The sequence below is a fragment of the Monomorium pharaonis genome, chromosome 6 (genome assembly GCF_013373865.1).
Source record: "Monomorium pharaonis isolate MP-MQ-018 chromosome 6, ASM1337386v2, whole genome shotgun sequence".
Lineage (NCBI taxonomy): Eukaryota > Metazoa > Arthropoda > Insecta > Hymenoptera > Formicidae > Monomorium > Monomorium pharaonis.
The window spans coordinates 19291145-19363233 of NC_050472.1; the positions used below are offsets into that span (position 1 = coordinate 19291145).

A 72089-nucleotide genomic window follows, 5' to 3' on the forward strand; every position below is an offset into this window, starting at 1 on the left:
TTTCACTAATGTGAAACTAATAATAATGTTTACAATAAATTTTTTTAATTTGTAATACAAGTGCATAGTAAATTAAGATATACTGTAAACAGATATACGTTAGATATGCGTTAGATATACGTTATAATAGAAACTTGATAGACAAATTAATAAATAAAATATTTGTAAATAAAATAATCTCTTTAATATTACTTTAGACAATACTTTAAAAATACATGATTGTGTTATATAATTACTATTTTAATGAAGTTAATAATCTTACCATACATTAAAAACAGATTATTTTTAATTGTAATAATCAAATTATTTATGTCGTACTTTTTAGGTTACCTGCTACAAAATCACGGAACTCGCAACTCGCAACTTGGGGCCACCGCACAAACTCTTCCATAACGCGTTACGTTACGTTAAGTACTCCATACGAACTTAAGTTGTACTTAAAATTTAACTTAAATCAACGCACAAAGAAATCCTTAACGTAAGAACTTAAGAACTTACGTTAAAAGTTTCTTTGTGCGTTGATGTAAGTTTAATTTTAAGTACAAACTTAGATTTATGGAGCACTTAACGTAACGTAACGTGTTAGGGCCACCGCACAAACTCTTCCATAACGCGTTACGTTACGTTAAGTACTCCATACGAACCTAAGTTGTACTTAAAATTTAACTTAAATCAACGCACAAAGAAATCCTTAACGTAAGTTCTTAAGTTCTTACGTTAAGGATTTCTTTGTGCGTTGATTTAAGTTAAATTTTAAGTACAACTTAGGTTTGTATGGAGTACTTAACGTAACATAACGCGTTATGGAAAAGTTTGTGCGGTGGCCCTTACGAAAAAGCTTGTGCGGTGGTCCTTGCTCGTGATGATTTGGCTATACCGGACAGCATTGAGTTGTCACGAATCATGATGATAGTAGATGGTTGTGCTTATCATATATTTCGGTCCTAGAGAAAATTACTCAGATAGCCATTATCGTAAACACCCTAGGTCTATGATTTTTAGTCACATGATGTCTTTTGACGCTGAAAATGAGCGTCAAGCATCAGCATGAAAAGGCACCTTTATGCAAAAGTCTGTGCGGGAGCCCTAAGGCGTAGTTTACAATGAAAACTTAAGCCTTAAGCCGTAAGAAATTGACTAATCACAGTTGAGTAGTTTTAAGGGCCATCTACAATGGAGAGTCGTAGGCCGTAGCAGTAGACAATATTTTCATTATGTACTGTTTTACTGATTACGGCCTACAACAGACATTGAGCCAATTCAGTGGGTGCTTACGATGAGCGTTCAGGTGTTCGGGGTTAGTTTTTAGTCACCTCTCTATGATAGCCGGCTTGTATATTATTGCTACGTCGTTTATATTATTGACAGCATGGTCGTAGATTTAGCGTTGTTACGACTAAAACACTCCATTGTAGATGGCCCTTTATAAAACTCGATTGTGTCGTGATTGTGATTGATCAATTTCTTATAGCTTAAGTCTTTATTGTAGATTACGCCTAATAGGGCGGCCGCATCATAGAGCTTGTATTAATGGAGGGGCCATTGCTATATGCCGGAGTCTGCGCGGAGAGAATCGACAGAGACATGAATATATTCTCATATATTTTGTTTCTTTTCATGTTGGACATCCCCACCACTCCGTTTTCTAGAAGGAAAGAAGCGCCACACATACGAGTAGTACTGAGCAGTACGACAGGTACAAGCTTACTTACTTGGTGTCTACTTGGGCCTCGAGCTGTTACAATTAATACAACAAATTTTTACATACGAAAGTAATACTGTGCATTCATTGATTGGCATGCATCTTTTAGATTCTAAATTATGTACCACTTAATGAATACACAGTGTTATCTTTATAAGCAATTTTTTTTCGTACAAATTCGAGAATCGGGCCTCAGATTGTATAGTTACGAACCTGTTCCCACACGAAACAAGACAGAATATATCCATCTCTCTGTCGATTTTCCCCGTGCGCGTCACGATGCACCAATTGGCCTTAAGGTCCCTCCATTAATACAAGCTCTATGGGCCGCACAGACTTTTGCATAACGCATAACGTATGTACATAAGCAAATTGATTGGTCCATAAGCAAAATGCATAAGAAATTTAACCAATCGAATTTCTTATGCATTTATGTTATGCGTTATGCAAAAGTCTGTGCAGGGGGCCTAAATCCGACTCGCAAGATATCTATGGCCGGTATTCATAGTCGGATCTTATATTTAAGATCATCTTAAATACTGTCTTAAGATGCCATCAGCCAATCACAAGAGCCGTATTAGCATCTTAAGACATTACTTGAGACGCTCTTTAAATAAGATTCGACTATGGCTTAGTTTACATCGTCAAAACCTTAGTACGCGTATTAAGTTTGGTGCGCACCAAAGCCTTAGTACGGGCGCGTTTACATCGAATGTACTAAGCATGTACTGTGAAAAATATAATACAAATTTAATTCATGTTGATGTCTCCTACTAAGACATTTTCACACTGGTTTTTAGATTTTAGCACTGAGGTTATGCTCAATTGCTAAATTCTCTTTAAAATGCGTTTTATGCGTTTACATCGACATTTGTATTACTTGGTACGCGTATCAGTTTAGTACGATACTCCTACTTGATACGCTCGTACCAAATTGATCCGGCAGCGTTTACATCGTGCGTACTAAATATTTAGTACGAATTTGATACGAATATGGTACCTGATACGCGTATCAAATGCACGATGTAAACTAAGCCTATGAATACCAACCTATGACTACGTTTACATGTCGGGTTTAACAACATTGGAGTTAAAACTGGCCAACTACAGCCATTCTTCGGAAGAATGAAATGGTTATGATTGGCCAGCTCTAGAAGTATCGATGTTATTAAACCTGTTTAAGGACCGATTTCACCAACTCCGGTTACCTTAACCGGCCGGTTATTCCATTAGAATTGACCAATCGTATTTGTCGTTAAGCGAAATTAACAAATGCGATTGGTCAATTCCAATGGAATAACCGACTGGTTAGGGTAACCGGAGTTAGTGAAATCGGCCCCAAGGGTGTCGTGTAAACGTAGTCTATCTTTTCGCTGATATGCGCTACTCCTTCTGCTGCCATATTTATGTGACAGAACTCTGAAATGTGCAAATGTCTATGCACTGGACTGGACTGTTTGGGCTGCTATTCCGTAACTATTTACCGACAACTATCGATGTCGTTAAGTGTCGTTGCGCATATTTTTTCATATATCAAAATACGTGCGCGAAGACACTTAACGACATCGATAGTTGTCGGTAAGTGGTTACGGAATAGCACCCCCGACTGCCGCAGTGCCGCCTGCCGGCCCTGCCGCCTGCCGCCGCAGCCGCAGTGTGCCAACGAACGTCGTGCGGTGTGGATGTGTCGTCGCTGCGCGCCGTAACGCAAATGTAACGGGACGCGATTATGCGTCCGCGCGGTATCGCGCCGTGATCTCTCGCCGCCGTAACGGAAGAATTATGTCGACTTGGCGAGATGGGTAATCTGGCGACGCTACTCGTGAGATTCGGTGCTGCGTTCCTGCTCGCCTGTCACGCGGATTACAGCCTGGCCCAGGACAATTCGTCGGGTAAGAGACGAGCAGTATGAATATCGCGTTTTCACGTTCTCGCGTGACACGATGCTGCGCGCGTCGCGAACACACGTGTACACAACTGCACGTAGCCGGACGTGTTTTAGTAGTTAATTATACGGGGACGACCAATTATGTTAACGATAGATACAATCTGAATTTTGCGGGGAAAAAAATTTACAGAACGTAAAATGAGGTTTCTCTCTTTGAAAAGATGAATTTTAAAGATCGATTAATTGACAGTGTCATTTTCAAGCTCGGATTCTTCTACCTATTGTTCCGCATTAATCACACCCAGCGACCGTCGAAATATGAATTAAATTTTAAAAGATACGGTTTACAAAAAAGGAGATGGAGCGCGCAGAATAATTTTGAAGTCAAACAGAATTATATTCGTAATACAGCAAGAAATTTGCTTATTCTCTTAAATTCTCTTCTTTATTATTTTTATGTATTTTTCTTTGTACTCTGACATATCCATATTGACATGAATTTATTGGGTAAGGAAAAGAGAAAAGTCGTTCCTCCAATTCTTCAAGTACGAGTTTAGAAGTAAAGCGCGCAACAGAAATTTGCCCTACATTTTCAACTCACTTTCTCACGTAGAATAATCTGCGCCACTCGATTACGCCATCAATAACACTGATCGTTCTACATACGTCGTATGCAAGATATTGCAATTTTCGTTCGATCGTCAGCGATTATGAAAAAAAAGCGACTACGTAGCGACGCGTACAATATTATTTCGTAACAATATGCTGCGCCGTGCACAACGAAGAAGAAAAACAAAGATCGCTAATTACCGCGCGCGGTTTGAAAATTGGGCGCGATTTTCGAAAATGTTCGTGACTCTTTGCCCGTGCCGAGAAAGACGTTCTCGACATTTCTATCGCGTGTCCATGTTCTTATCTAAATATACCGGAACATGTGTTTTGCTCGATGCGTATATACCGACAGTTAATGCGAACGTGCGATGAGATCAGTTAATTACATTCATTAAACATTATTAGCCGACCTTTCTTACGTGCGTTCGGTATGTGCGTCTGGTATGCCAGGCCTTTAAAAATTTTGCACGCCCGATATTACGTTTCCTTGAAAAATTGCACTTGGTATTCGCTATACGCTGGCGAGGTAAGCCGTTTCGGAGCGAGGCATCTCAGGCGTAGTATCTAAAGGGTTCATTAAAGTTGCACGCATGGAGATTAAATTACTATGCTTCATCAACAAACTTCGACACTGTAATTTCAGGTTTACGGTATGTATCTCAAGTTTTTAAAAGTGCCCGATATCTCATTAACTCGATGAGCCTGTTACACATAGATACATTAGACTAACAATATGCACATAGTAAAAAACATTTGTGTTGAAGTTTTCCCTCTGTAAAAAGCTCTGTAAAAGCTAATTTCTAGTTGCGCGTTAATTTATAGTCGTTATGTTATTTAGACTTTTGTACGTTAAATTAATATTTACTATTTTTAAGAGATAAAATAACACAGTTTATATGTAAAATACATAAATTCTTGATGACGTATTTTGCATGTTAAAGTGAACAGATAAATTGTTACTTTTTTTTATCGTAGCAGTTACCATGTTTTTAATAATTTAAATGGATATATTTCTTATGCTATTAATCATAATGAGATTACTGTCTTCTGTTATTTAATTAGTTCTCCCCAAAGTTTTTAATACATAGATTATGTCAATTTAACATTTTAATTTCAAGAACCATTTCTTTCAAATGTTAAAATAACATTTTATTATATATAATTACATTTAACATTATACATGTGTCAATTTAATATACATAAACTTTGGTTTTTGACACTGTCCAAATGTAAAAATAATTTTTTACATATTATTTGTGTTACTTTTTAACAGATATGCTTTATGTTAAATTGACACAAAAATTGAAGTGGATAAATTGAAACATGTAAAATGTGTTAAATTTTTTAGAGTGTAGAACTTTAATACAACATAAATTTTTTTATCCGAAATGTAGGTAAAAATTTTAATCGTTGAAGTAACGTGAATTAAATTACTTCAGACATAAGATTTTTACAATTTTTTGTCAAGAACGACACGAACAAAATTTATCCGAATAGAGCAACTTTGCTTATTTCAATAAATTGCATTAAAAAAAAATTGTCGTTGACATCGAAATTTCTTTCGCACGTTTCCTCGCACGCGACATTTAGCCTTTGTAAGTAATATTGTATTCAAAGCGACAGCTTCATCCTCTCTTAAGCGTTTAAACTGCTCTACGGCTTAATTGCGCGTGCCTAAATTAAGAGAACTCGCGTCCGTAATAACTGTCGGGTTAAGTCTCGCGCAGTGCGCCGCGTTTGTGGATCCTTGCCGTGCCAGGCATATACAAACGCGATAGGAGGAACGCGTAATCATCCCCGGATCTGTTAATTCCATCCTGAGTTTCACGTGACTTCTTGAATTACGACCGGTTTGCGCGTTTTGACCGTTTTAGATTTCAGCGAACAACCCGCTGCAGTTAATCATGATGGAAAAAAAAGAAAATATCGTTTGTGCATTCCTCGACAAAATATCGAGTTATTTTGCTGTATTGTAAATTCTGTTTCTTACATAAATATTCAGAACATAGTTTACCATCGCTCCGTCTCTGTTTAGCAAAGAACACGACGGGCCTTTGACCCTAATCCTATCAAATAATTCGGTATTCTACACAAGGGGTAATACACCCCAGCCTCTCTTTAAATGGTTACTCGTATATTATTAAACATTTTGCTCAAAAATATTTTTTAACATTCTTCAAACTCCTAAAAATAATGTCTAAAAATTATTGGGCAATTTAAAACACAGTGAAAAAAATTATGAAGCCAAGCAAAAAAAAACTAAGTCTAAAACTAAAGCCAAAAAACCAATGGGATTTATTTTACCCCAGGTGATTAGGGTTAAGGGCGACTTGATCAATCTTCGATTATCTGCCATTGATTCAATCAACAGAGTTGTTTTAATCTAATTTGTTTCTTATACATTAAACAACGAAACTTTAATAAATAATACACAAAATCGTACAGATTGCTTGAATCAATTAAAATTTGGAAATTTGAAATATTCATTGTTTTATTAATGTAGATTACCTTTAATCTCAAATTGAATTACATTTTAATTTTTTTGTAGCTCCAAGAATTAATAAAAAGTAAATTAAGCCGAAATTAATCTATATTGGTAGACAGAGAAGAAAACATAATTTTTTAAGTTACATCTCTTCTCGAAGGCGAGAGAAGATTAAAGCGGGGCGGGCGTGCCCGCGGACGATTTTAGCAACGTCCTCGCGTCGATCCTCTCGACAGGAGAAATATCTTTGCGGGGACGTTTCGAAGCGCTCTGGGTCTGTTTATTTCTGCCTTTGTGCAACACGGTGGCGTTCTCGCGCGTGACGGACCCCGCGTTCCTTCCTGAAGGCGAGCACACGAAGCCGCGCGCGGTGGCCGGTCGCCATCGGCCGGCGCGCGGTGGTCGGTCGGCATGGCCGTCTCAACCGCTAATTGTTGCACAATGCTCTCTCGCGAGTTCACAGGTGCATTGCACCAGAAATCCTCTCCCGGTTACTCGTTGTGCGCTCGCCTCTCCCGTACTCGGCGTGCGCCGCTCAATGGCGTAGAGAGTGCCAAAGGGTTGCGAAATCGTTATCCTAGCTAGCCTATATAGAAACGTGACTGATCCTCCAATGAAATCTCAGCTTGATCCATCCGGTAATCCGTAAGTGCGCGAAGCATTTCTTTGTTATTACTTTCGCGATCGAGATCTTTCGGGAATCATGGTAAGCAAACCAACAACGCGGTTATATCGTAAACAGCGCAGTAACGAGAAACTGCAGGTTTCTTATGTTAATTAAAATGTAGTTTTATTCTTATAATTAAAAGAGTCGAAAATGCAGCTTGATTGTAGCTATACAATTACATAATGTTTTATTTGTTGAAGTTCTCCAACGTATTTTATGTTGTACCTATATTCAAGAGTCAACATTATTCACTGTTACCTGTTTCGTGTGTGTGTGTGTGTTGAAATTTAATACAAAACATACAGTTAAATATAAACAACTACTAACAATAAGTAATCAATCCATTTCTATGATTGAATTGTTTAGCCTCGACGTAAACAGTGTTCGTATTAATGTAAACTAAAATCAAATGTAATACATTTCCTCGAATTAAATTATTTGATTCCATTGTTTTAATTAAATTAACGACATACCGAGGGGGGGAGTAGGGACGACATGGGAATGATTTCAAATTGGATACAATTCGACATTATGAATTACGAGTTCAACGATGTTTCTCCTGGGAAGATACTCTGGTTTACGCTCGATGCGATTTACCACACCGATTTCCTGACGCAATTCTGCCTTCGATCGCAGGAACGTCACGAGTTCCCGCCGCTCTTTCCGATATCACGGAACGATAATTGCGTGTAGCTCCACTTTTGAGGGAAGGGAAGGTTCGCGCTTTCTTAAGCCAGACGGCACACGATATATACACGATGTTGTTTTCGTGCTGGATTGCTTACTGAATGAAAATCTCTGTCGTGATTGATGTGTTTTCATTCATCTTCAGAAATGCGTCAATCAAAACAGAGTATTTCCACTTGGCAAGCAATCTGCATGATGAAAACGAGCATCGTACGTGTGCCGCTGGCTTTACTTTTACGCCACTGGTGCTACCGAGCGCGATTAGGTCGATGTGTCTGTCTCGTTTGTGGCAGTGAAAGGAGACGAGAACGCGTTTTCGCGTTCTCCCGACCATGCTCTTACGTGTGTCGGTGTGTGCCGTGAGCTGTCGCGCGACTTGGAAAACTCAGCCGCGATCACGGCCCTGACCGATAGGACACGGCCTGGCCGCACCACCGCAAAAACCGTATCGAGGCAGAATAGTCGCCGGCGATTTGCGCGACCGGCCCTCCAATGGTTCATTCGAACGTTCAGTCTGAATGCCCGGGTGAACGGATTCAACCCTTTCCGTGCATTTCGGTAGTCGAAATGAATCCGCGCGCTTTGTATAATCTTCCTATCGGCAGTTCCCATCCTATAATCTTCTTACAGCTTTGCTGTTAAATTAGTGACGTTGAGCCGCACTTGATTTTGGTGATTATTAAATATTTTCTCTGTCGTCACTGTTCCTACCCAATGTATCGTCAATTTAACTGAAACAAAGTTAAGTAATTCAATTTTAAAAAATGAATGAAATTTAGTTCAACATTCATTAGTATGTTAGTATAAACACTGCTTACTTGGACACTAAGCAATTCATGCACAGGAATGGGCTGTACATGGAGAGAATTTACTCTTAAAATTTACTCTCAAAATCTAATAATTGTGGGATAATGTGTGACCTCGAGAAATTTTACTGTACTTTTTAGTAAAATTATTTTACAATTACCAGATTTTGAGGGCAAATTTTAAGAGAAAATTCTCTCCGTGTATAAATGTAAGTAATTTTTGTGTTAAAATACATTTTGTAATATACATGAAAGTTAAAAATAATCAAACTCTCTCTGAAACTCAGGGCATTGATTTGAGTCTTTAATATTTAACAGTGTGTTGGAAATATGTAAAGTTAAAAGCTCTATCTTATTCTACCATCGTCGAATTAACATGTAAACAATAATACCGTGTATTCGAAACTAACTGCGGGATATCTCGTGGTATACATATATAGATTTATTTAGCATATTGATCGTGAACTACGTATTTAAATGCGATTTATAACGCGTCGCTGGGTACGGGGACCTCTCTTTTGTGTTTATCCCTCTAATCCTTGTCGTGGTACGCCGCGCAAATACACCGACGTATGTATATTTTTCTCGCAGTTTTCACCTTTTTTGTCGAGATAATAATGATTATTTCATTTCGCATGTAAAATGTAGAACCGCACATATGTATACAATTTGAATTTAACCACAGATCAGTCTAACAGTTGAAAACGGAAATTCTTCGTTAAAATCATGGCGCGAGCTATAACACCAAGTTATTTTCCACCGGTGAAAGTTTAACGACCATCATCGTCCACCAGGAGAGTAAACGTTACAATCGAGGCTCAATTAAATTCCCAAAAAGATATAAACGGCAGATGGAAAAATCTGGAATTGCCGAGTGTCTGACGTCGGACGGCCTTCTATAGCCCTGACGAAAATAATACGTTTATAAGGTACTTAAACGTCGAGTAGATGTTTCAATTAAGTTTCGAAGCATTTATTCAACCGCTTATGAAATAGAAATTTAAACATGGAACTGTTCGTCAGATGTTTATAGTTATGTTTGATAGTTTTATTAATGTCTGTAAAATGTTATTGTCAGCGGAAGATTACAGCGGGAACATTAATGAAACTTTTCATAAACAATGTAAATAAAACTCTTTATAAACGGAAATAAGTACAATTTTGCGAAAAAAAATTTCTTAACGAAAATTTTTTTTCAATTTGCAATACAATAAAAATCTATTTTTGATATTTCTGGAATGTAACCTTCTCCAAGACGAGAAATTCGTTTTTATACCGACATTAAATGATTAATAGCCAATGATGAAAAAAAAAACGATAAAGAAACGACTTGGGATTACATCTGCAAACGTTCGCAGCAAGGGGATGGAATGTCCGTCGTTTTGTACATCAATGACTTCGAATAGCAGATCGTTTGCGGCTTTAATCGTGCGACAGTCCACCGCGGAATACATTCTCCTCCAGGCTTCCGGTTCATTGTTACGATACCGTTTCTACTGACGCGAATGCAATTTCGCAATCCACGACCTCTTCCTTCCTCTTCGCGGCCGCGCGCGCAATTCGCGGATACGCTTTTCTGCATATTACATCGCTCCATACCGTGCTCATTTCCCCGACGCTAAATTGTTCCCTCCTTCTCTCTGTGTATTCTCTCTCTCTCTCTCTCTCTCTCCCCCTGTCGTCGTGTCGTGTCGACTGGGGCACCATGTCCGGGATCCGCGTGCGACACGCGTCACTGACGTGACGTCGCCGTGCGTCGCCGGCGATGATGAGCGGCAGCATCCTGTGAGCTCAATGCGAATCGACGACGGCGGCCGGCCGCGCCATTATCACGCAGATGAGAAGATTGGCCCGGAATTTTCGTAATTAACGCCGATCGTCGACGCGCACGGCGTGCAATGTATATATATACGTACACGTCGCCGGTTATTGTTTCGCATACGTGCAGAGCGAGTTACGTTCCCGCGGCGGGTGCAGCGCGCGATCTGTCTCGGCACTTTCGCGGCGAGCCGACGAAAGGCGTGTGTAAACGCGCGCGGTTCATCCTTGGAAAGAAAAGGAAGGATCCTCGCGTATATTTTTCACGGTTTAGAATCTGTTTTATCCTAACTCGCGTCGTCGCTGAGAACCGATCCCTCTTCTCGGTTCGGACGTTACTTAACTCTGGGAACGGATCACGCAATATATATTGCTCGTGCGACTGTATGAAAGTGTGTTGAATGATGTGGTACACTCTTTATTAAGGCAGTTAGACTCTTGTCCGCACGCTATTGCGAAAATACGGCCTCTCGCCGTTTAACATCAGGACGAAGTGAAGGTTGTACACGTAATTTCTGAATTCCTGATACAGTTACCGCATCGAGATAACAGTAAATGCAACGGCTTATCAGAAGCCATCGTAACGGAATACTTATCAACTAGCACAATGTTTCCGGGAGAGATTTTTCGCACGTTGAGTCACCAGACGTCGCGTCTGGCTTGATAGTACATGGTTAACGTAACGTTCAAGATTAGACGTGCATTAAGGGTATAAAGCGTTAAAAATGATCTTTTACCGTGTATTTAACTTAGAACTTCAGTTGACGTGCGTAAAATTTTATTTGGCGAAATAATTTATGAGCTATGTGATACAAATATTTACACCTTAATGAATTGTAAACGCTCGAGTACGCATACGTTCAATTACGAGTAGATCAGTTACTTCTAGACGAAGATAATTTGTTAGTAAAGAATTGATATTTAATGTGCAATTATGACGTACATCTTAATGAACTTTCTTCATGATGTTCTACTTACGTTGTTTTGATGTTTAAGATTATCGCGGTTTCTCACGTCGTTGTTATTTAGTTGGTTTTAATTAGCAGACAGTTATTAATTTCTGGGTCACCTACAAATGCCAATCATTAGTGTTTGCTGATCGGGAAATAATAATATGTCGCTACACAACATACGTTGCATTTAGCCAACAAGCAATTAAATATATACAATTAATATTTCAGATTCTCAAATGAGATATTTAATTAAGTCGATTCTTTAAACGTCTCTGTCACCATTTATATAAATTTATTTAAATAATAATGAGAAAATTATTTAATTTTTATTCTATTAATTTATTCTATTAATTATAGAATAACTTTTATTATTTTTACAAATATATATATGAGATATCCGTACTCAATTTGGCTCACCTTCATTTTCAATCAAATAGTTACACAACGAATTTCACAGATAACGTTAATATATCCCTCAGGAAGTCGATTTATTTATTTACACCGGTTAACTGATCAATATCTGTTTTCTACGACCTGTAATCACATTTTATTTAAATTGTGCGCTTTTGAATCTAAAATTTCAGAGGTAAGTTTTTGCTTTGTATAATCATCGTGACACAAATATTATAAATACAATATTATCCTTTCGTAGTAGACTTTTTGACATTCCTCATATTAATAAATTGTTGCAATCTTTAATCTCTAAATTGCTCTTGACCGTCGAGTCTCTTCATTTGCGAGATGAAGCGAATTTACTAGTGTACGAGTGTACCGAGCTCGTCGGCTGGTGTCTGGAAAGGTTAACGGAGCGCTCGCTCGTGAGATCTTCTTATCTCGAACCTTACTCGATCTCCGGGCGAGCCGTAGGTAAGCGGGAATCCAGACTTTTTTTGACCGGTATATACCGGTCCGAATGACGATTCCGTGGATTAGAGGTGGGGTATACGATAGGCTCTCTTCTCTCATCTTTCTTTCACCTCCAGGGGGAGAGAGAGAGAGAGAGAGAGAGGGGGGGGGGGAGCTCCTATTTGATTTTCTAAAGTACCGTTTTCTTCTGCGAATCTAGCGCAATCCATCTGTTTCTCCGTGCAGCTCCGTGCGGAGCCCCTGCCGCCTTGCTGACGTTTAAATTCTCTCCTGTGCGCAGCGCGATAAAAATTAAATCAGCAAAGTCAACACACCGTGCCGTCGGCGACATCCGTCTCCTCTCGCCTGTAACGGATATCACCCTTGTCGCGGGTAGAAAGAAAAAAACGGTCTCTCGAGTTTCTCGGAATCGCGCGTCGTCTGAATTCGTGCGCTCTAATCGGAATTGGAAACGGACATAATTTTATCAAGGTTAAAACAACACGGCGGTAGCGCAGATAATAAGTAATTTAATTCGTGTAATACGTTTGTAATAAGTTTTTACTTCTCTCACGAGGGTCTCTCTTCCGAAACCGATTGGAAGGTCGCGTCGTTGGCGCGTATCGATTTATATTGTTCCTCGAGTCGCGCGCGACGCGAACGGCGGCGCCAACAGAAAGCGAGGTAACGGTAACGCTAAAGCCGCGAGTGCAACGTGCGGCGATTATAATAGCGGACGTCGCTCGCGCGAGAAAACCCGTACCCGATACAATTTTAACGCACTCCTTGTAACGCGCCGCCGGCCGCGTGCCCCGCGGATCCTGTGCGATTTGCTCCGCGTGACATTCGCCGCCGGCCGTGAAACCCGGCGCACACGCAACGCCGAGGTTCATCCGGACGAGGCCTCCGGGCTCGGAACAAAGGTATCACACTTGATTGAGTTACGGGAAACGTTTCTCGCGTATCCTCCTTTCGTCCTCTCGAAGTCCCGAACGGATTAATTCGAGATTACGAGAGTCGCACGTCGATTTGCTCCGAAGTTTAATTTGCCCGTCGCAAAATTGTTGTCTTCGTTTTGTTTGCGTGTCACTTTATATATCTTACTACGGATTTCTGCGTTCTCGTTCGCAAAAACTCATTAATTACTGGGAGTTCTAATTTTATTTTAAAATAGTTTCAGTTCTACATTGAATAAACATCCATTTCTGGCGATTGGAGTCAGGTAATTGGCAAACGGATATGTCAGCAAATTCTTTTAAACAGTTTCTCACTTTAATAATCAGAATTATACGCTTATCCTGTCCACAAGTACAAAACCGATTTCGCGTAAAATGAGAATTCTCGATAATTAACGAGTTTCTACGAAAACGATACGTCAGCTTCACACACGCGCGCTTTTTATTAAAAAGAGAAAAAAAAACCGCGCTGAACGGGAAGCGGAGATTCATTTGAGGAAAAACGCGATTTGTAATCGTTTTACGTCCTGTACTGAAAGTAAAGTGGCTTTTACAGGCACATCCAGCCGAGGCCAGACGCGCGTGCTTTCGACGCAGACGCTATTACGTGCCACACAGAAGTGCCGCTCCGCTCGCTGCAAAGACAGGGGAAAACGCGCGCCTTTATCGGCTAAAAACGTGTTCCTTTTACGAGCCACGCGGGCTTGCTATCGGCATCCGGTCCGTCCGTTTCCGCCTCGGGTCCGGTAACCCGGTGAAACATCTGTATCCACCTCCTCGTCGTCGCCTTTACTCGTCTGCCTCGTCGGTCTTTGTTGCCTTTCCTCCACCCCCCCCCCCCGCTATCTTGCTCACCCGCGATTAAAGATTTCACCGCAATCTCGTTACGGGACGCGCGAAACAATGCGTTCCTTTCACGCATTGGCTAATTTGTCCGGCTTATCGAGCGTTGCGCGAACAAAAGGAATGCATTATCACTCAGTTAGTAGTTACATTCATGAAAGAAGCGTTTCATTTTAATACGTTAGAGTGTTTTATTTTTGTTTCCAATTTTTAAAGGCTAATCTGCGATATAGCTTTTCGCTTTCTGCTTTTTTTCCCCCTTTTCGATTTTTGTTTATTGCCTCTGTGATGTTTTACCGAAATTGGCGAGATAGAAAGAATACAAACGCCGAAGGAGCCAAGAGACATGTGACAAGAAACACGATTTGTCGATAAAATAGTGCGAAGAGACAAAAGTGCGATAGGCGAAAAACAAGAAACAGCTAAAAGCATAGATTAGACTTTAACGCGATTGATATTTTAGTTTTAAACAATGTTTAGATTTAAAACACGAAATAAAACATTTAAAGCTGTTAAAGATATTTCGAGTGTTTGAAAATTAAAAAATAATCTGTAAAGTCGAATTTAATATTGTTTGATATAAAAAAGGTATTTGAGATTCTTTTTCTGTTTCTCTTTTGTCTCAGAGCACACGCGTAAAATTTGTAGGCTTAAAAGACAAACGCATATTGTTACAGAAAGTGGCTCGAGCCGTGAGAGTTAATGAAAGAAAGGTTTCACGATTTCGTTATTTTCGTCGAGAGAACTGTGGAAAGGAACGCAAGGTACCAAGGGGACTACGTTTTTCCCATGTTATTTTCATTATTTTGGCGGAAACAAACACGCATACGATTTAAAGCCGTAAGACTTTAAAGTCGTAGGTAATCGTACGCTATGTCGTGACCGCATAATTTCCCAATCACGTCTTCTTCGTGACATCACTATACTATCTTCGCTGTCGAGGTCTTGCGGTTCTCGTCATTATCCGTCGGTTATCATCGCGACTTTTGCGAGTTTAGAATCCGCAAAGAAACGGATCTCGCATCGTGTATCTCGTGTTCTTTCATTTTCATGCGAGTCATTACTCGATTAATTGCTGCAATTTATATATGTATGAATATATATAAATATTATAGTATATAATAGTATATAATAATTGTATAATTCATACATATGTATATATATACCGATAGAAAGAAATAGTTCGGTAACCATATCACTATAATTTTTGGACCCTATTTTGGACCATATTTTTATAGTTGTTCAACAATGTAAATTATAGTTAGTTTAGTTTAAACTATATTATAGTTTTCGTAACCGCAATATTGATTTATGCAACTTATGATATGGTTGTTATAAATAAAGTGGAGATTTTAATATAAATGTAGTTGTACTATAAAATGATCATATTATAAACATATATATTACTATAATATATATAGTTATTATTACCAATATTATAGTAATAATTACTATAAAAACGATATTCCTAACTTAATTAATAATTATTTTACTATGCAATTGTGGTTACAAATACAACACATTTTTCTATCAGTGTAAGACGATATATATATATATATAAATGTATATGAATAAAGCGTCTCTTAAAAAAATATTTTTATACTACCTATTATTTTTATCTTTGATTAAAACTCTAATATATAGGATATTGGTGTTTTTATTATGTAAAATAATATTAAAAATACTTTAAGTAACAAAAACAAAGAGTCAAAACGTGGGAAATAATGCACGAACCAATAAAAAAAATTTAATAAAAGTTACGACACAATAGTACATTTATCTCTGTTTTTGTTATTGCAATGATCAAGAGCCGTTATTATTTTATTTGAGTGAAAACATTTGTTAAATTCACGAATCGTAATTTCACAGACAGCTTCCTGTCAGCCGTAAAATTTACGAGAAATCGTAGATATTTACGAATGATCGATGGTACGAGTGTTACAAGAACGAGTTACGGGTCTTGCGATTCTATCTAGAATTGCAACGTAAGTCGAACGGAGCCTCTTCCGCGTGCGTGCGCGTTGTTTAAGTAAGTCACATCTGCGTCCTGGAGTCGCCGATCCGAGAATGGTCACCTGCGTTTCCACGATACGATCGATAAAGCATAAGGGGTGCGAGGGTGCGTGCCACGCTCGTCGCGTGGAGGTCCCTCTCTCCGGCCTGCGAGGGTTTCCTTTCTGCCCGAACATCATAACCAACCCCCGCTTTGGTTAGGGTCGATATCATCGTTCCTTCATTCGCGCGTATTTCGCTCTCGGTGGCGACGGGTGCAATGAATGCGTGCATTAAATCGCATTCAATTTTAAAACGAAATGTTCGTCGCGGAAGGAAGTATTTGAACGTTACACGTGAAACGTTTTGTTGTATCAATGATCTGCTGATGGTTTTCGGAAAAACATTTGCAGGATATGTAAAGGTAAAAATAGAAAGCTTTGAGAATCAACAATCGCAAACATTTTTCTTTATTTTACATCTTGAATGTGAAGTTTCATAATACTGTTTATTTTCTGTGTTTTTATATTAATACACCCCTTTAAATGCAGTAACTTCTGTCATAAGTTCTGTCATACGTTTTATCGCAATCATCTTCAAGTCAGACAAGATGACGTTTGCGTTTTTTTTTAAATTTCTTATGCTATATGTTTGTATAAATTTTTACTGCAATTGGAAAAACTTGCAAGGTTTTCGCAAGAGAACAGAGGCACCTATTAAATAGACTTTTTTTTTAATTCTATCTTTGAAAGCCTTGTCAAATAGAGTTTATAAAAAATTAATTAATCGTATTTCATTCAGTCTAGGTATACCTTACTTCAGTTGTGAGGAATCGCATCGCCACATCGTGATATATGATACTTGAGCACAAGTATACATACTCGGAACGAGTGTTTCCTTGGTTATAAACAAAAGGTACTTGTACTCGGATATACTTCGTAGCACCTGGCGATGAATTATAACTGTACACTTCGCCGGCGGGACCCTTCGCGATAGAGGCACCGCGATTAACCAAGTTACGTAATGGCCGATTCTCCACCTTTCTCAGCGTACGACGACGAAACTCTCGAAGTGCATCGTCGTTCTCTCTCCATCGTCGCGTTTGTCTAGCATCTCGCCGTGAATCGACGGGCCCCATTCGCTCGCACCTTCGTGCGGAGGAGTAAATCGCCAAGTACAGTTACTCGGTTGTAGGAGCGCCGCCGTAGAGAGGACTCGATAGATACTTGCGTTAGCTCTTTCAGCTCTGAGTTGTGCAGCTTTGTAGTGGGACTATTAAATATTATGAAAAAGAATTATTAAATTATCAAAACTTCTCGATTAAAATATCAATGGATATTCGAAAAATTTCTCGGTTATCTTATTACAATATAATATAGTTGTTGTAATTATAGTCACTGAATTGTAGAAAATTTATGAGTTTACTATGTGTTTATACTTTGAAGTGAATAGAAAAACAAAATAGGTGCAACTTGTTAAAAAGAAACTATAAAGTCTTCGATTATAAAAAATATTGATCAAATTTTCCATTTACGTTGTCCGTTTCTTTATATTCAATATTTAATTTTTTCCACGTACGTCTGAATACATTTAAAGTACGTGCTTGGAGATTATAACGGGTAAGTCCCGTTTTTTTTTTTTTCATTATTTATTATAGACGAAATGTGGTACGTTAAAAATTCCCGACATTAAAATGTTACAATAAGCTTATCCCAGCTTAAATTTTTACTAAGGAAAAATCGATTTCAGACCTCGTGTCTAGAATAGAATCATACCAAAGTCTTTGTCAAGCTTTAAAACTGCACGCAGATCAGGCTATAGATTATTCTGCACTGGACACACGCCATAAAATAGCCTTTTTTTATTTAGAAATGATGATAAAACGCGTCGTGCTCTCCGCGGCAATTTGCTTCTTTCATCTATTTCAATTTACGCCGACCCACTTCTGACACTTAGCAGAAACTTGCCGGACAGTCCATAAGTCGTTTCAGGAACGAGTTGGAATACATGTAGATTGGCCCAGATCAAGTCTCCCGATTTTCCTGTTTTCCTCTCTGATAACGAATTTAATTCGGAATTATTAAACGCATTTCGACATCGCTCTCGCACGCTGCTTTCCCGGGGTTTAATTGGTCTCGCGTGCAATAACGATTTGCGGTTCGTTGCGACAACTTTGCGAAAAATAAAAGAGAGAGAAAGACGAATATAAGGGGGAGATGCAAGCGCATATTAAGTGCATGCTCGATTCGACGTGGTAATCAGACGGCATGATACGTACTACTCGTCGCGGCGGGGCGTGCGAAAGCGAGAACGTTTCGCAAAAAGGAAACATTTAAGAGTTCAAGTAAAAGTTTAAGTCTAAGATATGTTGCATCGTTGTTCCAGATTGATAAATAGCAGTAAAAAACGTATCGGATTTTTAAATTTGTAGAATTTCATTTTTTTTTTAATTTATGAAATTTATTTCTAATTTACGTTAAATTAGTCTTAGTCATAAAAAAATTAAATACAATCAGTTAACATAACTTTTTTTTTATTTATTAAATTTTCCGTCTGCGTTCGGTCATTATTGTTAAAAAAATTTTTATTTAATTACATGTCTACAAAATGCATTTAAAATACAAAAAAAATGCATTCTACACCAATGTGTTTGTCTTTTATTAAAACGGCGCGATTGAAAATCTTTACGAATCATATCACGTGGAAAGATTGAAACTGATTCCGCGCGCAGATAGGCGAAGCATTTATTGATCGTAAAATTTGCAGTCTGTTTAGTACGTACGTATGTGCTTTAAACACAACAATATATAGCGTAGGCAATTTTGCATTTAATTGCTCGTTATTTACTGGCAAATTAGTGGGTTTATTTTCCATCGGACATGTGCTCTTTTGTTGAGTGTAAATGCACTTATCGTGTTTTTTAAGAGAAAACTGTTTCAATATCCAATTTGTGGAATATATACGAATGGAATATAAGTATACGAACACGCACTCGTTATATTATAATATTACAACAACAAATTTGAAAAAGAAATTCTTTATATATATGCAAAAACATTTTCAAACACTGAGAAAAAAATGTTGTTAATTTCACTAAATTTTTCAACTTGATTAAATTTATTTAGTTCAAGTATTAATTTATTTAAAATAAATACATAAATTACATGCACTTCTATTCAAGTATTTGTATACTTAACTGAAATATATAAACGCTTGAATTGAAGATATTTTATCAAGTTGAAAAATTTAGTGTCAAATTAACACTCTTTTTCTCAGTGCATTATAATTTTATTTTACATTTTCAATAAATTTCTAAAAAATTAAATAAAGCAAAAGTGAAGAAACACTGAAGAAAGATAGTTGAAAATTTCAAATCTTTCTCTAAAATAGAGAGTGCGTTCCTTCCATTTTCTTACAATGCTCTCGGAATCGAGATACGTGCTTGTTCTACATTGCGCCGATGTCGAAACATCGTATTTTAATTGCGAGGCATAATCGCAAACATCGTTTGGGTCCTCGAAATAGACGTTACGTAAACGAGCAATAATAACCAGACAGTAGGAATAATTAGTGTCCCGCCGACTGTGAATTCCACTCTCCGAGTGTTTCTCGGCGGAGAAACGGGAAACCGCGAAATTAAATTTCGCAAATTCACGGGTCTACTGCGGGGTAGGGGAGCGTGGAGGAGCCAATCGTGCGCTTTCTCGTAACGCGACGTTTGTCCGTCGCATCCGTCCCTTGTATGAATTCACGTGGAATATTGGAAAGCAGAGGTTTGCCTTGGCATCCGGGCTAGTTCGATACAAGTCACATTAGATACGCCTGGCGGCCGGTTTCAATCGATCGCAGTTCGACTTTCGTCGCGTTGAAACGAATTTTTTAGATTCCATGTAGAATTTTACAAATGCGAGAGCCAAGATCTACGTGTGTTTTATTGACATTTTGACCGCTACATGCCGTCCATATCTGAATAATACGTCAATTTCTACAAACATGCATTTGTGAATGACAGTTTTATTTATTCGATTAAAAATAATTTTACCGTGTAAGACGTTAAAATTAATGTAAATTTCATTAAGATACTAAAAAGCACATCAAGCTTAAATCCAGAATCAACTTGATAATCAAATTAAGTGTTAAAGGATGAAGAAGATTGTAATCGGTCGCCCGACACAAATAATTCTTTGCGCAGAAGAGAAAGTACGAGAGGCCATCCTCGAGGTATTTTCAGCGCAATCTTTTAATCAGCGATATACGTATGAATACCGTCTGCATATCGTTGCATGCGAGAATGACACGTCTGAACCGAGTCTACTTGTGACTTATAGACTCAGGAGGATCCACCGAAGTCACCGAGCGATGGCTGTGCACGATAAACACGTTCGTTCATGGAAAATTAATTTCGCTACGCTTTCACGTGGTTTGCACGTAAGCGTTCGCGCCGTGATTCTGTCCTGCACGCCTCTATGCGATTTGAGCGATGAGCGCATCGTTCGGATCGGGTCACCTCGCGTAGACCTTACGCCCGTGACGTAAGGCGTATACGATACATATACTTATAGGCCGCGTTACGACCTTCTGAAATTACGCGCGTGATATCATCGGGACGTAATCGAATTTGACATTTACCTACCGTGGAATTCGTGGGGGGAAATTTAACGTCGTGGAATTCATTACCGCGCGTTGCGTGGATTTAACGTCCACTTATAAATGTGCGCGGACGTACAGGACGATTCTGAGGCTGTCATCCTGAATGTGTAGAAATAAACGGAGTGCTGACGTTTCCAGTTGTACTGTAATAGACGATGACATTTTCTTGTTACTTGCGAAAAGTGCGTATGCAAAACACTTTATATACGTATATTTTTGATAAATGCTACTACAATGCTACAATAATTTAAAAATTAGTGTACTTCTTGGATAGATATATGCATGTATAAATAAATTGTATTAATATATGTGTGTGTGAATTATGCAATATATATTGATTGAAAAATTATTTTGATTATTTTGAAGTATATGTCAACGATTACCTACATTAATGTGGGACATGTAAAATAAATTTTAATTCGACAGACAGCAATTATTGAATAAAGTGTCGCGGTTGTCTACGATCATATTTAATTAGTTGGCTATATTTGGAAGCTATAACGAGAAATCGCAGCACGATAATTAACGACGTCGTATTATCTAAACATGGGAAAACGACAGTTGCCCCGTCACATTGGACACGTGCGAATGCACATGCGTGCGCGGGAGGCACGAGCATCTGTCGACCATCCCGTTCGGTCTGCCAATTGTGGCTTGTTAATTTCGCAGCGAGTCGTTGCCTCGTGCTAATTGAACGCCTTGACGAATTTTAAACGAGGACCAAGTGCGAAAAAGGCACGATAATTCGCATATTACCACGAGAGGAAGCATGATCTCATTTTATAAATCATACAGTTTTTCTTTTTTTTTAAATAATATCTAAAATTTTAAATATTATTAGATGCAGATCTGAAAGCAATTTTGTTGGGCGTGATCAAGATGATTACGTTTAGTAGAACGTTTAAACGATAATATCGCAAAAAATTTTGACATTTTACTAACCTACATTTTAATAGAAAAAATTTTATTTAAGCGTTCTACTTATGTAATTATTTCGGTGATTTAACAAAAAGTTATTTTCAGGTATATTTCTATATCAATTATATTTTTAAATACTTAAAAAAAATTTTTTTTCCCGTATATTAGTGTTATAAATAATAAACATATTTATTATTCTTAACAGTACCGACTTCAAATTAAATTACTTTTATTCCTCTAAATTTTTCTTTATATTATCTAATTATTTAAATAATTATTACGTGCATATTTATGTATCTTTAAGAAGGTCCTTTGAAAATACTTTGTTCACCTTGATGCACCTGGTGCATCTTTGCTTACTCCATTATCGTAAAATTACCGTACACAAAACGACATCCGCATCCTTACCTGTCGTGTCTAGCGTTTCCCGTGTTTCGCGTTTTACTTTTGCGATAGAGTTGTTGCATCCATCAGGCTTATTGGCCTCCCCGACGGCCTTGCAGCGGTGCTCAATCGACCGCTGCACGCGGTCGAAAGTATGTCGACCATTCGAATATCGAGCAGGAGGTGAACGTACCTGAGTGGAGGCGAGTGGATTTGTGCACAGACGATTCGAAAAAACATTCACGCGTACATTTGCATGTCACCTATTAATTAGATACCCTGGCAAAAAGCCTTAGTATTTTAAATCTAGAAACTAGGTCTAGAAATATTTGACGGTCTTTTTAATAATTTCTAACGTAGAAGAATGTGAAACACTTAGCGTGGAAAATTTTGCTAAAACATTTGTTAAAACATTCTATAAAAAAAAAAATTGTAGCAGCGTCGCTTAAATTTCACGGAAAAAGTGGACTATTATTTCTTAGAAAGTGACAGCAATCGATCATTTATAATTTACGCGCATCTGATCTCCTATGTATATATGTAGTCGACTAACTTTTATTGGGGAAAGTTCGATGTTGATTTGAAAAGCGCGCTGCAAGAGACGGCTAGATGACGAGTAATTTTATACTGGCTCTCGTAAATTGATCAGCATCGTAAACTATCCTTTTTACTCAGGCGGTGAAAAGATGCTGGAAGGAACTTAAAACGCTCGTCGCAAATATCACGGGATTATTTTATTAATAGTGGACGTTTATAGATAAGTGGGTCTGTGCCCACAGTTTCAGGTTTCACTTATATAATGCGCTGTGTACTTTCGACGTAAACAAGGAACTGTGCGTGAAAATCACGCAGGTATATTTGTCGGCTGAGTGCGCCGAGTTAGTGTTTGCGAACGCTTAGAAAAAAAGTGATCTTCCAAATTGAATCGCGCGACGGCGCATCAGTTATATCCATCTTTGCCACTTAACTTCAGTACACAAAAAGAACGTTTTTCTGCTGAAGTATTATATAAAAATTTAAATAACTACAATTCTGAAGTTAATTTTGCCCGTCCAGCAAAAAACAATCACGTATAACGTTAACAAGCACATTGACAAGTGACAACGTTGCAAAAAATTTTGACAATTTCAATCAACTTGAATATTCTACGTAATTTCGATAATTTTACAAAATTATTTTTAGATTTATATTTACTTAAACAGTATTTTCGCAACAACGTTCATTCCGCGTGCTAAAAGGTAAGGAACTTTTTCTCAAAAGGAATATTTTTCAAAATTTTTCTTCTCAGCATTATCTTCAAAGAGTTGCTTTAAATAAATTAATCCTCGGAAGCAGAATATCTTAAAATATTTGTCCATCTTCTAAAATTCTTCGCGTTGCCTCCTTTGCTTCTCTCTTTCTTCGATGTTGACAGTACACTTCACTTTAGTCGCGCTTACACTCTACATTTTCACGTGTATAATCTAATACCCTGGAGTAAGTGATTCAGGGAAATTGGTTGAAAGCCTCTAATCAACGCACGTCGTCGTCGTCGTCGCGAGAAAGAAGCGACAGAGCGACGTGGTTGAGAGACTCTGACGTAAATCACTGCTAGTTCATATGATGAGCGCTGCGCAAACGATCAGCGATAGCAACGGAGTACGCCGATCGTCGATCGAGGGTGAAGTTTCACCTGGCTGGTAAATGGTACTTCCTGATAGTCAGGTGGAAGTGCCTCTCGAATCGACCGCTGGAACGTAAATAGTTTCCAACGAGCCGCGAAATATATCGCCGGAATTTGTTCGAACGCAATGATATAGCGTGCGCTAAGGTTTTTGTCGTCGGGAACCGCATGCAAGCGGAAGAGCATCAATTCTCGATTATCGTCTGCATATACGCACATTGAGTGGTCCATAACTCTCTCTTTTTTTTTTTTTTTGGAAGCTCCCTGGCACTCTCGACCAAAAACATCCCATATCTTTCGTATTAATCCTAACGTCTCTTTGGAAATAAACGCACGACCGTGACATTTTGTATTTCATTGTCCGTCCGTGCCATAAAGGAATTTTCGGCGAGGACTTTTTATCTGAATCTCCGCGCAGGTCACTTCTCTCGCCTCTAAGCCAGTGTTTGTGAATCTCTCTCTGCCTCTTGGTTCCTTTAGGCTCTTCTTCGCCCGTCTCGTCTGGAAAAACTGGAAATACTAGAATAACCCTGGGCCTTTCCCGCGAACATCCGGTTTCCAAATTTGGAAAACGTGAAAATACAACGCATTGAATTCCTTGGATTAATTTTTACGTAAATTCAAGCGAAGATTTTCTCGCTCCACACATTGTAATTTAATTAATGAAACGAGTTCTCGATTGTTTATAACGTGGAAAATATACATACCACGATATTTTTATCGGATTGAATGTTCCGCATAATATTTTATCGTATATTAATACACATTTAATACGTTCATTTACGTACACTTTTTCACGGTTGTCAAACACCGTGACGAAACGGGAAATTTATACTTTCTAATGTCGTGTTCACTTTTTATTCCTCCAACTAGGTAATCAGATTTTTTGAGCCTCTTTTTATGCACACTGTAATCCGTGTTTGCTGCTGAACGCTTCGAATGCACTTTGCCTCTAATAAAACCTTTTTTTTATCGGAGATTACTGAAGGCATGCACTTCCGATATTCGATGTCTCTACCGACACGTGCGACGGTATATAGCTTCAGTACTGCGCCGTTCTCTTCGATCTTTGAGTCGCTAGCTTGACGAGAGAGAAAATGCCTTTCGATAAGTAACAGCAATTTCCACAAATTTTTAACCAATATGTCCAATATTATCAGCAATTGCGTAATAACAAAATGGATATACCTTGGTGCATTACTCTCACACTTATTGGATAATATTGCGTTTTATTATATAATGAGTTCACGAATAGAAAGTGCAATACACGGATTGCTTTATCCGACGTCTATTCGATTGTGTATATTTTCTTGCGCCTTATAGGAATGCAATAGTCTATATGGAATACGCAATTTTCATTTATACAAAAATCAAAACTCGATTTTTTGTGTTCTACATAGGGTAAATTAGGATATGATGGCTATACGGAGAAGATGGCCAATCAGATACCCGGATCGAAATCAAATTATGATTTGGTTTCAGTTATAGTTTAATAAAATATTTGAAAACTGTACGGGTTCAATTTCAGTGTAACAGGTTCTAATTTCTTGACAAATAAAGAAAATCAAAAACTATAGCATTGTAAAATTATTTTCTGTAAAAAACTATTTAAATTATGATTTTTTTTGGTTCCGGTTTTGGATCTTAATTTTTCGGTTCTTAATAAATAATAATAGTAATTAATGTATTTAATAATATTTAATAATAATTTAAATAATTGTGGAGTGTAGAGGAAACAAAGGCTGAGTTGAATTGTCTCCATAAAGTCATTGCATCACGAAAAAAGAAAAAAAAAAGAAACGAGAACCGATTAGAACCGGGACCCTGTGGCCAATAGCTATAATTTCTTTAATAATTACGAAATTATGTGTTCTTATAAGATAACACAGGACCACATTTGATTTAGGCATAAAATTGGTATCGGGTACCAGGTTTCCTATGTTTTTTGTCGCTGAACACGTTTCCTTTTTTAGTTTTGCTCTATCACGTTAGGATTTTGAGAAAATCAGGTGGAATGGCCTAAAATACCCCTAAAAACTTACCCCTAACTTTGAAACACCAAAAAACCTATAAAAAATATAAAAAACCATTACTCACATTCACCCAAAAACAATTGTTTTGCTAGTCCGATACCAGTTTTATGCCTAAATCAAATGTGATCTTGTGTAATCAATATTTATTGTAATTTATATGCGTATGCTAATTGAAATAACAATATTATGGATATTATATAACGTTTTTTGATTGCTTGTGTGTGTTTTTCATGTGTTTATTAAAAATTTCCACAACGTCAAATAAATTACAGACAATTAACGTTAGACACATAACAAAGGTATATAAATTGTAATGTGATTATATCTTTTATTTTTTTTTTATTTTTTAATAAATATTATAACTATCTTTCTCTCACAGTTTGGGTAAGATAGCCCATAACTTTTTTGTTTTTTCGGAGTAAGTGTTTATGTATATCTTTTATAAAAAAGACGAGAATTAAGCTGCACACTTAATATTTTAAATTTAATATGTCATAGATATTTGTAAGTATTGACAATGAGTTAAATAGATGCTAACTTTATATGAACATTTATTATTAAAAATGTTTAAAAAATAGAATTAAGATAATATGTGGTAATAAAACTAAAAATAAATACGAAATTATAGTATTATAAGTTTTTTTATTGCTTTATAAATATTAACTATATAAAATATGTATGATGAATTGTCCTATAATACTATGGCCTAAAAATTATGAAAAATGTTTATGTTTATGTTTCAGTATTTTGATAATATAAAATTTTTATTAAATATTTTTTTCTGTAATGTCGATAGTGTTATATGCTTTAAGCTTCAGTAAAGTAATATATATACTAAACGCTATTGAAAAATAATAAAAATAAAAATGTTTTTTGCATTTAAAAAAACTGTGGCCATCATACCCGAGTTTACCCTATCTTTATCTATTTATCTTTAGTGTGTTATATTTTCATTACTTATCTCGTGTTGTGACTGTTCAGAAAAAATTCTAAACAATAGAATTATGAAAAAAAACATTTTAGTATTCAATGCAACAGTGCGATAGAAAATTTACGAATTGAGTTAATTAATTGCGTGCTTCTTTTAGTCAATTCGCGAAGAATGTCAACGCAAGCATTCGGCGTGGAAAGATTTAGGTCTCGAGATTCTGCAAATGTAGGTGAAGGAAAAGGAAGACAGAGAGAGAGAGAGAGAGGGAGAGAATATTATCGCGCGTATAACAACGATAATATTATCATCTACATAATAAAACTGAATTTAATGCATATTCATGAATTAATTGCAATTATCGAGATTTTATTTCGTGGTATAGCTCTGAAAAGTATAAAAACTTGTTTATTTGCATTTTCGAAATATTGTACTTTAATTGACCAAACTTTTTAATACCAAAAAAATCGACAAGTATCTTGTACGATCTCAATATTGTTTTTAACTCAATTACATAGAAACACTTGGATAGAGGAAATTAAATTAAAATGAAAAATTTAGTTGACAACCTTTCTTTCTCGGTACAAAGGCATTGCCTTCGAATCTCTCTTCGAGTATACTCTAAAATCTCTAAATACTCAGAAGGTTCAAACCTCGGTCTCCGGTTCAATTCCACTCGAACTCGCTCCGCTCTATCTCGTGAGAAGCAGTACATATATATATAAAGTTCGGAACTACTCGATCAGGTTCGCACCTACTTGCGCGATACTTAAAATCCCGTCTTTCCGGTTGCGTCTGCGTGCGTGCCGCACACGTGCCTGCGTCGCAGATGCGAGTAACTGTACTCTCTTCTGCGTATACCGGGTTAGTGCATACGGGCGATTGACACACGAGCCTTGAGCGCCTAAAAAAAAAAAGAGTCCACGGGTCTCGTGTGCCGCACGAGACGTGGCTCGACGCTCGCGTGAATTCGAACAATCCCCGTAATTCGGCGACGACGTTTTTACGCCAAGCCGTTAAATTCCGCACGCGAATCCGCTCGCTCGGCACGCAAGTAGGAAAGTTTGTCTCTCCGCCGGCATGCGTATGTGGGTTAGTATTATAGAAAACTCGTAGCGAAAAAACGAAGTTGACGATGCGACGGGACAGGCGAGACCCACTTTGGCCGGCTAGTCCGGCTTGGCGCGACCGAATAATAATATTGAATATTGTCTTTAATGCTTCAGCATTTAGGTAGAATTCAACCGTAATCAAAGCTCTCTCTCTCTTTCTTTCTCTCTCTCTCTTTCGCCTCCAGATTGTATGATGTAACACTAATTTGTGTTATTCTTTGTATCTACAAGGGAGACGAGTAAAATTATATATTTACGAGGGGCATTTATATAAAACTGATTCTACCGGAGATGTGTCATTGTCAGCTGCACAGGAAGTTGAATTATACTGAAAGTCGGCATACATAGTCACGTATGCTCCGATGCGGCATAAAGTACTTAAAATATTACTCCAAACGTACGAGCTGTTAAGTAGAAACGTCAGCGGTAGACAATGGACGGTCTAGTTAGCTACACTAATTAATAACGAAAACGAGTACGTATAATACATATGTAACCGCTGTTACAACTGTTCGCGGCAGCAATGTCCGAGTTCCTTTAGAAAACGGCCGTCCGCTACGTCTGCGCAATTACCAAGTCTCGCGCTTAATAAAATTCTTGGTAGAGTCTACGAACAAAGGCTGCAGTCTACGAGCAAGGTGTATTCCTTTTTTGTTTCTCCGAGCTTTCCCGGAGATGAGAAACGACAAAACGACTTATCTGCAGGAAGATGGAAAATTGCCCCGATTCGATTGCGTAGGTCGCTCGAACGACTTCTCTCCTCGACCTTTAATTATCTAATTAAAACTCAACTCGTAAACTCCCACTAATAGCTCCCCGATGCGCAGTTGGGCATCACGGAAGATTGCTCGTGTCAATGGAGACCGATTTGAAAAATCACTCGCGAATGCGATAGAAATTGGAGCCCAATAATTTTACATCAATCATTCGACCCTTTCATGTTTAATAATTTGTTTAATGTAATTTGAAAAATTACACGAGGACGTGCGATACAATCAATTTTAAAGCTGGGATCGAAGCAATTTCTAATATGAATTGATATATTACACATTGTAATTTTACATTAATCATTAATCATAGGTAAATATCTGCTTTCCTCGTGCCTCGAACTCTTTATCGGCGAACTTTCAGAGCCACAGTCATGCATGACTTTCCATTAAATATAATTATCGACAGTACTTTCCATCGAGATACGGGATAGAAATCGATCGTCGCGTTATCGCGAATAACAGTCGTCCAATAATAAAGCGCAATTCCTCTTTCTTACCATACGATCGCGAGATTACGATTCTGAATACATGTGCTCCGCCCGACAAATTGTCTGGCACATTTCCCGAGAGCTGGACCATCTGTGTCACGGACGCGAGAAAAGCGCGTAGAAAGTTGAAACCCGGAGGAAATTGCTCGCGCGCGCACCCAGAAGTGACGTCCCCCATCGAATTGTCGACGTAGGACATTGACGGTAAAATAAATAGGCGACCCTATGGGTCTTTTTTCATAGAGCACTCGGCGCGTCATGGAGAAGGGGAGCGGGGAGGGGGGTCCCCGAACGGAGCCCGACCTAGTGTTCTCAACTTGGAGAATGTGTGTGACGGGCTGCCGTGGTCGTTTCGAAGTGCGTGGAGCGCGCGCGCGCGCGTGCGTTTATAGACCCACATAATCGAGAAACCAGCAACCGCATTCCTCATACACGTAGTAATGGACCGCCTCACTCACGATCTCCCCCCACCCCCCCACCCCCCGGTCATGCACACGAGGTCTTTCAATTTTCTCGCTCGCTGTCCATCCGGCTCTCTTGCGTGACCCCGCGAGTGATGATGTATATCTGATCACCGAGCAGAGAAGGAAGAGACGCAACTAGGAAGAGAAAGAAAGAAAAGAGAGATGCATGCACAGCCGGGAGGAGAAGATACGTCAGCGAGATTACGAATGAGCGCGTCTCGCATCAGCATGTGCGCCGCGATGAAGATGTTAAAAAGCGTATTGAAAATGTCGAAGGTGTGAAGTTACCGTGAAGTGTATCTCTCCGTTAGGATCAGGGTAAACTTGCGAGATAGCAATATCATCTTATAAGTATAAAGAACAGTAGAATTCTGTAGAAGTAGCAGAATTTCAGCGAGAAAGAAAAAGAAGAATGGGGATGTGAGTCAGAAACGTAAACTGCGCGATAAACTGTTGCGGGAATATGAGGAAGATAATGTGCGATTCGGACTCTTGCCATGATCGGTGATCCATAACCCCGGGCGATGGCCCAAATGCCTGGCACACATAACGCACGTGTAACTGCACTACTACCTAGATACTTTTACGAAATCCTATTAATTCGCGGCCGAAAGTTTTTGATGTTTTACAGATCACGTGTGTCGCGACTTATTCACGACTTTTGTGATGATCGTTTAAATTATGACTATGCATTCTAAATTTCACGACTGATCGAAGAAGATTAATGCTCGAGGTCTCTCGAAGACTGATAATGATGTTTTTATTAAAAAAAAAGTCAACCGGAGTAAACTTAAAAAAATTGGCTAAAAATAATCTATATTACAGATAGAAAGATTTACTCTGAATCTGGGACACAATAATATGATTGGGTTAAATTGATATTCAATACTTCTTGGGGCGAAAATAACAATGTATCGATAAGTGAATAAATAAAAATAATGTTTTTAAAACGTAAAGTTTTAATAATATAATGTACATGTCAATGTATATTATAAATGTTAATTTCACTGAAGAAATATGCTTTCGTAATTTGCTTCTAAATTGTATCAATGTTAATTTTCTACATAAGACAGTCTTAGCCAAAAGTATGAGGCACTTACATATTTTACTTTTTAACATATTCATCTTGTGTTAAAACAGAAAAAAAATTGGGATGGACCATGCGAGACATGTGAAAGTTAAATTGAATAGAAAATTTTTACTGTGCATATTCGATTTGCCTTACACTCGCAAAGTAACTGTAATGTGCTTATAGAAACATCGGAAGGTGTTACGGCGCTAGAAGGTCACATGTAGAAGGGAGAGGAAATGGCAGAGTGTAAAGCACGTTTGTTCACAAACGAATAGCTGCACCACTCATAACTTCGATCCGTTCGCATCTCACCTCACCATTGTGTTATGTACCAGGCGAAACAAAACGATCGCAAACAAGAATGTTAGACTCGACGATGCGAATCCCTTTTTTTCCACCCGTCTGGCAATGATCCATCGCTAAAATGGCAGGTACCTCAGCCAAAGTTCTCGAGTACACCGACCTTTCCTAAGGCCAGGTGTACGTTCGAAAGTTTCGCTAATAAGAGTATCGTTCTTCCGGAGAGACTTTGCTCGCAGGTAGATCCGCGTTGAAAGGCACTGTCAACCCCGCTGTATCTGGCGCAAACTTTTGCCGCTAAGAGCGGCCCCCGCAGAGTAAAGCTCCAAAGTTTATACCCAGCGACCTTTAAAGATTCCAAGCTATAAAGTTTGGCGATCATTAACGTCAACGAAAACTCCGAAAAGTTTGATAAATCGAGTAATTTCGGGTTCGGAACGCGAGCTCCGGGCTCTGCGTGGAAATGTGGCTTGGCTATTCTTCGCAGAAGAGATCGATATCCTTGTTTAATGTCCAAGCTACTTTTAAAGGATAATTTTTTATTCTGACCCACGTTCTCCTTGCACCGTTCCCGATTTGAAAGAATAAAGAATTGCGTTTTACCAATTGCAGCCACGGAGTGCATCGAGTCCGAGACGGGATGCAGGAGGTGCAGGGACGGGACTTGCGCCAGATGCGCCGTGCTACTACATCAGGGTACCTGCGTGCATACCTGCCCACCGGGCTTCGTCGCCGACTGGTCCACCCGCGACGAGTACATGGGCCGCATCTGCCGCGAGACCGGCTACATGTTCGGCCTCACCGGTAGCCAGGTCGCGATATTGGTGGGGGTGGTCTCCGGTGCTACCATTTGCATCTTCATCATCCTCTGCGGCGCGATAGTCGTGCACCGGCGCAAGAAGAGGGCAGCGAAGCTGGCACAGCAGTTTGAGGACAGGTACTTGTTGACTTTTTCGTTACACTCTATCATTCGTTCGCACGTGGCAATTCATTGCATCCTCGTGGATTTCAGCGCGGAAAGGAGGGAGTTTCTGAAACACCTGGCGACGCTCCGTGGAGAGGCCAATACTTTCCTCGCTATGCTCAACGACACTAGAAGACAGGTCAGAGAGCTGTACTACTCGGGAAGTAACGGAGACGGTGCCGTCGGAATCCAGGCGTACAGGTAGAGACACCGCAGATGAATCGGATTATCAAATATGTTTTTAAAGTTGAGAATGATCGTAGCAGAAATTTATTGTTAAACATAAAATACTTAATTAGAGAAATATGTCAAAAAACTGTCAAACATTAAATAACATATTTTAGAAAAATATCGGTTAAAAAATTGAACATTTTTCTAATATAGAAAAACGATACTGTTATTTTTTTTTTAAACAAAACTTACATATTTTTTTAGTAAAAAAAGTTTTTATATGTTTAATGTGTATGTGTATTTTCTTATTAATGTTTATTAATATTGTTGTAGACCAGTGCTACGTGACCTAGCGAGAATATTAGTCCTCGTGAACAGGCGAGACGATGAAATACCACTTCCGCCCGACGATTGGCAACGACTATTCTCGTGGGCAGAGCGGCTGCTGAGAAGATACAAAAGGCACAGTTCTCCAGAAGTAAGAATTGTTCTCGCGAATATTTCTACATAAAAAATGAAACGATAAACGAGCGTGCTACCGATATTATCTCACACTTTTAATTCTTTTTCACGCCAGTCCCTAAAGCACTTTGGTGAGTCACATTCCCTGCTATATGCAAAAAGTTTAGCATTAAACGAGTGTTTCCCGTGCTTTCCCTAAACGACAGACCGTTTTTTTACATAAAACATGTATGAATTGACATCCTGAATTGTATAATATTTATCGTTCTCTTGTAACTTTAAGGTGGCTCAGCTCGTGACGTTCCTGCAGCAGCCGACGAACAACCCCGTCCAGATGACTCCGTCACCGACGCAACCGGTCACGGCGTCGCAATCACCACCTCATCAGCCCGTGTACGAACCGAGAAGCACCCCTACTAATCTCACCACATTCCAAGCGAACGTGCCGCTCGCGACGTTCCAAGCGAGCGACAAGTCGAGCATCAGTCCGGCCAGTTCGAGCCTCGGCTACACGAAGGATCACAGTCCCCTCGGGTCGAGTCTAGGTCAAAACAGCGCTTCCGGCGTTTATAACAGCGAGAAGCTCAGCCCGAATGGCTCGACGATCGGTCAAACGACACCCCTCGTTTACGAGAGTAATCTGAAGCGAGGAGGCTCGAGGACGACGAGCGATTCGCATTTCCAAGAACTGCAGACAATCTCTGCATTCAATCGCAGTTACAATGTTGGCGCACTGCCCCTAGAGACCAACAGCATCCGCGCGTTGCACGACGAATGCGAGATTAACGATGGCCTGGACCGCGACTTGAATCCCCAATGGAAGTTTCAGAGCAGCCCCGTGGAGGCGGCCAATTACACTATTCTGTCGGACTGGTCGCCCGCACGCGACTATCTCATCGACGACTTTACGATTCTCGGCTTTCGGCCACAGGACGAGATCACCACGGAATTATAATAATTGTAATCGACTGATAGTGATACATATCCAAACAAGACTTATAAAGGAGAGATTATGAAACGCTTGCGTGTTATGTCTAAATATCGTCATTTAGACATAATCGATTTCGATCTTGCTATTCTTAGGAATTTTCTTCGACAATCCTGTAACGATATTTCGTATTATATTGATGATATTTATCAATTGTTTTATTTGTGAAAGGGTATTGTATGAAACTATACCCGCTACATCTATATGTTACTCGATCGGTATTATCAATTTTTTTTATAAATGAGTTTAAACTAGAGTTAAAACTTAAAACAAGAAAAAATTAATGGACAACCATGAATATGCAAATGAATAACTTGATGTTAACTAAAATTGTATTTTGGAAAAATTGGCAACAATACAATACCAGCAGTTAAAAATAAAATAGATTCATCATGTTGCAGTGTTTTGAAAGAAGAACATACAAAGTTTAAATGAAGTAGATTCAGAATTAGCAAATTTACTAACAAATAAATTTCTTTTAGAATATCAAAGGCAGAGAGTAGAGAATAAAAATAGTGTGCAAAAACGGAGAAAGTTTTGAGAAAGTTACAAGGATTTTTGCAAATCATTGTTAAAGAAAATAAGACAGAAATTGATTTGATGTACTTTCTTGGTTATCGACACATTTCTTTATTTTTTTTTAATTTTAAACATATATTTATATCATTTTAAATAGATAGCATACACTAGTTCAGCTATAAAAATCTATTTTCTAATTATTAATGTCGATAATTAGGAAATATTTGAACAATAAATTATCCTACAGTCAATGTTAAGACACAAACAAATGCCATTAAGTATGAAAAGTTTAATTAAACTGCTATGAAAAAAATCATGTAAAAATTTGTTATCTGGAAAAGGACAATGAAAAAACTCGAGTCCTCCAAGTTTTCTTTGGAGGCTGATCTGATATGAAATGTTAGGTATTAATGATTTTCATAACATTAATTTCTACGAAACAGTATTTATGTCCTAAATATTGTCTCATTTTATTATAATAATAATATCTAATTTAAATATATTCTAGTACACTGTGCAATAGAAAAAAATGCAATGGTATCAAGTTGTAAAAGCTTTGTGTAAATATTGGTTTTTATTTAATTTCTGCATATCCCTATAGTTGCATAAAACATTGGCGGAGCATTGGGAAGTAATGTAAATATAATATCCCTAATATTGATTTAATATTTAATTTTTTGTATTGGACATTAATTGCATTTTAATTTGGAAACAATATATTACGAACCAAGTAACGTTACATTGGAAAGACATTAGCCAATGCATTCCAAATTGCAATGTTTAGTCAATATTAATCAATGTTTAGCCAATATCAGCCAATGTACTGCCAACGTATTGTTACTACTAGGGGTGTCTAATAATGATTATCTTATATATATAGTGTACTAGTCAACATTTCCGTTTACATCGAAATATTAAAGCGCATCTTTATGATTTTCATATTTATTTGCTTTTACTTCTGGCCTGCACTTACGCCTGCATCTAACTTTAATTTGTTCTCCCGGCAAACTTATAATTGTATAAATATGTATGTACAATCATCAATGACAAGACATTGATCACCAATCATGTGATTCGCCATTATAGTGTTCGTTATACACTACGTTTTATAAACTCCACTTGAGTTAGTACAACAATCGTTAAAATTAACAACAAAGTGGAGAACGCGAATCTTACAACTACAATTTTATTTATATAAACGAACATATATACACGCTACACACATTTGAGTTGAACGTGTCATTATATATACGTATGACCAGATGGTCACTTGTACAAATTGATGTAAATAATTAATATTTTAGTATTAAATGTAAGAAATTATAAAATATATGCATACTTTGTCAATTTTTGAAAGTTTATATTTTCGCTATTCGTAACCTTTACAATTTAATTAGATTAAAATTGAATTCTTAATTCTCGAAATAATTATGATGTATGCTTAAAATCTTTCTTTTTCGGGTTCTTATTGGATTCATTATATGTATATTTCTATGTATGTGAAATCCTCATTATATTTTTTTGAGAATTTAAATCTTCATAATTCCGAGACTTGAAATTCAGATTTAATATTTTTGTAATTTATGAAATATTAGTATTATTTTTTGCTTATGATTATATTTTCTTTGTCTAAATTTTCAAATGTGTAAATTGAAAGATTTTTTGAAATTTAATTAGTAAAGGCTTTTCGCGTTCTTCTCTAATTACCTATACAACATACTTTGTCTTGAGGGACGCCTTGGGTATGGTTTGATGACATTCAAATATCATTGGATCGTTCTCTGATCTTTAGAATGTCTCTTGGAGATTTACGCTGTATAGATATATTTTTCATGAAAATTTTTGAGCGTTAAAATTCTTATCAGTAGCTAATATCACATTAAACATATGTACAGATCGATCGCGGTTATTGCTGATTATCGTCAACCGGTAAAATTATCAGTTGACTTACTGATCGTGTGTAATTATCAATAATATTTTATAATTGCCAACAAAAATTTTAAAAATATCAGGAGAATATAATTAGAGAAATCTATCTTGAAAAATTTAAATTTTTATGTAAAGTCGACAAAATATATTTTATAAGTATTATTTTATATCCAATTAATTTTGTACATTGATTAATATTGACTAAACATTTCACCTTTTTTTCAAATCTATTTCCAATTTCATAACTTTATCTTAATTGTGTGATAGTCGCATTATAATACTAAAAGATAAGAAATTTAATTAAAAACATTTTTATGGACTGTGTGTATAGTATTTTAGAACAAATTGCGCAATTGAATTTTATGACGAGCTAAATTAAAATTTGAGATTATATTGTGGCTCTTGCCACATAAAAAAATTTTCTCTCGAAATTCAAAACTTTACATTCAAAAAAACGCTCCGATAAAAAACAATGTTATAATAAATAATGTTTAAAAAAAGATTAAAAAAACAATTCTATGTGCTAATAATTCGGTTTAATTTTCAAATTTTCTATTGTCAAGCTTGGGCAGATTTCAAAGCCTCGCAAGTTGTATAGTTTCGTTTTAAAAGAATAATATGACCGATAGACGTAAACAATTTCTTATGCCTTTTATTCTTTTTGAAGTAACATGACCATTATTTAAAAAAAAAATGGTACTACATAATTCTTTGTTGCAAAATGGAACTGCATAATTGTTTGTTTGACCCGTGAGACGGGCCTTTATTCGACCTACAAAGCATACTGGTGTTGGAGTGAGGGATTAACGGGACTTTACGCGGCTTCGTAATTGCGCAGTTTTCCCGCCAGCGGAAGTGAGCGAGCCGCGCGGGAGACGACGGCTGCGCGCGCAGCCACGGCGAGACGAGAGGGGAGCAGCGGACGCATTTCCCCGAAGGAATGCGTGCGGACCATGCGACAATTCGTCGTGAAACAGGTCGCATAATTAATTTTTCGAGAGCGGCGAGCTCCCCCACCGGGCGAAAGCCGTCAAACGGGCCGGACGCGGAAGCGGCCACCGCGACCCGGCCCCGCGCGCGTAAGTTCCTGCGGGGTGGGCGAGGGGCCGCCATGACAGTCGTCGTATTTTCTGTTAACCGAGAGCACGTAGGCCCCGACGGGGCGACGTTCCGGTGAAATTGTCGCGCGGCTCCGCGTCCGTCACGAACGAAAGCGGCCGTCCCGCGTCCCGGCTTGGTCGGCCTGGTCGTCGCCGCTACCGAGGAGACGGTGGGCGAGGGCGCGTGGCCATTATCGGCGATTTGCTTGTGGGTGCCCGTGGCGCGGTGAGACGTCGAAGGAGAGGCGGCGAGCGGCGAGAGAGGAGCGTGACGACGCGGCGCGGCGCGGCGCGCGGTGCGGCGGCGCGACAGGCGGCCCGTTCCCCTGCCCCCTCCACACCGCCGCGGTGCCTGCCTCTCCCCGCGCGCGCGTCCCTGGTGTCGGGACGGGCGGCGCGTCTCTCCCCCGTGCGCGCCTGTGTGTTTTGCGGCAGAGGAGGCGAGGAGGAGGCGGCCCCGGAGCCGACGGAGTACGAGATGCGAGAACCGCCGACGGCACCGCGCACCACGTGAGTTTCTACCTTCCCCGCGTATACCTGTCCGCGACCCGGGAACCCTGGACCGTGCCGCGTTGCTCCGCGGCGCGCCGCTCCGCGCCACACCGCGCGTGATTTCCCCCTCGCCCCGAATCCGCGCGTAGCACGTCCATCTTGTTGGCCCCTTGTCCCCGTTGCTCTCTCTCTGCGAACGAACGAACGAACGAACGAGGGAATCGGCCAGCCAGCTCCAGCGAACGAGCGAGCGATGTGGTGTGCGCGGCGAACGATGCTCGACCACGATGACGACGGCGGCGTCGCCGCCGTCGCCGTCGTCGCCGTCGTCGCTGGTACGCGTTGCCCGTTCGCTTCTCCGTCGCGGCTGCCTTGGCGGCCGCGCCATTAAACGTTCCCGATCCCGCGCGTCTCTGCTCCCTTGTGCCTCTCTCTTTCTCTCTCGCCTCTATCGCATGTAATTTCATTTTGGCCGTGGGAAAAATGGAGAGAAAAAGAGAGAGGCGCGAAAAAGGGAGGAAGTCGCGGCTGAAAGGAACAAAGTTTTTCATTATCGGTGCTGCGTCGTGGCGCGGTATGGCGCTCACCACAGAGAGAGGATGACTCACCTCTTCCCCCCCGCTCGCTCGCTCGCTCGTTTGCTGAGTTTGCTCGCCGAGCGAGTCCGCCGAGCGTGAGAGAGAGAGAGAGAGAGAGAGAGAGAGAGCGCTGCGAGGTTAAAATGTAATCTTATATCGACGCGACGTCGTTCCTTCTCGCTCGTCATCATCGTCATCGTCATCATCGTCGATGTTGCGAATGGCGCCTTCCCGCGCGCGCTCGCTCGCTCGATCGGTCGCTTGGCGCGAATGTTTACGCGATCACGCGCGACTACTCGCTCGGCCGGGTTCGCCTTCGTGGCACGGCTGACTTTTTCGAGGTTAAACGGACGATAGGCACGTCTCGCCCGACCGCCGTCGACGCCGTCCTTGCCGTGAGGAGGAGCCACGGAACTCTTCTTCGGGGACAGAGCCGCAAAAATCGCGGGAGAGTCGACACGCCGAACCAACTCGCCTTACTCTCCCGCGAGATAGCAATATGGTGCGCATTTTGATATCGTATGCGAATCGATATCGCACAACAAAAAGTCGTTACAAACTCAACACGCCTGCCGTTGCGCATTACGCGTTATTTAATTGAACGCGCAACCCCGTGCATCCTCGGGTGCTCCTCCGAGAAGCGCGGTTCCATCGGTCCCGAATTTCCTGTCTGCGTGTGTGGTGCCGCGAGTAACGCGCCGTTTCTTCTTTCTCGTCGATCCTCCCTTCCCCCCACCCCTCCGACTCCGCGCGCACTGGCTACCTTCCGACGTAGCTGAAGTACGAAACGACTCTCGAGGATTAACCTTATATAATGCATTTTGCAGGATGAGAAATGAAGTATGTCAGACACGTTTAATTAATATTCTTCAGTGAACGAAGATGAATAGTGAGCAGCATGCATTGCCAGCGACTACGCAGGCACAACAAGAGGTGAGGTACTTTCCAGTCGCAAAAAAAAAAAAAAACAGGCTAATACACCAAACTACAAATGCGCAAATGACACAGAGCTGCACCAAGAGAGAGTCGCTGACGTTAGACATATATTGAGACATTTGTATAATGGGCTTTGTTTTTTTTTATTTATCGTTTGTTGTTTCAATTTCAGTTCGCTGTAAACGAATGGTGTGTCTCGTGCCCACGGAGATTACACGTTTTTAATTTTACAAATTTTTATAGAATTTAAGCTCACATGGGACGTTTTGATTGTTTTGATGCAATGTCCCAGTTACGTTTGTTACTTGCAATTATTTTGTCTATGATAGATGCCTCTAGAGTAGTTTTTCACACACATATATATATATAAACTATTACTTTATGCGATTACACAAATCAAATGGCTGTAATTTATAATTCTTAGATTAGAGCTGCTTGTAGCGTATATATATATTTATATATAAGATGGCTTATGCTTTCTTCTTTACTCTTCTTTACTCTTGTAACTCTAATATTTTGCTTCTCCCGTTTTCTTCATCACGTCTTAACGTATCGAGCTCTTAACAGACTGCATGTATTTGAGTTTGAAAACAGAGTGCCTCCTTACGATCCATTTCGTATGGTCTGACACAGGTGTGGATATAGAGCATTTTTTCCTCCAGGTTTACATTCTGTATATAACATGGAAACACCGCCGATTCCAGTAGAGCAAACTCTTCGATAACAAATATCCAAATGGAATCCTTTGTGTCGTGCTGAGGGAAAAAGAAGGGGAGAGAAAGAGAGAGTGAAAGGAAGAGAAAGAGTGAAAGGAAGAGAAAGAGTGAAAGGAAGAGAAAGAGTGAAAGAGAGAGAAAGAGAGAGAGAGAGAGAGAGAGAGAGAGAGAGAGAGAGAGAGAGAGAGAGAGAGAGAGAGAGAGAGAAAGAGACCCGTATCAAAAGTGGCGCATTTGTCGATTGGATTTCAGCCTGGTGCATGCCGCTGCATGCCCTATCAATGTTGTACAAATGTCTGAATGTATATCGGTAGGATGTAAACGCGGGTCAAAGTGGTCGTCCTTCATACCCAGGTGGTTTGGCTACTGCGACCGCGAGTCTTGGCAATGTAGGGAGTACTCCCCATTCATCCGCGGACCTGCGTGTAGGTACTGCCGTAGCGTTAGCCTCCTCGGTAGCCTCCTCGGTAGCTAAGTATTGGGTCCTCACCAATCTGTTTTCTCCCGGACCGCTACCTCAAGTCTCGGTTTACCACCATTCCCACCACAACTCCTCGCATAGGAGTGGTGGCGGTGGGGAGGCATCATCCTCCAAAGAGCCAGCCTCTTCACTGAACCAGGAAATGGCGTTGACTTCCAGCTCGCATCATCAGCAACAGTCAACAGCCGCGCATCATCATCATCAGCCTTCAGTTAGCAGCAGCAGCAGCCACCACAGTTCTCTGCAGTCGAATCCACAGGTTTGTTTATGTGTAGCGGCACGTGTTTTGTGTAACGACTACAATCTCTGAATGCGGCTTTACAAAATTACTCCGATCTGGAGTAGTTAGTAATTTTAAACTTTTGCAGGAGTTGCGGTAACACGCATCATCTTTTTATGGATTTATGCGTGTGATTAGATGGTGTCACATGTAGATGACAACTGTTACGAACAGTGCTATAAACATTTGCACTTGTTTCATTGAATCTTTCGTCTCTTTCGTAATTTTATAAAGAATCTCACTTTTTTATACATTTCACTTTATACAGATTGCCATTTTACAAAAGCTATTGTTTTAATATTAGTTATCACTTATTATATATAGTGCGTTATGCGTGTGCAGATTAGAATTATTAATTCTTCGTCTAGAGAGAATTAGAATGCTCAAGAAATCATACATTTTAATTATCGGAAAATTTAGATATAATCCTTACAAGCTGCTTATTAAAAAATTAAAGATCTTGATTCTCAATCGCACAGGCAAAGTGTATCATATAATTATATATAATTGTGTATAAAATATATTACATGAGTTTTTGTGTATGTTTAACAGATTCCTGTGTCTCTTCCTGGCCTTACTTTAGACGGCGCACATATACCAGCGAGTCACTTGGCTGCACATGCACAAATGCAACAGATGCAGGCGCAGGCACAACAGCTGCACCAGCAGCAGCAGCAGCAAACGCCGCAGCAACAGCAGCAGCAGTCCCATCATCAGATGCCGAATCATCAGAACGCTCAGAACAATGGACCAACGGCGCACAGCCAGAGCGCGCAGCGAGACGATAACAAGGTCAAGGACGAGGGCGGTAGTTGCACCACCGAGCGTTGCAGCGACAATCAGGTTCACTGTCAAGTTCAATGTGATCTGCAATTACAACCACCCCAAGATCTTCAACAGAGCTTGATGCAACAGCAGCAGCAGCAGCAGCAACAGCAGCAGCAACAGCAGCAGATTGGGGTCAACATTAGCGGTAACTCCACCACTGAGGGAGGAAGCCAGAGTAATTCCGAGAAACCCGAGAAAGAGAAGGAGTTGCGGCAACTGAATATGACCCAGTATGTCTTTAACTGTTAATTGTTATTTAATCGTATTCTGGATAAATATAATGCTGTTTTTGTAGATTCCAAGTCCCTGACTTGAAACCAGGAGGACACATGATGGACGTGAGGACAGCAGACGGATCGGTCGTCAAAATCAGCGCGGGAAACGAGCAAGATTTGGCCAAGACCCTTGGGGTCGAAATGGTACAAAATATGTACAAGGTACGTGATATTGTGGAAGCCATCGTAATAACTGTATTTAAAAGTATTAAAAATACTGCATTTATTCTTTTTTCGCTCGATAGGTTAATGTTGAAGATATTAACCAACTCTTGGCGTATCACGAGGTCTTTGGAAAGCTGCAGAGTGAAATTGCAGCTGGAACGACTTTAGTAGGCAGCACTGTGCCTACACAAACAGTTACCACGATACAGAACGGCACGCCAATCGTGCAACAGGTTCAACTGAACAAATTTGACATAAAGTCGAGCGACGGCGAGGCAACGCCTGGTCCGAGTGCATCGCCCGTATCGGTCGGCAGTCACGCTTGCGAGATATGTGGAAAGATCTTCCAGTTTCGTTATCAGCTCATTGTACATCGCAGATATCATACCGAGAGGAAGCCATTTACATGTCAGGTATACAATGCGGTGAATCTTATGTACGCAGCGATTCACTCAAAATACATGTGCAGATTGGTATTGAATTGGTGCATGGCATAATTTCAGGTATGCGGTAAAGCGTTCTCGAATGCGAACGATCTTACACGTCACGGCAAGTGTCATCTGGGTGGATCCATGTTTACCTGCACCGTTTGCTTTCACGTCTTTGCGAATGCGCCTTCGCTAGAACGTCACATGAAGAGACATGCCACCGACAAACCGTACAATTGCACGGTCTGTGGTAAGAGTTTCGCGCGCAAAGAGCATTTGGATAACCACACGAGATGTCATACTGGCGAGACACCGTATAGGTAAGTTTATTCATAAGATTTATTTAAATGTTAATTATTATGATTGAAACTGTTAAATAAATGTGGTAAATGTGACAATGACTTCTCAATTTCTCAACGATAAAATAAATAATTTATATGTTAATGTCACCGAAAATTGTCTAATGATTTTAATTAGACGACTTTGGAGCAAAAAGAAATGTGGGATGATTCTTGCAGATGTCAATACTGTTCGAAGACGTTTACCCGAAAAGAACACATGGTAAATCACGTTCGCAAACACACTGGTGAGACTCCCCATCGATGTGATATTTGCAAGAAGAGCTTTACTCGCAAAGAACACTTTATGAACCATGTTATGTGGCATACAGGAGAAACCCCTCATCATTGTCAAGCTTGCGGCAAGAAGTATACACGCAAAGAGCATCTCGCTAACCATATGCGCTCGCACACAAACGATACACCGTTCCGTTGTGAAATATGCGGTAAGTGGTATAATTTTTATATTCTTTATGTTGTTTTGTCCATATTTTGAACGTAAACTTGGAAAAATATTTATATGTTGTGTCAGTATAAGATAAAAACAACCAAACAAATTACGTTTAATGGGACGATTCCAGAAACTTTTTAAAGTAAAGCGATTGTCATTTTCTATAAACTTCTTTCCTTAAAAAAAATGAATATTTTCTAAATAAAAAAACTAAATTGATTGCTTTCAGGAGAAATTTAAACGAGTAAAAATAAAGAAAGAAAACAGATAATAAAATATGAGCAATCACAAATATACATATGATAATACACATCGAAATCATCGGCAATGTTGAAAAGAATATTTTGATCTTTTCTGATTTTTATTCGGTATCCCTCTAACCAAAATATAGATGATATTTTTATAGTCATTTGTATCTGTACAATTGTTAAAGTGAAATCCGATAAGAATCGAAGATTTCTCAACATTATTGATGAAATTTGAGCGTATTATTGTACTGATATCTGCACTTGCTTGCTCGTATTGATTTATTTACTTTTAATTATTTAGATTAATATTCAATACTTAATACTTAATTTATTGTTCAATTTAATATTTAATTTTTGCTTTATAAAATTAATACTTGCGACGTAAAATCAACGGTTTATAACGTATAATTAATTTATCGCGAATTATTTTGCGCTATAAAGAACACATTGCCATAATCGATAACTATCGATAAAATATCGCTAAATACTTTATTACGAAAGACGAATTTACCGTGAGATACGATCATGTAAATATTGTGGCATTTGAAGAATTAGTGAGGTAAGTATGATATTTAATCATATATTATCTTACAAAATATATACTACATTCTGCTTTTATCGTTAAATCTATTGTTTACATTATTCAACCCTAGAAATCTACGTCAAAATATAACGAGTTGCATTAATTTTTTGCGACATTTAAAGAATTTTTTTTATAAAATGTTTACGTATATAAAGTTAAAATATGGTTAAGTTTCTTAGAATTATAAATTACGTGTGATTTTTTGTAAAGCCTGATCTAGATTCTAATATATTTATTGTACTTTTATCTATTTATCTATCTATCTATCTATCTATCTATATATATATATATATATATATATATATATATATATATATGTATGTATGTATGTATGTATGTATATAAGGCATGTGGAATTCTAGGGTTTAAATTAGAATGAAAAATAATATTTTAACTTTAAAATAAAATTATATATTTACCTCAATATAATATGTTTATTATGATCTTTATAGACATGAAAAATATGCTTTTTTAATTTACGCTTGCGTTGAAAAACTGATACAGTGTGTATATTTTTTCAGAGAACGCATTGTAAGCTTTGAACTGAGATTTTTTTAAATTGCCGTATACATATATTTTTGCAAATTTATAACCGACTTGCTTGAATACATCTACCGATATTAATTAATACAACAGAATATTCAATATTTATTACAGAGATGCACAATTTATATTCCTCGAGGGTAAAAATGTATGCAGTTTGCATTAATAACTGCATAACTAAAATAAAGTTGTTACATATCTAATTAATATATATTTACAATTTAAAATTAAATTTTTATGCATTTGTAGGGTAATAAATATGTATGAAAAGAGTTGTTTTTATGATTAATACAAAAGTTACATATGTATATTGAGAATTTTTTAAACGATTTTAAACGCAGTTAAATCATTTGCAAAAATATCAATTTTTCTGAAATTTGAAATAAAAATTTCATAATTAATTTACCCCATAAAGATAGAGTTCGATATCGAAGATAGATATCGAGAAGAGTTGTGCATCTCAGAAATTTTCCCAGAAAAAAACGAAAGAAAGAAAAAGAAGGGAAATCGCCTACGCAAACCGGCGTTGGCGTAGGCGTGCGCGATCGATCAGTTTTGACAAGTGTGTCTCGCCAGTCGAGCGCGCGCTCGGTTAACGCGGACGGATGTGGCGCGGACGCGGACCGGGAGTTACGTCGAACGTGCTCTGCACGCGCGCGCGCACACAGCACACACGTGCACGAGCATGGGCGCGCGCGCGCACGTGTGTGTGTGTATAAAATATGTGTGTATGCATGCATGTATGTATGCAGCCGCAGCCGCTGCCGCGGCGGTGAAATAAAATTCGCGAGAATTGATCGCGCATCGCGAGTAAGCCACCCCCTCCTCCCCCCGCCCGCCCGGTTGCTCGGCCCCGCGACTCCCGCGGAGCGTGCGGGTCGTGCGCATTCCTTCGCGGTGGCGAGGAGGAGGCAGGCAGGCGCCCCTCTAACCTTAGAGTCGCGTCGGCGCTTGCCCTCGCCCGCCCTCCTCCCCCCCCTGCCTGCCCACCGCCCCGACGACAACGGCGAACGGGGGAACCCCTTTCTTCCTTCCTTCCTCAGTCCTTGGGAATCCGCGCGAGGCTCCTCCAACCCGCCGGCCGGCGCTCTCCAAAAAGAGTCGCTTTATTTCTTCACTCAACGTCTGGCCGTGAACTGTGATGGCATGACTTGCTATTTCGTGAATTTAAGCGGTTCGTACGAGGCCTTTCCTGCCGCTCGTTTAACCCCTCGCTCGCTTATCCGCTAATTCGCTCGCTCGCTCGCGTCGACCTCCCGGACCGCTTCCCCGATACAATTACGTTTTGCGTGTGCCATTTTTATCGACGATGCGTCGAAATTAGTTCGGCCAACGTTGAATCGCCGTCTCGCGAGACCCTCCGAGCGGTGCCAGAAGACGTTGGTCTCCTCGTGCGGCGTCGAAAAGCAAGCTTGAGCTTCTTTCGCCCGGATTAAAATCGCGACAAGTGTATCGTTAATTGTTGCCTGAGAAAAGAAAATGTCTTCGACGTCGCGTGACGGGGTCCGTCGATTTAATTCGCTCCTCACGCGAGTGCTGCAGTAGATTCGGGGAGATTGGCGGTGGAGCTAAAACTCAAAGTTTCGAGAATCGTTGGCTGCCTGCCAAAGTAGCGGTTAATTAATTACACCTCGCGTTAATCGCACCTATTTGTGCGGCGCACCTTTGCGCGACCGCGAAAACCGGGAAGAAGAGTGAAGATCCCGTGTCCGCCGCAAAATTCGAAATTTTGTATTTTCGTTCGGCGAGGCCGGCAAGCATGCGCGCCGATCTATACATGTCACGTGACACGTGTATACATACAGCGCGCGTTGACCGCGACGTTTGTTTTTCAAAATCGGGGAAAACCCATTCGCAACTGTCGTGCGATCGTCGTGTGAAGGTAACATTCCGTAAAAATTAAAACACTGCAAAACAACGGAGCTTCCAGCCCTATTTTCCTTCTCTTGAGCTCCAAGCTTGATTTTCAGAAATTAAAGGAACTAATATGATATAATAAAAAATAGAGAATTAATTGCGAAAACCCCTCGTGTCTTGGAATCGTCCCAGTTGCGCGCGATTTGCAACGCCTCTATCATACATATATACATTTATAAGAACCCCATCCCCGCATTGCAGTCTAATGAAATGCGCCTATTCTCGGTGCTTTTCTTTCTGTTTAACGCTGCCGTACGCAGGTAAGTCGTTTACGAGGAAGGAGCACTTCACGAACCACATAATGTGGCACACGGGCGAGACGCCGCACCGCTGTGACTTCTGCTCGAAGACGTTCACGCGAAAGGAACACCTCCTGAACCACGTTCGCCAGCACACGGGTGAGTCTCCACACCGATGCGGCTTCTGCTCCAAATCGTTCACCAGAAAGGAACACCTTGTTAACCACATCCGCCAACACACAGGTGAGAGCGGTTGGCAGATGTTCACTTCACGGGCAACCGATAAATAATCGTTGTTAAGAGTATCTCTATTAAGAGTAGTTGTGTCTTCGTGGCATTATTTTTACATATATATTCTTTATATATACAGTGAAAGGAGGATTCACACAATTCTTTTTTTTTTCTTTCCTTTTTTTTTATTTATCTTTTTGTGTTTTCTATAGGCTAAGAGAGGTCGATATTATAGAGGGGACCATGAGAGGGTAGTCACACCTCGTATAATATCAAGCAGCGCATTTAGATGGTTCGATCGAACGCGAGTCGAGACACGCATCTCTCCACACGCTTCCGGTTTCACACATCTGGCTTTACACACGGGCTGTTTCACTTCTACTGGAATCACTAGCTTTAATGACTCGATTTATAACGAGTTTTTATATCGAGTTGCATATTTTCGAAATGGAAATACCGAGTCATATATGCGTCTCTGAAGTAGAAATGTGAAGTTGCAGCTCTTTTTTGAACTTTAATATTAAAATTGACAAAACGAAATTACTTATTCGAAATTCTAAAGTTTGCATTGAAGAAGAAATTGCACTCTTCGCTCTCATTCGCTTGTAATCCATGCCTCGACGTTTGTTTAAATATCAAAACTGTCGTCTTTATTTAAGAGATCGTTAACGATTCATTCGAAGTGGGACACCCTGTACGTATACGTTGCGCTTTCATCTGAGGATCGGACACTTGCATGGGAATTGATTTTTATTTAAACGGGATTTTTCCATAAAGTCTCACTCGTTCATTTTCAGTCTCATCGTCATTGTCTCTAGTTGTTTTACATCATCGCGCGTTTACATCTAATCAATCATTGCAAAATCTCATTGTCACCAAATTCCCCAGGAACATTTGCTGCAGTTCTGCCTAATACACCGCTCTCATTACCACGTCTCCTATTAACACAGCCTTGAACTCAGTTCATTTACAAGTGTTCACAGGTCTCATTCCGCAATTCCCAAAAACAAATTGCCAAAAAAGAAACGAATTTTACATCTCATCCTGTGGGAGACTTGTATATAATTCCATAGCTTGTAACTTTGTCTCTCGTTGTCGTGGGTGGCACAAGTCTCGAAATCCGTTTTGGTTTAAATACAGCTAATATAGAATATTAACTAGATTAGATACACGATTTAAGAGAGGAATCGATACGTACTTGCTTTTAACAATCGCGTAATATAGAGTTTTATGCTTAAAGTAATGTTAGTGTGATTAGCATTAAAAGTATTCGGCATACAAAATATTAGAAAGTATTATATCAGAATACACAGTAGTATATTGCTGTACAAGTTGATTTTTCTTTGATGAACGACACGGGACAATATCGAATATTTGTAACACAGAATTTTTCTTCTAAAATAATGATAAAATGCAATAATTTTTTGCGCTATTAGACAATCTTAAACAATTTAATTACATACACTGGTACTAGATTAAAGTCTGAAACTTGTTTTTAATTTATTCAAACGTTTCTAATTTGTTAAAAGAATGAGATATGCTTTTTCATTGATCCTTTGCGTAGATTATCTTTTTTATTCAACTTTTCAACGAATGCATATTAATTTCAACATAAGTTTCATGTACTAGATACGTAGATTCTACGGATACTCGATAAGTGGGGTTTACTTTTTGGATAGTGTCGAATTTTTTGGTTGACCTTTATCCCATTCGATATTGTACCTTTTCTGTGCGTTGCGTCAAGCAAAACTTGCCTTGTGCAGGCTAACTCCACTGAGTTCTGAATGACGAAAATACCTTTTTTTTTTTCAAACATTGCGAATTCGCTTGTAAAATATGTACAGGGGAGACGCCCTTCCGCTGTTCATACTGTCCGAAAGCATTTACGCGGAAGGATCACCTGGTGAACCACGTCAGGCAGCACACGGGTGAGTCACCGCACAAGTGCCAGTATTGCACCAAATCCTTCACGCGGAAGGAACATTTGACCAATCACGTGCGTCAACACACAGGCGAATCGCCACACCGATGTCACTTCTGCTCCAAGTCATTTACTCGTAAGGAGCATTTGACGAATCATGTGCGCATCCACACTGGCGAATCTCCACATAGGTGTGAGTTTTGCCAGAGGACGTTCACTAGGAAAGAACATCTAAATAATCATCTCCGTCAACATACCGGAGATTCTTCACACTGTTGCAACGTGTGCTCCAAACCATTCACAAGAAAGGTACGTTGGTTTCTTTGTTCTTTTTTTTATTAAGTATTCACGAAAAGAGAAAATTAATTTCAAGTTATTCTTATTAAAAACAAATGAAATATTCAGATTTTGTTGTATGATAACAGAAAATTTCGTATTCCTTTTAACGCTATTATACCAAATACTACATATATATATATATATATATATATATATATATATATATATATATATATGACTTGAAACATTTTAATTGCGTCTCTCTATTGAGTCTTCTTAAGTATAAACGATATTTATCATGTCCCTTTTTTAATTCTCTGTTACAGGAACATCTCGTGAATCATATGCGTTGCCATACCGGTGAACGTCCATTTGTGTGCACAGAATGTGGCAAGAGTTTCCCGCTGAAGGGCAATCTCCTGTTCCACATGCGGTCGCACAACAAGGGCAGCAACGCTGAGAGGCCGTTTCGCTGTGACCTGTGCCCCAAAGATTTCATGTGCAAAGGACATTTAGTCTCGCACCGGCGCTCGCATTCAGACGAGCGGCCGCACAGTTGCCCGGATTGCGGCAAGACCTTCGTCGAGAAGGGCAATATGCTACGACACTTGCGCAAGCACGCGGCTGAAGGCCCACCGACACAAGTCAGCACACCGTCGGCTATACCGCAATCCGGTGTCCTGCCGATACCGGCAGCGGCAGCAGTTCTGGTTGGACATCCATTAGCACCGCCGGCGCCGCCTGTGGTGCCGCAACACACGGTGGTCGTACCGACACCGCCCGGTGTATTGACATCATACTAAATCGAGAGAGAGAGAAAGAGAAGAAAAAGAACAAGAGGAGAACAGACAAGATAAAGAAAAGAGAAGCAAGAAGAGAAGAAACGAGGAAAAAGAGGCATTTGAAGATACATGCTGTGTATACTTAATATATGATTGCGTCGAAGAAATGTGAAGATTGTGCGCTATTCATCGTTTCCTTAAAGACCTGGATTACAATGGATTTATTATGCGCCATTTGAATCAATGGTGTCTCACGTGCTGCTCGATCCATTTGTGATTGCTGCAGCTGCATACTACTTTGTTTCAGTAAGATTCGCAATGAACTTGGTTCGGGACGATATAGAGCGATATTGCTCGTGATACGCGCATAAAACGCGCATTAGAACATTGATGACTGTTCTTTGCGATGCCGATTATCCAAAGTTTGATTTTGCTTCGTTTAATGCTTGTACTTGATAAGTCGATTATGGTAACGAATGTATAATGTATTCGTTCCAAATTTGTGCAAGAGAAATATCAGAGTATATCAGAGAATTTTGCGACTATATGATGAATATGTAATGATATTTCTTCGTTATACTTTAGTAACCTTCCATAATTTTAACAAAGAGGCACTAATTATAATGTCAGTGACGTCTTGGATTATATTTGTATGTTATTTTCATGTGTGAAGAGCATGTCTATGTGCATTCGCCAATTAATAAAGTTTTTAGTAGCATGTATAGTAATGTCGGGCAAAATATATTTGCGACTTTGAATATGAATACTTTTGGAGGAAAGATATGTATTAATAAGTCATTATTTACAAATATATTTTAACCGACATTGAAATATTTAGATAACTATCCGGATGTCAAACAGGCGAATGTGGTAAAGCTTAGCCATGATCATAGTCATATTGACCATTGCTTTACATTAATACTGACGAAATACTATTAAAGACTGCCAGCTTTGGTAATTGAAAAATATGAACCGACATTGCTTGTTTTTGAATATTTAATTTATGATTATTCTTATGTGTATATAAATAAGCGTGTTTTTATTGTAACTCAGTAATGCTGCGAAATTGCATTTTTATTCCGTATTTCCATTGGATAATCAAACATGGATGACGATAGAAGTGCAATTTTGAATGAAAACCTATTATTATTACTTTATAATATTATTACTTTACATATATGAATCTTAATATAATATTTCGCGTTAGTTGTCCAAATTTCAACACATAACCAAAATACACTTAGATCACGTAAACTTGAGTCTTCAATAGTATATCGTTGGTAGCATTATTATTATTATTATTATTGACTTATGTATTTTTTATATGAAAAAAAAAAAAACGTATTATTTTTGAGAATTTTATTTGATCCGGAGTGGTATTTCAAATTACGTGTTTTATTTTCAAATTTGCAGATATATTCTTATATAAAGACTTATTAATAGAGCAAAAATGATATGCATCTTGTATGCTACGATCAGTAGTAATCAACGCTAAAATATTTTTGAATTTGTTATAAATAAAGTTATGTGTTTATTTATACAAGAAAAAATTGTACGATAAAATTCTAAATTGATATTCATTGTCTAAACATTTTGATGTACAGAAAAGCAGCAAACGTCTAGACTTTATTATTGAAAAATTATAAAATTGTAATGTTCGGACGATGTAGCAGAGAGAATTATTTTTCATTTGGAAAATGTTCTCGCTTTCAAATACAAAATATAAATACATGTATGTCCAATCTTGTGACTTGAGCTCGCTATGATTTTTAGTTTTAGGAGGTATGCGATCTAGTGCAATATGGCTTAGTATTTTGTTTAAGAAAGCAGAAACAATCGCAAAAGGAATACCACTGATACCGGATCTGATAAATTTACAGAAAAACAATAAGTTGATATGAGACGAATTTCATGCGTTACTAAGAGCAGATTTTCAGAGTTTTAAGTTTCGTTAATAAATTTAATTAATAATCCTTTTTGTATACCATCTATCGCGAAAAGGAAAAAAAAACACTATCACTGTAGCGTCATCCTGTAAGGCCATGTATTTGATATTTACTGTTAAGATAAAAGTAAAGAAAAATAAATAAGTGCGGCAGCGCGGTGGACGATTATGTATACCGAGTCCCGTATAAAATTTCAATTTCAGACTCGAGCACGTGATGCGATATAAGAACAAAAGACAAGATCGCATTTGATCGATCATCGCGCCGTCGCGTTTGCGTTAAATATATATAATTATGTATAATATTATAATAGAAAACCTATCACATAGGCATTACATAAAAGAGGATGACAAATTTATTAACGCGCGTTTATGCGTCATGCGTGACCCGCGTGCGACGAAAGTTGTTCGCAAGTCGGTAGAAATCTAGATATATATTATATATAATGAATATATATTATACTATAAGCATATTGAGAAATACAAGTTAGATATCACATGTACTATTTAAAGTAACGAAACAGTGAAAACTTGAGTGTACTGCAGGGTCATCTTATACATGAAATACCGTGCGGAATTTACCTACATTATGCGTAGACCTTTGTTATATTCTCGGGAAAAAAATAAGAAAGAGGTGTGAGGGCGATTATAGATAAGCGTAGATAAAGAGAAAAGGGACACGCGAATCGTCGCGAATACACTTATATGGGATGAACAAATATATATGTATAATATATATAACTGCTCTCGTGCTTATATACATTATGTATATATACTCTGTAACATACACAAGTGAGGTAATCGCCGGGGGAAAACGACCAGATCCATTTTTTTTTTCCTCCGAGAGGAAACGTACTTCCGACGGGGACACACGTGTAAAGAGGGAAATAAGGATAGAGAGAAAAAAAAGGAACAATTCCTCTGCAATTGACCTACACATCCCGTGCGACAACATTGCTAAGAAGAACATGTAACAAGGAATAAAAATAGAAATAATGTTTATATGAATTATTATGATTATTAATAATGATACTATCATACGTTACGAGGATAAAAACTAAGAGTTGATTCATGCTTTTAAGAGGTTTAGTTTCGTGCTTGTTTAAAGATAAAAATGAAGATTAATGACAGGCAGTCAGAATCCAAACGTTCGACGTTTTGGGTCGAAGCGAACTCGCGCGTATAACAGTGTCGGCGTTGTAACGGCGGCGGTGTCCTGAGCACCGTCGTTTTCCATCGTCCTCTGCGACTTTTACGTCACACTTAAAATTGCAGCGCAACATCATGCGTACAAATATACTAACAGCCGGTGCTTCGGCTCAGAGCGAAATAAACGTGGTGAGGGAAAAAAAAAGATTCAAAAAAATATTATTTACTTTAGATAGAACGAAAATATGTATAGAATTTTATTATGCACCATTGTAATATTATGTATCCCAGTTGTGACACAATATACACTGGTGTTATGTTAAATGTGGAAATTAACGCGTACCAATCTTTTGTTTGTGTGTCTCCCAGTGCCGTCTCATCGTACTAACGATATTCCGTAAAAAAAATTAACAAATCCTGTGTTTTCATCTGTCACGCGCTCACGCAAGTAAAAATCCATCGAATCCATTCCTAGAATGGTTTTGTACAAGAGAGGATATATAATATTTGTACATGGAAAAAAAAACGTGCGACATGTGTGTTGTTTCCTACCTTAAGAATAAAACTTACGCTAAACTTTATACATCATTTTCTATGAGGAAGCCATTGCGATCGTTTTTCTTAAACATGTAACATTGCTGATAACTCGAATTTCGCAACGCTGTATAAGTAACTGGGTAGTTGTAAATTAGACTCTGTTTTTCCTCTTCTTTTGTCCCAAATTTCTGTGAATTCTTACGAGCTGCGCCAAAAAGAAATCTATTTTTCATCTTCACGTAAAATAATGTGCAAGTTCAAGATTGCTACTTACCTTCATTAATGAAGAAATTTGCAAAATATTGAGTTGCTATAGTGGCATTAATTCCATGTGGAATGTTCCTGCCGATCACCCACTCGTAGAGGTTCTTTTCTGGATGAAACTGTAATCCGTAGAACGGATACTGTGTATGCTCCAACGAGGAGATGAATTCCAAGCCTTTTTTATCGTGATTCAGTGACAATACGTGAAATTCATCGGTTAAGTTGACACTGCGTAAATTCTGAAGCAGAGAATGACATATACGTACGATATAAATTTAATACCATATATCCTAATTCTTTATTTATAATTTATATTACACGACTGGTTTCTTTAATTTGCATTTTTCAACTAATTTCTAAAAACACTTGCCTCCTTCGTAACACAAAATTGATGATAATTTGCCGTGACATTCTCCACACTCAAAATCTTGAAGACATCCGGCGTGATGTTTTTGAACAAATTGCTTTCTGTAAAATCTGAAAAAATATTACACGATTTAAGTACCTTTTATTAAAAGTATACCATTGTAATCTAGGAAGAATTCGTAGATATTTTATTTAAAAATGAAGATAATAGGAGGATAAGAAAATTGAAAATATAAATAACGGGAGATTTTGTATTCTGAGATATCTTAAAAGAGATCTTTACCATCTGTAAATTCTAGCGGAAGATTTTGATTCTGGCCGAAGCACAACGTTCTATGCTCGACACGATTTGCCGCGACATACGTCAAGAGTTCGAAGCCAAGGCAGATGCCAAATATTGGGAAATACACGCCTCTGTCGTTGATTTCCTTCGCAATTCTATCGACAAATAGAAAAATGTACATCCAATTAATTGGAGTCAATGCATTGCGTTAGTATTATCTTTTATTGAATAGTGACCTGTAAATTGTGGCGCCTGCATCGGCGTATCCTTCCTTCTGAAAGAAAAATGTCGCACCTCCTGGCCAGAGAACTCTACAAAAATATTACATTTAAAAAATCGAACGTTTTAAACATTAAGAGAATATTACGTACCCGTTGACTTTGCTCAAAATATCCTCATAGTACGAATCGTTCTCGCCAATCCTGTATAAAGTTACATATTTTAATTCACTAATTCATCCATTCATTAATTGTGTTACATCTGATATAATATCGATGTATTTGCTAGCATTTATAAATTATGCTAATTTACACTGAGATATTCTCTACAATTTGTATATAAGAGACTTGGGAAGATAAAAAAATACTTTCATTAAACTTTTTTAGACATAGTATATATATTTTACAAATCTTATTTACATTAAATATTTTAGAATTTATATTATATATAAATTTTTAGATATGTAGATTTTTTCTAAAAAATATTTTTCGTATAAAAGATTTAAAAAACTTTCAAAAAACAAATAAAACTACAGAAAAATTTTGAAAAATTTTATTCATATATTTAATATATAACACAAAGTTAACTTTTTCAATTGAAATTATACGAAGAAAAGTTTTTGTTAATTGATTTGAGAGTCGAGTATAAAATTTGGATAGAAATTAGAAACTTATGATTACCAGATCGGAACAGGTCGGGCGCCAGCACCTTCTACGAATTTCACATATGATGCAGCGATGTAGCTATGATACTGATTGGGATATTTTTTATTTAAATTATAATCTATCTCCTGTGTTAAAATACCTTGAAAAAACAAATACACAAAATTTATAATCGAAACTTGGTACGTAAGTCACGTAAATGTATTTGATTCAATACGGTTTGCCGCGGTTAACGATATTTTTATAATTTGTATCTCTACTTGTTCATGACGTCACTAGTTTAGAGAAGTAGAAAAAGATGAAATAAAAAGTTAAAAATTGTTATTAAAATAAATTAATTTTACCATACAAATAAATAACGTAAGTCGGTAATGCAGTTAGCTTACTCACCGAACGAATACAAATTACATAACCTATATAAATATGATAAGCTAAATGAGCAAGAATAATTTAAGCTAAGCAATAGCTTGTGCATCTGATGTGTACGCGAATATTTTCAAAATATAACTTATAAGTTTTGTTGCAAGAAAAAGTTATACTTTACTAGAAATTACTATTGTTAGAAGTTATTCTCATTAATAAAATGCATGGGTTTCCAATTTTAATAATATTCTTAATTTCGCGTTTTTTAAGTTACTTTTATTACTTTAAATAAAAACTGAAATAAGAAGTGAAGCAAAAACAATATTATTGAATCGCGTAATTAATTTCTTTCATAAGGAGAAAGCGCTCGAGAGGGCATTCATCCCTCTCGCCGAACCTTAACCTCTCCCTTTTTGCATATGTTCGTGACACGTTGGTCAAAATATACGAAATTGAAATTCCTTCAGAAAAACTTACCGATGATTGGCCGATCGTTCGACTCTCCTTCAATCTTCACGACTATAAAGACAAATGCCGTAAATAGAATCGTCCACAGAGTAGTCATTATGAAAATATAATAGAATTATAGATTTTTCTCTCTAGCGACACGATAACGGTAGAGTGTGCGCGCTCTTGATTGTATAATAAAGATTATACAACATTATCGCGTTAATTATCGTAAACGTTATGTCTTATCGTATATGCGTAAGTTAGAAACTAGTATAGATTTATATCCTAGACAGCACACAATATTGATGATAAATATTTATTTTTATTTATTTTTTAAAAATATTATATAAATATTTTATACATATTTATATACATAAAGGAAAAAATCTTTATTCAACATATTATTAAAATATAGACTAAATATTTTATACAACATTTATAGTAAATAAAAAATAAAGATTTGTAGTAATATTTTTTAAATATTCATAAATATTTCATAAATATTTTTGTAATATTTATAATGTATAAATCTTTATGATCTGCCAAATATAAGGCCACAAAAATATTTATAAAATATTTTGATAAATAATTTATAAAATATTCAAATAAATATTATAAATATTTTATAAATATTAAGTGAGTCAAAGGAAACTGCCGCTGCAGTTCCAGTGTTTTTTTATTTATATTAGGGTCAAAACAAAAGACAGTTTCTTTTTTTTAATTCTTTAACTTTATAATTTTTATATTGAAAAATAAATTTACTAGATTGAAATAAGTATTTTTTTTAATAATACCAAGCAGAAGTTTTGTAAAAAATAAATAATATTTATTTCATATAAGATAATATTTTCTATAATTTATTAAATGGATTATACATTTTTTTAATATAACGAAATATACGGAATTTTAAATATACGGCAGCTCCAATAAAAACTATTATTATTATTTCGAAATAAGAGGTAATCAATAATATCTATATAATCAGATTTAATTACAAAAATATAATAGGAACTATATCTAATCAGATTATCCCTTGCAAGGAGAAAGTGTTTACTACATGCTTAAGATAAATGCACTCTTACTCTAATTCGATGAGATCATTGGAAAAGATTACTTATATAGTAATTGTGATGCTATATTAAAGTTGCATCAATGATCATAATCATTACTTGCCTCAATTTTTCAGATAGAATTGACTTGTCAAATGCCGTTATAATCATAATATAATTAAGCATTTGTTTCATTGATTGTTTTTGCAGAGAGAAGTAACAGTGTCAATTGGAACTCACTTTTTTTCTTATTTCAAACCATCTCGTTTTTCTTGTAAAGATAGGCAACAAAGAGTAACACATTCGCTGGTTCTAGATAATTACTCGGAATCAAGACTTAACATAATTTTGCTAAAGCTCCCAGGTAACACACATACGTTTTATAAATGTTTTTTAAACGTATCCAATATTTTTTAACCATCAAGCACTGATAAGAAACGTCTCAACAGAAACGTTTTTAAAACCATAGTTTAAAAAACGTATTTTTTACATTTCTATAGATGGAATAAAAATTAATTTTTTAATTCAAAATTTTACACATACACACACACACACACACACACACACACACACACGGAGACAGAGAGAAAGAGAGGAGAGGAGAAAATATGGCAATTCAATTACGCGCGCGTGTATGTGTATAAAACGTTTTTGAAACAAATATGTAAGACATTTATGTGATAGTATGTTAAAGTTTAAAAAGAATAATGAAGAAGTATATGTGTAATTAAAAGTTTTGAAATGCTCGAAATTAAAAATGCAATATTAAAACGCCTTTTATAACAAACGGCTATTGTATATATTGTTATATTAGCGCTACTACGTAATGGCAGACTACTAAACAAATATATAATTCCATAAGTAAGGTAAATTATTGACAGTGTCCCAATTTATGACAATCGCATTCGTTTTTTCTTAATAAATCAGCTAATACAAATCCAATATTTATTCTAAATATGTATTCAAACTCTAAATTTTATTTATATTCGGTTACAATACATTTCGAATAAAATTAAAAGCCGTAAGGAATGTTAAAACATCATAATTACTATACTCTAACTGCGAGTGTCTGAATGCAATTACTCTCCGTCATCTTAGAAAGTGACAGCTGATTCGAGATGTCTGCTTTTGGATCTATGCAGTTGTGCATTAAATATCTTGATACAAATAAATTGTTTTGTGAAGTCGAGAGTAAATTAAGAATATTTCTAAACATAAAAATATCAAGGTTTGAAATTTTCGTAGTTAATTCATATATGTCACTAATCGGTATTAGAATATCTACTTGTTCCTATTACTGATAACCTCGAAATAAATAGATATAAAAATGTATCTATTTCTAAAGAGAACATATAGTTTATAAATCTTATTCATTATGAAGTTAAAAAATAGCATTAATATCATAACTTGCCTCTGTACAATTTAGAAAATAGTATAAATATCAGTTCTTAACCTACAAGTCTCTTGTTTAAGTCAGTAATAGGGACACTCATATAATTCTGTACTAATTTAGGATATCCGAATAACTATTACTGTTCCGGAAAGAGAATTGCCACGAGAGGGGGGAGGTTCCTTAAAGTGTGACTACCTGGTGATGCCGATGATTTAAGCATAATCCTCGTGTTTTTAAAAAAACTGTAAGATGCTCTCCGTACTATACGGTACTACAAAGATACTATTATATATATATATATATATATATATATATATATATATATATATATATATATATAGAGAGAGAGAGAGAGAGAGAGAGAGAGAGAGAGAGAGAGAGAGAGAGAGAGAAAATATTATAGTATTTTTAAATATAATTAAAACTGTTTAATGTTTCTTATAAAAGCAGTAATATATAATCAGTAATAAGAAAGTTAATATATAGCTTCTGTCAGCAATAGGGACATTCGTATATTCACCTCCTGTCAGGGATCATATGTTGGTCGCCTATCAGTAATAGAGGCATGCATATGTTACAAATTGGGACAGAACCAAACTGACATGTCACTAAATGGTACTTCAGCTACTTTTGAGAAAATATTATAAACTAATTAAAATCTGTCCATAAATAAAAAAAAGATAACACAATTAGAATCCCAAATGTTTAAGCTTTCTCATACAGCACCGAAAAATTACAAAAACATTGCAGAAACCTTACATTAAAATATTTTAATATTGCATGGACGTTGCGAAATGTTTCTGCAATGTTACTGCAAGTTTGCGGCAACATTGAAATGTTCGCCCTGAGAAATATCACAATGTAAGACTACTGCAATGTTACGGCGCAATGTATTTGATGCATTGAAACGCATTGCTATAAATATGCATAACGCTTCAAATTTAGCAGATAAACTTTGAAAATATATGTATAAAGACAAGAGAGATAAAAAGAAATTTGTTGCAATTTGTGTAACTTTATAATCTTTTTCCATCCAAAATTCGGATAAAAAATTGTGAATTTACGCAATTGCAATAAATTTTTTTTTTTATTTCTCTTAAATATTTTTATATATTCTCAAAGTTATACCTATTAAAATCTAAAATATATTAGAAGCACAGTAGAAAATGAGAAAATTATTATAACATTTTATATATGTTAGAAATAAAAACTTACACAATATTCTATTATCTAAGTAGCATTATTTTAATTATGTAGCATTATTTTAATTATGTAGCATTATTTTAGTTATTGTCAAAAACAAATAATATTAATGAATAGATATAAATTTTTTAGCATTAATATTTATAGCCGATTAATTGCACTTTTTAAGATTTATAATAGAATAGTAAAGTAAACAATTTTTCAAACAAAAAAATAAAATTATATATAATAATTTTATTTTTTTATTAAAAAAAATTTTATTTAATTTACTGTTCTATTATAAATCTCAAAAAGATTATAATCTTTGGTATAAATATTACACACAAATTCAAATATTTTAATTTCACAAAACTATTAAAAAATGTCACAAATATCTTCTTACATGAAGTTGCACGTATGTTGGAACACTTGAGCCTGTGTGAAGTTAGCACCGCATCTTTCAAAATTGTAAGTTTTATCAAGAGTACTATTTGCACCCCAAAGAGTACTAGAGTTTCTGATAGGTATTAGCAAGAGTACCGCCGAAATATTTAGAGAAATTGCAATTTGAAAATATGAGGTGCTAACTTCCCGTGGCACCGCAACATGAAAAATATATTGTTTTAAAGATCCTATCTTAAAGTACTCGAAAAGTACTAGAGTTCCTGATACATTTTAACAATAGTACCAACCGCCAAATGTTTTTAAAAAATTATTGAAATTTGGGGATGGCATCGCAAAATTAAAAAATCATTCTTTTAATGATCCTATCTTAAAGTACTCGAAAAGTACTAGAGTTCCTGATATATTTTAATAATAGTACCAACTAATAAATACTGAAAAAAAAAATTTTTTAAGATTACAGCCTATCTTTCATAAAAGTGGCCGTAACTTCTTTGCCTTTAATTTCACAGCTTTGTGCCTTAATAACTTTCGAAAGTACTCGCTGGGGTGCCAAAAGTACTCCAATCAAAACCCGGAAATTGTAAAAAAATTTCACCTCTTTGGAGGACTGACTGTATCTAAAAGTGGCCGTAACTCCTTTGCGTCAAGTTTCACAGCTTTGTGCCTTAATAACTTTCAAAAGTACTCGCTGGGGTGCCAAAAGTACTCCAGTCAGAACCCGGAAATTGTGAAAAAATTGTATCTCTTTCGAGGACTTAACATAATTAAAAGTGACCGTAACTTTTTTGTTTTTGATTTTATAGCTTTGTACCTCAACCTTTAAAAGGCCGGCAAATTATACGTTATATATCAATCTATTTTTTCCAAAAACTTGTATTTATGTGTATATATATATATATAAATTTTTTTACAATTTCCAGGTTTTGATTGGAGTACTTTTGGCACCCCAGCGAGTACTTTCGAAAGTCATTAAGGCACAAAGCTGTGAAACTTGACGCAAAGGAGTTACGGCCACTTTTAGATACAGTCAGTCCCTTAAAGAAATAAAATTTTTTTACAATTTCCGGGTTTTGATTGGAGTACTTTTGGCACCCCAGCGAGTACTTTCGAAAGTTATTAAGGCACAAAGCTGTGAAATTAAAGGCAAAGGAGTTACGGCCACTTTTATGAAAGATAGGCTGTAATCTTAAAAAATTTTTTTTTTCAGTATTTATTAGTTGGTACTATTATTAAAATATATCAGGAACTTTAGTACTTTTCGAGTACTTTAAGATAGGATCATTAAAAGAATGATTTTTTAATTTTGCGGTGCCATCCCCAAATTTCAATAATTTTTTAAAAACATTTGGCGGTTGGTACTATTGTTAAAATGTATCAGGAACTCTAGTACTTTTTGAGTACTTTAAGATGGGATCATTAAAACAATATTTTTTTCATTTTGCGGTGCCATCTCCAAATTTCAATAATTTTTTTATAATATTTGGCGGTTGGTACTATTGTTAAAATGTATCAGGAACTGTAGTACTTTTCGAGTACTTTAAGATAGGATCTTTAAAACAATATATTTTTCATGTTGCGGTGCCACGGGAAGTTAGCACCTCATATTTTCAAATTGCAATTTCTCTAAATATTTCGGCGGTACTCTTGCTGATACCTATCAGGAACTCTAGTACTCTTTGGGGTGCAAATAGTACTCTTGATAAAACTTACAATTTTGAAAGATGTGGTGCTAACTTCACACAGACAACACTTGATGCATATTTTTTAATATGTATATATTTTCGAAATTTTATATTTCTGCAACATTACTGGAACGTTTCGGCGTAATATTAATATTGCATGTTTTTGAAGTGTCTCTGCAATATTACATTGCAATTTGTAATATTATAATGTTGCAGCAATAGTGCTGAAAGCTTCTGTGCTGTATGGATTCTAACAAAATCAATTTTGTATACTTTCTTTAATATGTGCATTATTAATTTATTCATTTATTACTACCATGAGATTACTACGTCACTAATTGGAACATTTACTTTATATATAATGCATACACACACACACACACACACACACACACACACACGCGCGCGCGCGTTAATACATTTTGTTTTATTAAATCCGTGAAAAAATAAATTTTTTACGGATAAAGAAAAAAACAAATTTTAACCGTTTCTTAAACATTTTTTATTATAAAAAAAAACCGTTTCCTTAAACGTTTTTGGAGTGGACATTTTTACCAATTAGAAACGTTTTCAAGAGCGAGTTATAAAACGTTTCGAAGAAACATGTGTGAAAAGTTTTTGAAACGAGTATGTGCTCCTGGGTCGAGTTTACCATTTTATTTTTTAGAGAATATTTTAGCGCGGTTTTACAGAAACGAGAACAAGAAGAAAATCTTACGAGAATGTGACGAATCGAGATTGAGTGACATTTCGTGACGTCAGTTCGCCCAGGGTGGTCAGATTGAGTTATATGTCGTAAAGTGGGCTAACTAAGTACCGACTTGGCGATTGAATTTTAGCCTGAGGCGACTGGTCGCCATTGGGCTACAGCTATTTTTAAGTTTCATTTATTTTCGTGCGACTGATATTTGACTAGCATCAGCGCCAAATCGTTCTACATTAAGGTGCCTTTTCACGCTGACGCTTGACGTTTATTTTCAGCGTCAAGACATCACGTGACTAAAAATGGCGAATGGGTATCTTTATTTTTAGTCACGTGATGTCTTTTGACGCTGAAAATGAGCGTCGGCGTGAAAAGGCACCTTTAATCGCAGTCTCCAGTTGCAATTTGCAACACCTAATAAATGTCGAGCTTTAACTAGATACTAAGCGCTTATTGGATGTCGAAGTCGAATGCAGCTCAAGTAAAATAGTTTTGGGCTACATTGGGCTACTTCAGCGCTGCGTATTAGCGACTGTGCTGGTTGAAAATCTGGTCACCCCGCTCGCTTTATTTTGACTACCGATAACAAATGGAGATTGTGACCTGCTGCCAACTTTAGAAATAATTAAAATTAGAGATAGGGAATTGTTAGGAGTCCCCTAATTGGAGCAAGCAATTTTATTCGTTATTTTTATTAATCGAAAGAAATTACATCCTTCTCCACTACTCGGAGAGTATGGATCGGAGGGTCCATCGATCATCGTGAAGACGTGGTACGGCCAATTCAAACGATGACGTAAGCTCAGTCCGTCCTCCTTCTTCGCCTACATCGCTTTCCTTCATTCTCCCACCTCAATGCATCTTTTCGCGCGACCGTAGCTGCGTAACGTCCGCTAATCGAAACAGAGATGCGCGAGATCATCTACACCCTCCACTCTATCTCTCATTTTCTCTTTCTCTCTCTCTTCCATCACCCCTTTTCTTTCTCTCTTCTCCAACATTTATGGGCTACCATATTATGGTGCTACGTCTCTGTCTTATTGATAAGCATCTATCTCGGTCGTTTACATACCGGCTACAGATTTGTCTATCTTTCTCTCGTATGTCTTTTTTCTCGCTTCCACATCCTTTCGCTGTTTCTTTCTATTCTACAAACGTACTCCACGTAGAATACACAATTCTCTCTTTCTCTCTCTTTCTCCCTTTCTCACTCCGTCTCCTTCTTTCTTAATCCCTCTCGTTTCCTTTCTTTGAAAAGCGGCTCTCATGCAGAACTCTCTTGTTCCACCGCCTGTATCGCTCCCACCAGTCTCCGATCGCCTCGGTCTCGTTATCTCTTTTCTTCTTAAAACTGCAGTTGCGCCCTCTCTCTCTCTCTCTCTCTTTCTCTCTCAGCGAGTGTCTGTCTCTTTCGGGCGAGTGGATAGTCCCTCTGCGTTCAGTGCGACAATCCTTTCGTTCGCTTTCTCTCTTTCTCTCTCTCTCGCACGCAGTTCGATCGTTTATTTTCGTCCGTTCCTCTCTTCCCTCCCCTCTCGCTTTTCTGCGCGCGCGCGCCCCACGAGGAAACACGAAGTACCACGCCGTGAGCCGAACGGCTGTTCAGGACTTCAGGTTCAGTCTCGAATCCCGCGTTGATTGTTACGGAGTTGTTCTCCGCGGCGCGTTACTCCGCCGTCCGTTCTCCGTACCCATGGACCGGAGCCGTGGGCCTGACAGGTGCAGTGCAGTGTCGTAAATAGGAGGACAGAGGGAAACGGGGGGGGAAAAAAACGGAAGGGAATCGATTTCGGGGGGGGATGAAGGATGAACGAGAGACACGCATTCGCGACGCGGATTGCAACGACTCGATCGAAATAACAGGCTGCCCCGATATATCGATATTACAATATAACCGCCGATATTTCTGTTCACTTGTCAGAGTAGCATTCCACTCTGAAGAGGATTAAATGAGAAGGTAGCCGAAAGGGGAAATTTGCACGCAACTTGAAACGATCCTTCCCGATCGAGATTCCGATTGAGGAGACCCTGTAAAATTAACGAACGACGTGGGGTGACACCTATCGCGCGCGCAGAAGGTGCCGTTCGAAAAAGGTTGCGCCTCGCGCGTGGCGTCATCGAACGATTCAGCTGATCGAGAAAGGTGGTTGAGATTTAATTGTCGCATCAAGGTCGCGATTTCGGAGGAACGGCCAGAGCTCGGAGAGAGAGAGAGAGAGTGAGGAGTAACGCGCGGAAGTATCGTGAAATTCTCGAGGGGGGCGCGCGGATACAGAAGCGGAAGCGAGGGAAAGAGAGAGAGAGAGAGAGAGCTTTTTAAGCCGTCTGGGATGTCGACGTACGGAAGGTGGACCCTGTGGCCGGCGAGGACGCGTTTTCGACACCTTACAAAATCGCCGACGATCCATCGCAGCAGCTGAGACGCGCACGGATGATCGACGCGGAGACCGATTGACGATTTTTTTCCCGGTCTTTCGTCTTCTACTCCGAGAAATTGACGAACGCACAACGGAAGTAAAGGAATTTCGCCGTGTGTCAAGTGTCGCCGAGGCGAGTAATCCGGAATTATTCTCGGGAGAAGAATTCGGAAAAGGTGCAACAGGTAAGAATCGTTTGTTGCAGTTGCATTTATTGCCTCCAGAATTGCACTTTCTGACGATGGAGTAATTAGGTTTATACTACCGGGCGAAAAAAACGAGGAAACTTGAAGTTTTCAGAGAATTTATCTTTTGTCCTTGAAACATTTCGTTTTATTTAAGAAAATCGTGGATTTTTAGGATACATTATTGATACGCAGAAAAATTCTTCGAAATTTACTTTTAAATTAAAATTCTGTCTCCTTTTCTGACAAATTTGTTTTTTTCTTATTATTAATTATTTTTTATAATGCAAAATCAATGAACAATAAAGGTAGCATGCATATCCACGTACATTGTTTTGTGACTCCCAAGTTTTTATTTTAAAAAATTAGTAATAATAGAAGATAATACATTGTTTTAAATTGTTTATGTATTTTATTTATCTTTCGAATTCTACATTTCCTTTGTGAGTTAGACTTGTATTATTGCAGATCACTATTTGTCATTTAATTTATATATATTTTTTAATATTTTCTTAAATTTAACATTTAAAATTTGAATAGCTTTTCTTGCATGATTAAAGAAAATCTTAAAGGGTACAATAAAATAAATTTATTTTAAAGCTATTAATAAATTCTGCAATCTTTGGAAATCTGAAACTTTGAATTAAATTTTTGGAAAATCTAGCTATTATTTTCACGGAATTCTTTTACCAAATTTGACTAAACATTTTGTAAAGATTGTTCAGATATTGTTTTGAATTGTAGAACTTTTTAATTCGGAATGTTTTTGAAAATAATCATAGACTGCATCGGTCAATAAACAGTTGATATAAATAAATTTAAAAAAATTGAATCAGTGAGTAAATGCATAAAAACAACAATATAATTACATTTTTAAATAAAAAAATTATATTTTGATTAAATCTGTAGAATAATTAGAAAACTAATTAATTAATTTACAATTTATATTGTTTTAAAGTTTTATTATTTTGATATTTCTTGTAGAGTCTTTTGTGACTGTTCATCGACTGATTCTGTTATAACAATTTGCACGCTTATTCGATTTATATTTGCATGATAAAATATTTTATAATTATAAGAATTTATAATAATAGAATAAAAAGATTTGAAATGATAAACTGTGCATGATTCTAATTTATTTATAGAGTATTTTTGTAAATTATTATTTTATTACATAGATTTTCTAAGCGTTAATTCGAGAAATAATCTTGATTGCATATTTTATTTAACTTAAATAGGTAATTTAAATATAGTTCTTAATTAAATTAATCGTAAAAGATGGCACTATTTCTTTGCATAAAGAAATTCTGCAACGGTTACGTTGGCGGAAATTCCAGGGTAATGCTTCACTGCAAAGCATATCCTCTTTATATATAAAGGACATGTATATTTTATAACGGAATATACAATATTAGAACGGATTTCTTACGTGTCCATTTTACTTAAGCGTGACTGGCGCAATTCTTAATGTGACATTTTATCTATGTATGACAATGTCTTTTATATAAATAGGACTGAAAATAATTATTATAGAATAGACGTTAAACCGGACATTATAAAGGATGTGGTCCGAACATTATAAAGGATGTGGTCCGTCATGTATATTAAAGCGGACGAAATAAACAAAACTATTCTGGCAACGCAATATGGCGCGAGCGGTAGCGATAGCTTTGTCGTTCACTGTTACAACAGTCTGTTAGCTTGTCTGCTTTGACGGCCGTTCTCTTCGCAGTTGTGATGAGTGTTTTTGTTGCTAATTGTTGGTGCTAGTTATGGGTGTCGATCGGCGCGGTGGCCGTCGCGGTGGGTATGCGGCATGTGATTGCGAATTTGGGTTGCTTCCCGAGGATGGTGACGCGGGTGTGTGCTCCTCTTGCGGGCATTATTCGCCTTTACATGAGCGTGTGAGAAAAGAAGCACACGTTTGCGTTGTCATCCGCGGGAGACAACTCAAATTCGTCGCGATCGCATGCCGTGCATTTGCCGCGGTGGTTGCCTCGTCGATCAGTGCCCGTGTTGGCACCAACGGTTAGCAATAGAGATGTTTATTGCAACTGAGAGGAGGGCAGCCGTTAGGGCGGACATTAGTCCGTTCTATTTATGAAGGACATTAAAGACAATGTCCTGCATATATAATTCCGTTTTAATTTCACACTTATCTAAAGTGGAAAAAAAGTCATTTTTTTCCATTATAGTTTCGCGGAATTTAGAGCGGATGTGTTTTGCAGTGTTGATTATCTCTATTAGAATAATTAAAAAGCAAAATACAAAGTAACGTAATCTGCTGTTAAATTAAGTAATAGATATAATGAGGATTAATTGTATATTTAATCGTATATTTACTTATATTATTTCAAATTTTATTATAATATATATTTTTAATATATATTTAATAATATATATTTATAATACATTATAATATATATTACATACCACATAAAGTTTAATTTAGCGATACATAGCACTTTAGATGTGTATGGTCAAAATACGTTTTTGTTTTTTTATCATAAATGTCTAATAAATTTCGTAAGAAATTTATTTCATATAAAATCAAACAGAAGAAATTCAGGCTTAAAGTAATGATGATATAAATTAATCGGTAATTATTTTGACAATTTAGCGTAACGGCAAACTCTCCGACGCAATAAAAGTATGCGAAATTATTAACAACTTCCCTAGACAAGTAAACGAGTAAACGAAGGATACGTGAAAATTAATTAATTGCCGGATAATGCCAATTTAACAATTATTTCAATACGTTACACGTTATGCAATACGAAAATGAGCCCAAGGCTTTGCTTGTCCGTCGAGCTCATCGCGTTGTAGGCGAGACCCAACCAAATATGCAGGTATCAAGGCTCAGATCGCCGGTACTGCGAAACCGTGTGTCGGATAAACATTTCAGAGTTCTTTATGAATGGAAAGCAATGTTAGAGTGGGCTTGCGATGCGCATTAAAGTAATTGCAAATGATTGACTTATTTTCCCGAATGAAAGTGCACGACGATCTGTCGTGCCGGTTTTTAAAACTCGTGATAATTTTCCTGTGATTAAGGATAAATGCAATTCCTGAAATGAAGCGAGGTGGAAAAAAATGCAAACCATCCTCACAGAGCTGCAGCATATTGAAGTCTCTGAAAATTTCTCCGCTCTACGCACTTTGGCGTGCAAGCATCGAAGTCTCCGGTGATTTTAACGCTCGGGATTATATTTCAGTACAGATGTTGCTATCCAAACTGTTTATACATTAGTTAACTATTTTATTTTTATTTTTTATTTTATATCGTATTATATATATCTATTATTACACTGGTCAAGAAAATTATTACACGGGTAAATTTATGTCGAAATTTTGCATAGTTTCAAAGCATAACGTCGCGAAAAATTTTAGTTTTTTCAAAAGTATTTCAAAGTTTTCTCCTTTCAAATGTTTTTTGGCGATTTTAATTATCCTTTTTTATAAACACATCGGCACAATGATAAAGCTTCATCCGTCAAATAAAATTTTTTAATGCAACTTTGCAGCGCTGTATTGGCAGTGGACAAACTCGAGAAGATTTTCTATTATTTGCATCTTGTATCGGGATCTTTTCCCTTTAATATAATCGTATCGTTATGCAATTTTCTTTTACTAAGTTATCTAAGTTTGAATGAAAAGTGATCGCTTTGACTTTGATCGGTTATAACTCAACGTATAATATTCTACAAAAAAAGCGTTGGAAAACTGAAAGTTAGTTCTTTTAAAAGCTGTTATCAGTTTTTTCTACTTTACTTTTTATGTTAGTAACTTGAATTTAAATAATACTAAAAATTGTGTTATATCTAAAAGAAATTGCATAATCAGAATTACACTTTTTGAGTAGAAAAAGGTTCGCAAGTTTTATGATAATTATCATAAAATATAGATCTCTCTACAAATTAAAAAATTGATAAATTTTTTTCGCGGTGTTACAAAGTTGCTTATGCATCTTTAGTTATCGCCAGCATTAGAATTACCTGATGCGCATCATTGGGAAGTTGTTTGGATTTTGTACATTGCAACGCTAGCTTAATTTTTTTTTTCAAAAGAACAATGATTTGCGCACACTACATTTTATTCAAACGAAGCATTGTTACGACTTTGTCGCATTGTACGTCTATAAAGCTGGCACAGCCACTTTAGCACAATCGAATAAAACTTATATAAAAATTTAGTGCTCTTTTGTTGCTAATTAGTTGCTCCATTCCGGATTTTGTTGCTCCAGCCGATTCGGAGAAAATAGAGGCTGTGCCAACTTAAAATTTAGTTAGCACAACCAATAAAAAATTTTTTTTAAAATTCAACAAATGCGGTGGATTCCTTTAGATCTAATTAGTTGCTAATTAGTTGCTCTATTCCCGAATTTTTTGCTCCATTAATAAACCCCGAAAACCACCCCAAAATTACCCTAGAGCAACAAAACATTCTAAAATTATAAATAACCACATATATCGAATGATAACAGTTCCTCGGTTTTATTGCTCGAAATTTATAACAATTCCGATTTCGTTGCTCCACCTTTATTGATTAAAAACCACCCCCAGCCACTCCACATTACCACAACACCTTAAAACTGACAATAGCAGCTAAATCTCGACTGATAACGCTTCACAGATTTTGTTGCTCGCAGTTTATAACAATTCTGATTTGGTTGCTCTACCAATATTGATTAAAAACCACCCCTAACAACTCCACATTAGCGTAACAATAAAACTAAAAATAGTAATTATATCTCGATACTGATAACGCTTCACCAATTTTGTTGCTTGCAGTTTATAACTTTATTGCAATAAACAATTGGCAACAAATTCAAAACTTGCATATCTTTTCAGAAACTAAATCGAGAAAGACTTTAATACCGAAATTAGTCTAGCAACAAATTCTATAAAAGTACTTTACTCTTGAACGCGTCCCAGCACAACCACTCTTTCAGCTAGTTTTTTGCAATAAACAATTAGCAACAAATTCGGAAACAGCATATCCTTTGAGCACCTAAATCGAGAAACATTTTAATACCGTAATTAATCGAGCAACAAATTCTGTAAGGGTACTTTACTCTTGAACGCGTCCCAGCACAACCACTTTTTCAGCCAGTTTTTTGCAATAAACAATTAGCAACAAATTCGGAAATTGTATATCCTTTGAGCACCTAAATCGAGAAACATTTTAATACCGTAATTAGTCGAGCAACAAATTCTGTAAGAGTGGTTGTGCTGGGACGCGTTCAAGAGTAAAGTACCCTTACAGAATTTGTTGCTCGACTAATTCCGGTATTAAAATGTTTCTCGATTTGAGTGCTCAAAGGATATGCAGTTTCCGAATTTGTTGCTAATTGTTTATTGCAAAAAACTGGCTGAAAGAGTGGTTGTGTTGGGACGCGTTCAAGAGTAAAGTACCCTTACAGAATTTGTTGCTCGACTAATTATGATATTAAAATGTTTCTCGATTTAGGTGCTCAAAAGATATGCAATTTCCAAATTTGTTGCTAATTGTTTATTGCAAAAAACTGGCTGAAAAAGTGGTTGTGCTGGGACGCGTTCAAGAGTAAAGTACCCTTACAAAATTTGTTGCTCGATTAATTACGGTATTAAAATGTTTCTCGATTTAGGTGCTCAAAGGATATGCAGTTTCCAAATTTGTTGCTAATTGTTTATTGCAAAAAACTTGCTGAAAGAGTAGTTGTGCTGGGACGCGTTCAAAAGTAAAGTACCCTTACAGAATTTGTTGCTCGACTAATTTCGGTATTAAAATGTTTCTCGATTTAGGTGCTCAAAGGATATGCAGTTCCCGAATTTGTTGCTAATTGTTTATTGCAAAAAACTGGCTAAAAGAGTGGTTGTGCTGGGACGCGTTCAAGAGTAAAGTACCCTTACAGAATTTGTTGCTCGATTAATTACGGTATTAAAATGTTTCTCGATTTAGGTGCTCAAAGGATATGCAGTTTCCAAATTTGTTGCTAATTGTTTATTGCAAAAAACTTGCTGAAAGAGTAGTTGTGCTGGGACGCGTTCAAGAGTAAAGTACCCTTACAGAATTTGTTGCTCGACTAATTTCGGTATTAAAATGTTTCTCGATTTAGGTGCTCAAAGGATATGCAGTTCCCGAATTTGTTGCTAATTGTTTATTGCAAAAAACTGGCTAAAAGAGTGGTTGTGCTGGGACGCGTTCAAGAGTAAAGTACCCTTACAGAATTTGTTGCTCGATTAATTACGGTATTAAAATGTTTCTCGATTTAGGTGCTCAAAGGATATGTAGTTTTCGAATTTGTTGCTAATTGTTTATTGCAAAAAACTAGCTGAAAGAGTGGTTGTGCTGGGACGCGTTCAAGAGTAAAGTACTCTTATAGAATTTGTTGCTAGACTAATTTCGGTATTAAAGTCTTTCTCGATTTAGTTTCTGAAAAGATATGCAAGTTTTGAATTTGTTGCCAATTGTTTATTGCAATAAAGTTATAAACTGCAAGCAACAAAATCGGTGAAGCGTTATCAGTATCGAGATATAATTACTATTTTTAGTTTTATTGTTACGCTAATGTGGAGTTGTTAGAGGTGGTTTTTAATCGATATTGGTAAAGCAACAAAATCAGAATTGTTATAAACTGCGAGCAACAAAATCTGTGAAGCGTTATCAGTCGAGATTTAGCTACTATTTTCAGTTTTAAGGTGTTGTGCTAATGTGGAGTGGCTGGGGGTGGTTTTTAATCAATAAAAGTGGAGCAACGAAATCGGAATTGTTATAAATTTCGAGCAATAAAACCGAGGAACTGTTATCATTCGATATATGTGGTTATTTATAATTTTAGAATGTTTTGTTGCTCTAGGGTAATTTTGGGGTGGTTTTCGGGGTTTATTAATGGAGCAAAAAATTCGGGAATAGAGCAACTAATTAGCAACTAATTAGATCTAAAGGAATCCACCGCATTTGTTGAATTTTTAA

The 72089-nt window shown here is 37.4% G+C and overlaps 4 protein-coding genes across 16 annotated transcripts in view; 3 read left to right on the top strand and 1 right to left on the bottom strand.

Annotated features, from left to right (window-relative positions):
- Positions 1–3338: 3338 nt before the first annotated feature.
- Positions 3339–35490, top strand: LOC105833743. Of its 2 annotated transcripts, none has more exons than XM_012675707.3 (5): positions 3339–3594; positions 31650–31974; positions 32050–32202; positions 32506–32650; positions 32918–35490. In XM_012675707.3, exons 1-5 carry the CDS (start codon positions 3501–3503, stop codon positions 33587–33589), a joined length of 1389 nt encoding a protein of 462 aa, XP_012531161.1. In that variant the 5' UTR covers positions 3339–3500; the 3' UTR covers positions 33590–35490. The 2 variants fall into 2 exon arrangements, with proteins under 2 accessions (XP_012531161.1, XP_036145085.1); XM_036289192.1 differs by lacking the exon at positions 3339–3594 and adding an exon at positions 31145–31168.
- A 1688-nt stretch (positions 35491–37178) lies between these two features.
- Positions 37179–51947, top strand: LOC105833740 (zinc finger protein 271). 8 transcript variants are annotated; one of them, XM_012675698.3, is made up of 11 exons: positions 37179–37680; positions 39068–39173; positions 40207–40632; positions 41206–41711; positions 41777–41918; positions 42002–42334; positions 42425–42669; positions 42868–43133; positions 46690–46827; positions 48744–49129; positions 49426–51947. In XM_012675698.3, exons 2-11 carry the CDS (start codon positions 39123–39125, stop codon positions 49900–49902), a joined length of 2970 nt encoding a protein of 989 aa, XP_012531152.1. In that variant the 5' UTR covers positions 37179–37680; positions 39068–39122; the 3' UTR covers positions 49903–51947. The 8 variants fall into 8 exon arrangements, with proteins under 8 accessions (XP_012531152.1, XP_012531150.1, XP_012531153.1 ...); XM_012675696.3 differs by having other exon boundaries at positions 37180–37680; positions 46690–46911; XM_012675699.3 differs by having other exon boundaries at positions 37182–37680; positions 40533–40632; positions 46690–46911.
- Positions 51948–52742: 795 nt separating this feature from the next.
- LOC105833742 (gamma-glutamyl hydrolase) lies at positions 52743–56319 on the bottom strand. 5 transcript variants are annotated; one of them, XR_003625859.2, is made up of 9 exons: positions 56147–56319; positions 55325–55448; positions 54797–54847; positions 54662–54736; positions 54426–54580; positions 54147–54253; positions 53787–54015; positions 53546–53734; positions 52743–53446 (listed from the first exon to the last, which is right to left on the bottom strand). XR_003625859.2 is itself a non-coding variant. In XM_012675703.3 (9 exons), the coding sequence occupies exons 1-8, from the start codon at positions 56232–56234 to the stop codon at positions 53554–53556; spliced, it is 993 nt and encodes a 330-aa protein (XP_012531157.1). In that variant the 5' UTR covers positions 56235–56317; the 3' UTR covers positions 52743–53446; positions 53546–53553. The 5 variants fall into 5 exon arrangements, 4 of the variants coding, with proteins under 4 accessions (XP_012531157.1, XP_012531159.1, XP_036145087.1 ...); XM_012675703.3 differs by having other exon boundaries at positions 53546–53717; positions 56147–56317; XM_012675705.3 differs by having other exon boundaries at positions 53528–53717; positions 56147–56317.
- A 7824-nt stretch (positions 56320–64143) lies between these two features.
- The window catches only part of LOC105839130, an 81341-nt gene continuing 73395 nt past the window's right edge, over positions 64144–72089 (top strand). Inside the window, exon 1 of the mRNA XM_012685208.3 lies at positions 64144–65135. The gene's annotated coding sequence lies outside the window, so the exon portion shown is untranslated. The remainder of the gene's footprint in view (positions 65136–72089) is intronic.

What these genes read in the sequence shown, in the direction of transcription:
- LOC105833742 (XM_012675703.3), bottom strand. Translation starts at nt 56,234, where the DNA reads ATGACTACTCTGTGGACGATTCTATTTACGGCATTTGTCTTTATAGTC. An exon ending in GCCCGACCTGTTCCGATCTG is followed by an intron (nt 54,848 to 55,324) that starts GTAATCATAAGT and finishes AACTTTATACAG; the next exon opens with GATTGGCGAGAACGATTCGT. An exon ending in AATTTTGTGTTACGAAGGAG is followed by an intron (nt 54,016 to 54,146) that starts GCAAGTGTTTTT and finishes TCTCTGCTTCAG; the next exon opens with AATTTACGCAGTGTCAACTT.
- LOC105833743 (XM_012675707.3), top strand. Translation starts at nt 3,501, where the DNA reads ATGGGTAATCTGGCGACGCTACTCGTGAGATTCGGTGCTGCGTTCCTG. An exon ending in GGCCCAGGACAATTCGTCGG is followed by an intron (nt 3,595 to 31,649) that starts GTAAGAGACGAG and finishes TACCAATTGCAG; the next exon opens with CCACGGAGTGCATCGAGTCC. An exon ending in GTCGGAATCCAGGCGTACAG is followed by an intron (nt 32,203 to 32,505) that starts GTAGAGACACCG and finishes ATATTGTTGTAG; the next exon opens with ACCAGTGCTACGTGACCTAG.
- LOC105833740 (XM_012675696.3), top strand. Translation starts at nt 39,123, where the DNA reads ATGAATAGTGAGCAGCATGCATTGCCAGCGACTACGCAGGCACAACAA. An exon ending in CGGCAACTGAATATGACCCA is followed by an intron (nt 41,712 to 41,776) that starts GTATGTCTTTAA and finishes CTGTTTTTGTAG; the next exon opens with ATTCCAAGTCCCTGACTTGA. An exon ending in GGAAGCCATTTACATGTCAG is followed by an intron (nt 42,335 to 42,424) that starts GTATACAATGCG and finishes GCATAATTTCAG; the next exon opens with GTATGCGGTAAAGCGTTCTC.